General features: G+C 39.7%; 2 protein-coding genes, 1 long non-coding RNA gene and 1 pseudogene across 12 annotated transcripts; 3 read left to right on the top strand and 1 right to left on the bottom strand.

Annotated features, from left to right (window-relative positions):
• Window positions 1–14,466: 14,466 nt before the first annotated feature.
• On the bottom strand, window positions 14,467–15,453 carry LOC137817848 (uncharacterized). Its single transcript, XM_068621074.1, has one exon. It carries the CDS (start codon window positions 15,451–15,453, stop codon window positions 14,467–14,469), a length of 987 nt encoding a protein of 328 aa, XP_068477175.1.
• Window positions 15,454–20,899: 5,446 nt separating this feature from the next.
• LOC137819202 (ABC transporter G family member 43) lies at window positions 20,900–25,524 on the top strand. Of its 9 annotated transcripts, none has more exons than XM_090296819.1 (8): window positions 20,902–20,964; window positions 21,079–21,156; window positions 23,594–23,741; window positions 23,849–23,940; window positions 24,361–24,543; window positions 24,927–25,002; window positions 25,107–25,207; window positions 25,398–25,524. In XM_090296819.1, the coding sequence occupies exons 1-6, from the start codon at window positions 20,962–20,964 to the stop codon at window positions 24,933–24,935; spliced, it is 513 nt and encodes a 170-aa protein (XP_090152945.1). In that variant the 5' UTR covers window positions 20,902–20,961; the 3' UTR covers window positions 24,936–25,002; window positions 25,107–25,207; window positions 25,398–25,524. The 9 variants fall into 9 exon arrangements, with proteins under 9 accessions (XP_090152943.1, XP_090152942.1, XP_090152945.1 ...); XM_090296818.1 differs by having other exon boundaries at window positions 25,292–25,431; XM_090296821.1 differs by having other exon boundaries at window positions 20,904–20,964; window positions 24,460–24,543; window positions 25,292–25,431.
• LOC150024717 (pleiotropic drug resistance protein 1-like) lies at window positions 25,157–28,317 on the top strand (annotated as a pseudogene). The gene is made up of 9 exons (XR_016516156.1): window positions 25,157–25,207; window positions 25,292–25,472; window positions 25,537–25,572; window positions 25,711–25,841; window positions 26,260–26,407; window positions 26,490–26,593; window positions 26,692–26,793; window positions 26,879–26,982; window positions 27,064–28,317. The product of XR_016516156.1 is annotated as a pleiotropic drug resistance protein 1-like (transcript).
• A 38,799-nt stretch (window positions 28,318–67,116) lies between these two features.
• On the top strand, window positions 67,117–68,628 carry LOC150024716 (uncharacterized). The gene is made up of 2 exons (XR_016516380.1): window positions 67,117–67,253; window positions 68,211–68,628. It is a non-coding gene; the product is annotated as an uncharacterized LOC150024716 (long non-coding RNA).
• The last annotated feature ends 3,312 nt before the right edge of the window (window positions 68,629–71,940 follow it).

The following is a 71,940-nucleotide window of genomic DNA, read 5'->3' as shown; positions in this document are numbered from 1 at the left end:
AAACGTAGACCTTTGTCATTAACAGATAGCAGTGAATAACAGTTCATAACATATATACGAGGGGACATAAAGTTTATTACAAGTTATAATGCAAGGGAAAGCACGAAGGTAGCAGATGAAGAAGAGTTGATTAGTCCTCAGCAGGAACGACTTTTCCATCCACCACTTCGTTGTTCAGCGACACCATGCTGAGATCCAGGTCGGGGAATAGGCAAGCAAATTGTTCCCGCGCAGCTTCGAATCCAGCAGCCAGAATTTGAGCAGAGTTTAGCTTGAGTTCTTCAATTTGCTTCTGAAGTTCCTCAATCCGCTTCTTGAGGTCTTCAGTTTGCTCTTTCACCTCTTTATTCTATTGCTCTAGCTCTTCAACCTGTTTCTTGAGTTGTTCATTGGTCTCTTGAGCCTGGAGAAGGTCTTCAGTAACCTTCTTAGACTCCGCTTGTGCTTGGGCCAATTCAGCAGCCACCTTTCCCTTCTCTGCGTTGGCCTCGGCGAGATCGGCTATGGCGTCGTCCCTTGCCTTTTCCACTTGCCCAAGGAATTTCTCTCGGTCGACTGACCTCTGCTCCAATTTCTGCACCTTAGCGGCGTCAGCTTTGATGAGAGCCTCCAGGTCAACCACCCTGACGCGAAGAGGCACAATCTTGCTCTCGAGTTCGACCTTCTCTTGAGCAAGTTGATGCACCTTGTGGCGAAGGTCAGGCCTCCTTGCGCGCCAGCCTGAGCTCGGTGTTCATTGCATCCTCCACTCGGGAGTGTTCAATCTCCGCGAGTGTCAGATTGGCGGACAACTTCTCCACCTCGACCCTGATGGTGCTGTTTTCGGTTTTGAGGTTGAAGAGGTCGTCTTGGAGCCTCCTGGTGGAGCTCTCCACAGCTCTGGTGATGATGGCAGGGATATCTTCTGCTATCGTCTTTAGCTTAGCAGATAGAGGCTCCCACATCCTCGTGACCTCAAGGGGGAGGTTTGCTGCTTGTAGAGGCACTAGAGGCGCTGTGGGGGCCTGTTGTGGGTTTTCGTCGCCACCTTCCTTAGCTGGTTCTTCAGTGGGCACTTCTCGACGTGGTGACGACATCAGGGATTCAGTGATTAAAATCGGAGAGGTGTGGGCAACCTCATTCCCGATTGGAGCGGCATCTGCAGCTAAGGCGTTAGAGGGAGGACCCCCTCCAGCTGATACATATGGCGTGGAGGCGCTTGGGGGGTCCTCCAAGAAATTGTCTTCGGCGGCCTCCACTGCAGGTGGCGCAGTGGCCAGTGGGACCGCTTGGACTGGTGAAACAGGAGCTTGTGGGGGTGGCGATGATGGAGGAGGAGCAGGTGTGGATGGTGGCGTCGACGTGGGAAGAGGGGGTGGTGCAAGTGGTGAAGAAGGTGCCACCCTCTTCCTCTTTGTAACGAGGCCATCCTCGGTGACCTCGTCATCCTCTTCTTCCTCCTCGTGGATGACTTGAGGGGCTTTCCTTTTAGGTCTCTTGAGGACCAATTTCTTGCGTTGGGTGGCGGGTTGGACCTCGGAGGGAGCTATTTCCTTAGGTGGCGATCGTCCGTGGACGATGGCTTTCTCCACCACCGAGTTGGGCACTGTTTGCGAGCCCGTCGCCAACCCGTGGTTTCGAGCGAGCGCCTTCAGTTCAGCGAGCATGCCTTTGCCCAACATGTTATCTGCATGGAACGAAAATGCATGGATTAACTCAAGGAAAAAATAAGTACATAAGGTAGTATGCAGCAAAGCAGATGGTATGTGCAGGAAAAATAAAACCAAAGTCTTGCGCATAACGCACAAGACGCCCAGAAACAGCTAAACAGAAGTAGTATCAAAGCAAGAGTTTAAGTGTCCTAACCTATTCGAATTTCGAGTTGGTCCTCGTAGAATTCGAAACAGATCAAGGTGGTGGTAAGGAAAGTGATGTTGGCGTCCGCCACCCTTTTCCAGAAGAGACAGAGATCTCTGTCCAATGCTCCCATGCTGTCAGGACTTCTGGGTCTCCTGAAGCAGCTCTTGGACTCTTTCTTCCCCTTGTCCACCCAGTACAAGGGGAAGCCGTCGAGAAGGGAGGCGTCCTTGTCATTAGCGCGCACTTGAACGAATCTCCCTTTCCAGTCTTTATAGGACTGCTGGAAGATGGCAAAGATCGACCTTCCAGCAATCCCATTCAAGCTGACCCACAGGCGGTCTCCTGGGTGCTTGGCTTCGAAGAGGAATAGGAACACGTCCACCGATGCGGGCAACCCCAGATGGTCGCACATCACTTCGAACGCTCGCACAAACGCCCAGCTGTTGGGATGGAGCTGGGCGGCGGCGATGTTGAGCTCGGTAAGGAGCTCCCTTTCGAAACGAGTGAAAGGGAACTTGAGCTCACCTTCTTGAATAAGGTTGTGTAGACGAAGCAGAAGGGCCCGTCAGCACTCACCTTGTCATCGGCACAAACGGGCAGATCGGGGGGGCAAGGTAGCACTATCATTTTCTCATCGTGCTCCTTATGAAACGTCTGGTTAGGCTCATCCCCCTTTGTCAGCCGCAAAACTGCTCCAGCAGTGTTCACAAAAGATGTCTCCTTCAGAAGGGTCGAGTTGGCCCAAGGATACAGGGTTTTGAAGTCTGGCAAGGGAACAGGGGCTCCTCCGGCGATAGGTGGAGTCGCCTGGGCCAGGTTAGGGCGGGAGGACGCAGGCCTCTCAGCCTAAGCCCTAAGTTATGCAGAAGGAGAAATGAAAAAACCAACCTACAGCGTATGCACCAAGCAGTTACAGGATGATGCGAATCGGTTAAAATGCAAGGAAACCCAGCGGAAGAAGGAAAGTAGGTACCTTTCGATGATCAGGAAGACGATAAAGGATGATGGTGATTCAGAATGTTGGAGAGCGCTGAGAGTTTTTTGCAGAAGCAGGTTAGAGCGTTCGTGAATGCGAGGGAAAGTGATGGAACAGTGTTGAGTGAAAATGGGTTTAAGAGTTTTTTCGAAAATGGGTTTGGGAAGCGCAAACGGCAACTGAAGAGAGCCGTTGATGAAGCCACGTGTTGAGCGATGGGTGAGGGGCTTGGTGGAGCGTCAGAGAAGCAGAAGGTACAACCGTTTGGAATTCTGCGTCAGTGCCACGTAGACCGGTGTTGACATGACTCTTTCAGTCTTTTCGCTGGACAAGTCTTCGCTTAAGACTGGGGGGCTTGTGTACCGCCCTGGTAGTCGGGAGTAATGATGTGGCATCAAGCAAAAGTATAGGCGTGTTGACAAGGCGCCAGGTTGGCAGAAGGGAAGGAAGTCGGGGGGCTCGTGAAGTCGCCAGTTGTTAAGTTGGCGTGCTCCGATCTCCAGCATACCAGGACCGGCGATCACCGGGTTAAAGATGAAGTCGCCAGATGTAAACTCAGGCGACCAAACGGTTGGAGATCGCCAGAGAAAGCACATCGCCGAAGATGAAGGAGAAGCAGATTATGAAGGCGGACGGCGAGACCACAGGGAAGGTGTATGAAGGCCCCCTAACTCGCCAGTTCCAGTAGAGATCGCACTCCCAAGTTAGCTATGCACTGGGCAGCACCATGCATAAGTAACTTAGCCAAAATGAGAGTAGAAGCAGCGCCAAGTCAAGGAGGCTCCAGATGGTGGCACGTGTACGACTGGATGCGAGCCACGTGTCCAGGTCTGTAACTGCCAGGAGAGAGAAAACAACCAGGTATATAAGAGTTCTCAACGAACTTTCTGAGGTACGCACGTTCAGAATACACTCTTTACGCTTGCGAGTTCTAGAGCTTACTGTGAGAGAGAATTTGCACGGTTCTTGTTCTCTTAGTATTTGGTGATTCAGTCACTGACTTGGGCGTTGGAGTGCGATCGGCCGCAGCGGCGCCGCTCTGTTTTCTTTGCAGGTTCTTGAGGTGGATCTCGAAGAGGAACGGAGGTGTGAAGCGGTGCACACGTCGATCCTTTGACGAGGCAGTTTCCAGCGTTTCGGTCAACAGGCAGGATCACTTATACACTCACAAACCTAGCAATCATAGCTTCCTCACTTTCTTCTAATTCAACTTTAAGCAAAAGCGTTTCTAACTCTTTGTAATATTCATTCACATTTAGCGTGCCTTGTTGAAACCGTTGGAGTCTCAACATGAGGTCTTTCCTAAAATATGGGGGCACAAACCTAGCGTGCATTTGATCCTTTAAAGAGTTCCAAGAGTCCACGGGAGGACCCTTGTGATAGATAATGTCCTTTACAATACCATGCCACCATTTCATGGCATAATCACTAAACTCTAAGGTGGCTAGCTTAAGCTTGTGCTCATCTTGGATCTCATGGATCTCAAATATTTGTTCACACTTAGCCTCCCAATCTAAATACAAATTAGGATCACTAGAGCCATTAAAACAAGGAAGCTTGACCGAAGGTAGCCTAGCCTTTGCATCTTGGTAGTGTCCAACTCCACGGTGATGTCTCTCCCCTTGGTTGTGATGTCTATTGCCATGGAATTGAGGTGGACTTTGCCTTCTCCTATGGTTATCCTCACGGCCAAAGTCATTTGAAGAACCCCTAAATGAAGGTCTATGTGAATGATGTCCACCATTGATAGAGTGAGATGGCCTAGCTTGTTGCACCTCCATCTTTTGCAATTTTTCTTCCAAACGCCTAATGGTGCGTTGAGCTTCATGCAATTCACCAAGGACTGAAGCTTTGGAAGGAGAGTGTTGCTTGTAAGATTCACCACTTGAATAGCCAGCCATTTGCAAATGAAAACAGCAAACACAAAAAAACAGCAAACAAGTTAAGAAACAAAGTTAGCAAAAAATGTATTTGGCCACCAAATTGCCGAAGTGAAACTGGCCAGAAAAATCACTCTCAAAGAAATAATGTCCCTGCACTAAGCTGATCTTGAGGCCTTAGGACTCCTCAAATGAAAGATGTCAAAGCAAGGCACACCAATCTCAAAGCCAACCACAACAAAACCAATGAAGCAATAAAGACAAACAAGAAAAGGTATAAGCAATGAAAGGCTATAACAAAAGGAATACTAGATGTCTGACAAACTCAAAGAGTAATGAATAAAAGACAAGCAAGAAAATAAGGAACTCAATGAAAAAGTAGGCACACAAAAGAATACTTAAAGAAAAGCACTAGAGTAGATGAAGAAAACAAAAACAGAACTACTGGAAAATATATTTTTTTTGTGCAAACTGTGCTTGATGTTCACTGATTTAACTGGAACGATATAAAGCGAACTGGATTATGAAATTTTAACCGCAGAAAGTTCAAGATCTTAGCTCAACAATGGCACTGGAATTACTCAAAAACAGTAATCCAATTAATTGAGATAAATTTTTCAAAATCGCTGTCAGATTACCGTATTTGTTTCGGCAGAATTGCACACTCTTTGTTTTTTATTTATCATTTTTTTTGTAATTTGAATTTTGAAGTACTTCTTTTTTCTACTCTTTTATAACACTTTAAAGAACACAAATCCAGAATTTCAGAAATTTCCAGTGAGTAAATCAATTGCAATAAATTGAAACAGTAAGCACGTTTTCAGAAAAATAGAGAAATCCTAACAGGAATGAAAAACAAAATTAAGAACTAGCAAAGACATAATGGAAATGATGTATAGGAACTTGTATAGATCTAAAATACAAGTATGAACTCAATACTAAAACAGAAAATGCACAAAGGATCAAGATACAAAGTCAGAAAACTGTATTAAACCAAAGCATGAAACAAAAAAATTCAATAAAAGTACTACAAGAAGTGATGACAATTATGGAAAAACATGACTATGACAAAACTTGTATGGATTTAAAAAGGAAAATACACAAACATATGATAGGCACAATTAAGAAAACAGCAAGAAAACTCAAAAGTAAGCCTAAACAGAAATGTAAACGGTAAGAATGAAAGAGCTCTTGAATTAAAGTGCACCACAACTCAACAATTAAACAAGAACACACTTAAACTCTAGATACCACATGATATGATTCCAATAGCACAATATGAATGATTCTTGACATTCTTAGGAATCAACTTGAGTTGGACATGAGGTAGGCACTTTTTCATAGAATTGGATCAAGGTTCTAAGTTCATGAACTCACCAAGACTAGTACCAAAACCCAAACTCATATGGAAGTTCCATGTATTGTCAAATTGAACTGAACAAAATGAGTGAAAAGGCAAAGGAACCGAACAAACAAGCTAGAAAATGAAGAAGAAGCAAAGATGAACGGTAGAAAATGAAAAGAACCGAAGCAAAACACAAAGGAATAGAAAATGCCGAACTGAAAAACAAAGGAAGCAAGCTAAGACATGAACATAAAAAGAGAAGGAAGGAAGGAGAAGAGAAAGCTCATGAAGATGGAGGAATGGTTGGATGATCACGCCACTTAGAGGATGGTGACTCCAAGATGAGTGTGCAAGCCGCCACTTGAGGTAACCATAGAACTCTCAAGATAAGACTAAGTGAGGAAGGCAGAAAGCTCTCCAATTCTCTCAAAAATTGAGTATAGTTTCTCTAATCAAAATTCAGATCTGAAAAATACAATGGCAGCACCTTAATTTATAGGCTAGGATGTGCTGAAATGTAAACTGAAAACAAATGCTAATTCCGCCCAAATAAAATGAAAGTGGCGCCAATCCTAAGTCATGAGGGAAGTGTGACTTCCTCTCTCACTTTGGCACCTCCCTATTATTTCTACACCTCTCTACTAAACGCACACCCCCCTAAGACTCCTATACTAAAGACCTAAAGATGCTTTGACAAAAGAGGTTTCTTATGTTTCCCTCTAAGCACCTTCAAACAAAGAAATTACAAAAAGAGAAAACAAACGTCCATTAGCTCCTAAATCCTTGAGCATGCTCCTTGTAAGCCTTTGAGGTGGGCTTTGACCTCCATGAGTGTCCTCCATTTGAGCCTCAACCTCTTCTTGCTCTTGATGATTGGCCACCATGTCCACTTGAGTTTGATCTCCATCACTTCCTTTAGTCTCCCAGCTAGAACTTTAGTTATGACTTTGCATACGGGTCTGAATTGATACAAGGATCCTTCACTTTTGGTACAAGTGTGATAAATGAGGCATTACACCCTCTGGGTATAAATCCAGTTTTATGGAAGATCTTCAGAGCTGCTACAAAATCATCTTTTAGGTAGTTCCAACTTTTCTTAATAAAGTTGAAGTTAAAACCATCCGGTCCAGGGTTTTTTTATCCTTCGCATTGCCACACCGCGTCCTTAATTTCTTCCTTAGAGAAAGCTTCTATCAACCTCAAACTTTGCACAGAGGAGAGGGTTTTAAACTCAACCCCATCAAGTCTAAGCTCAAAGTCTTTTATTGCTTTGAATCTAGTTTCAAAGAGCATTTTTGCTTCTGAGCGGACAAAACTAGGCTCCTCACACCAGATATGATGGAAGAGGGCCAAGCACAACCTTCCATGAAAGGCAAGAGCCAAGTCAAGAGCGTCTAAGACCAAGCTAGGAGCGTCTAAGACAAGCTAGGAGCGTCTAGGACAAGAAGACCAAGCTAGGAGGGTCTAGGACAAGAAGACCAAGCTAGGAGCGTCTAGGATAAGCTAGGAGCGTCTAGGACAAGCTAGGAGCGTCTAGGATAAGAAGACTTGGATCAAAGCTATGAATGGGAGAGTGGCATACTAGCACATATTCTGTGAAGGCCCATCAAGTGTAGTTTATCTTTAATTGGGGTGTAAATAGCATAGCCATGTGGAAAAATGTTTATTTTTCTGCACATTAGAATTAAGGAGGAGTTAACCTTGATTAGATAAAGGTTTCTAGAAGCCTTCACTAATCTAGGGACGGTTTTGTGAAGCCATGTGCACCCATGTGCTCCATGTGCCCATGTGCTTCACATTTCCATTTCATTTTGCTTACATTTCATTTGCACTTAGCTTAACATCTACGGCCTCCTTAGCCTATAAAAGGAGTTGCCTATCACTTGTATTTGCAAGATTAATGAGAGTAATGTTATGCTGCCCACATTGTGCCATACATTGCTTTTGCCTAGTTTCTAGGACCTAATCTTCATCTTCACCATCTATCAAAGGGCTGGCCGAACCTCCCTTCTTCCATACTCATCATGCACCTTCAAGATCACCACAACTCCTAGGAGGATCTTGCCCATTTCAATCCATAGCTTCCGCACCATTTTTCACAACATCCAAGAAGAGCTGCATGAGAATGCGATCAAGATACCCCATACTTCAACCCCTTTCACTTTGTTCCTTAGTCTCCTCCACCTTAATGATGAGTGAGAAAATCTAGAGCAAGAGTCTCCATATCTAAACCAGTTGGTTCTACCCTTTTGACGGAGAAAAGATTCTAATTTTGAGTCAATCTCCCAAAGTCTCCTTACCAGTTCGATTCTAGACTGCCTCTCACTTTCCGAAACCTGACCATTGCAATCTTGATAGCTAAAGCTCTCGATATCCTGCAAAATAGACCTCTTAATAGAATTCAAGTTTCCAAAAACTTCCTTATTCCATGTTTTTAAATCAGCCTTCAGGAGTTTAAACTTTTCCTTTAGCCCTTTTATATCACTTCCTTGGTTCGCATATGATTTCCACCTTACCTCCACCATCCTATCAAAGCCTTGTTCCGAATGCCAGGCATCAATTGATCTAAAGGGTTTTGGACGCCAGTCTTTATCCAAACACTTTATCATCAGAGCACAGTGATCAAAGACTTCTCTTCTTTGAACGTATTGCTTACACATAGGCCAACATTGCAACATTGCAGCCATTTTGAGTAATGTTATGCTGCCCACATTGTGCCATACATTGCTTTTGCCTAGTTTCTAGGACCTAATCTTCATCTTCACCATCTATCAAAGGGCTGGCCGAACCTCCCTTCTTCCATACTCGTCATGCACCTTCAAGATCACCACAACTCCTAGGAGGATCTCGCCCATTTCAATCCATAGCTTCCGCACCATTTTTCACAACATCCAAGAAGAGCTCCATGAGAATGCCATCATTTGGTATCATGAACATAGGTTCTTCAAAGATGAGTAGTTCTTGGTCATTTTCATTTTGAGTTCTTCTTATTTCCTTTTTGTTCTTTACATTCCATATTTTCTTGCTGTTTTTAAATTTTTGCTTTGAGTTGGTGTGCTGTTTGGAAATTCCAATCGGTGCATCTTGTTCAATTGTTCTCGAGCAATCTTTGTGCAATTTTTGGTAGGATTCCATACACTTTGTGTTGCTATTTTTATTTTAGGTATTTGAGTCCTTATTGCAATTTTATTTGGTTCATTTTATGCTCTTTGAGTCTTTTAATTTCTGAATCTATATGTGTTTTGTCTAGTCATGTTTTTCCAAAATGTCATCAAATCATAGTGGTACTTTGTTTGGCTTATTTGTTTCTTGATTTTGGTCTAAATATTTGATTTGAATCTGCTGTGTTTTTTTATCCTTTGGTGCCTTTTATTTTTAGCTTGAGTTCATATTTGTGTTTAGATCTACACAAATTCCTTTTCATCAATTCCATTGTGTTTGTCTTTTGGTATCTTGCTGTTTTTTTCCAGTTTTTACAGAATCCCCTGTTGTACATAACTCTGTGCTGGATGTTTTGTTTAAGAAAATTATTTTCCTACATAGGAAATTTCTTATTCTCTGGATTATGCAAGATTGAGGTGTTACGGAAAAGACAAAAAAAGAGTCAGCTCGAAAGAGTCAATAGAAAAACAATGATAAATATTATAAAAACAGTGTGCAAATCTGGCGCTACAGTTGGCGTAACTGAACACTGATTTTACAAAATTTATTAAAAAAACATGGTTCATGCGTTTGGAGTGAAACCAATGCCAGAATTTAGTTAAGATCTTGAATTATTTGCATATAAATTTTCAGAAGCAAATCTTAAAAGGACAGCTCAGCATAAATCGGGGGAAATCACGCTCTCTGGCCCACAACAATTTTTTAGTGGTGCTGTTTTTTATTTTGAAATCAATTCTAGTGCTATTCTTAGGATCCATTTTGTGTGACTACCTTTCTTTGAGTACCTTTATTTGCTTGTCTAATATTTCTTTGGAACTCTTTCTAGTTGTCACAATTTACTTCCATTTTTGTGGTACTGTTTTTCCAATTAATTTGTTTCTTGCTTTAATTCTTTGGCCTCTAATTTTGGTGCTGGATTGTTTCTCAATTGGTGCTTATTTGAGTGGAAATTTGACTTGAGTAAGGTCTAGCGTGCTTGATAGGTACTGCATTGGAGAATTAATTCCCTAATTCTAAGACGAACAAAGGCAAGGGCAGAAACAAATACCTACTAAAAACACCACAAACATTTGGAAGGTCCAACAAAGAAAAGACAACCAAGGAAGTGCCAATAGCAAAAAAAAAAAAAGATCAACAAAGGGAGTTTTCTTAATTTTCTTTGCAACTTAACTTTTGTTAATTACTTCTTTAATTACGTGATTAGACGGTGAGTGTGTCTTCAAGGGCTCCAAGTGTCCAAGAAGCCTCACCTAGGGCCGACTAGTGTAGAACTATCTAGTTTAGCAATTGTTAATTGTTTTTAATTGCATCTCTTGCTTAATTAGTTTCGCTTTTTCAATTGTGTTGCTTTGTTTAAGCTTTGTCAATCCTTGCTTGGTCAATTAGTTAGCTTGCATTGTTTTCTTGCATTAAAATCTGATTTCTCAACTTAATTATGTTCTAAGTGGTTTACTAAGAGAAAGCTTTGTGTGAAGACATTGAGGGATAGTTTTTGGCTTAGGCAAAGGCTTGGTATTTAAGTAGTCCACTGTGACTCACCTCCCTTACCTGGAAAACTACCTTCTTTGACTTTCCTAAATTTTCTCAAGGTAAAATACTTGTATACACAAAGCTTTAGTCATGTCTTCTTCTTCTCATTCTGCAAAGTCTATTGAAAGTGAAGTAAAATCTATAAAAACTCTTTTGAAAGAAGTTTCACAAGCTGTGCAAATGATTTCTTTTAAACAATTGGAGAATGAGACAAAAATCAATGAGTTGACTAAAGCCAAGGAAGAGAAGTCTCAAAAATAAAAAAAATCTCATACTCATACATCTCATCCTAAAAGTAATGAGTCTCTAGGGGAGGGTAGCCTTAGAATCAATGACTATTACCAACCACCCCCTAGAAGAAATAGGCAAAGGGAGGAAGAGAGCCCAAGGGAAGTAAGGGTAGACCTACCCCATTTCTATGGTAAGGAAGATGTAGAGGTATACCTAGATTGGGAGATGAAAGTAGAGCAACTCTTTGCTTGCCATAGGGTGAGTGAAGAAAGGAAGGTACCCTTAGCAACCCTTAGTTTCCAAAGCAATGCCATGTATTGGTGGACCTCTCTAGAGAGAGACCGACGTCTTCATAGGGAGCCTCCCATAGAATATTGGAATGACCTTAGGGGAGCCCTAAGACGTCGCCACATACCTTCCTACTACCATAGGGAGTTAATGGACAAGCTCCAAAGACTCCAACAAAAGAACATGAGTGTGGAAGAGTATAGGCAGAAAATGGAGCTCTGCATGATGAGAGCATCCATTAGAGAGCAAGAAACCACCACCATATCTAGGTTTCTAAGTGGGCTCAACCTTGAGATAAGGGATAGAGTAGAACTTCTACCCTACCAAGACTTGAATGACTTGGTTCAACTTTGCATTAAAGTTGAACAACAAAATTTGCGCAAAACTTCAAGTCAAAGGGTGGGTTCTTACTCCAACTTTTATCCCAAGAAAGACTTTAAAAGGGAGGGTAGCACATCTAGAGACGAACCCAAAGAAACTACCAAACCTTTAGTGAAAGATGCCTCCACCCCATCCATCCGTGCTAGGGACACCAAGTGTTTTAAGTGTTTTGGAAGAGGGCATGTGCAAGCGCAATGTCCAAACCAAAGGGGCTTTGTTCTTAAAAGGAAAAGATGAGTACACTAGTGGTGAGGATGAACCTAGTACACAAGAAAAGGGGGAAGGAGAGAGGATAAATCCTTTGGAGGGGGACTTATTGATGATTCAAAGAATCCTCCACAATCAACCTAGTGCATCCATCAAGACACAACGAGAGAACATCTTTCATACTAGATGCAATGTTTTAGAAAATATATGCTCTCTTATTGTGGATGGTGGATCATGCTGCAATTGCTGTAGCACTAGATTGATTGAGAAACTAAATCTACAAGTAGTTCCTCATCCAAAACCTTACAATTTACAATGGATCAATGAGAATGGGGAACTACGTGTAGACAAACAAGTGGAAATCAAGTTTTCTATAGGTAACTACAAAGACAATGTTTTATGTGATGTAGTACCTAAGGAAGCTTGCCACATCTTATTAGGTAGACCATGGCAATTTGATAAGAAAACCTTGCATGATGGTCTAACTAACGAGATTTCCTTCATCCACAAGCACAAAAAGTTTGTACTTAGCCCTTTACCACATTCCTAAGTGGTAAAAGACCAAATACAAATGAAACATAAAAGGATGAAGAGAAAATAGAAAAAGAGAAAACTTTTGGGAAACAAAAGGCGTGGGAGAAGAGTGTTCCTTCCCACAAGGTCATTCAACAAGACAAGCACATTGAAAATACCCTTGAAAAAATGCTTCTTGTTGAACAACCTAGCGTTACCTATTGTAAAGGAACACTTGCAAGCATGAGCACAAAAGAAGAGTCTTTAAAAGAAGCTTGCATAGATAAAGACTATTTCTCAAATGTGCTAGGATATCCCCAAGAGAATGTCAAGTTATCTATAAGCATCTACAAAAACAAATTTCTGTGTGAAGTAGTGCCTAGAGCAACTTGTCATGTCTTATTGAGACAATCATTGCAAAGTGTACAAATTTTCATAAACAATGGTTGTACCAACAAGACTCTCTTTACACATGAGAGAAAAAGTCTACATGAAGGAGAACTCATGGGCCAAATAAGACTTGATAAAACTCTAGAGCTTTTAAAAGGAAAACTTTTGTCACCCATGAGAAAAGAGGTTCAAAGACATTACTTTAGGTACAATTCTTGTTTTCAAACTACACCTAAAGCAAAGTCTCAAGAACTCTTTACTCCTTCACCTTTTGTAAATAATCCTTGGGAAGACACACAATTCATATTAGAGCTTCCTAGGACAACAAAAGGTTTTGATTCCTTCTTCATGGATGTGGATAAACTCTTCCTAAGAAAAGTGACAAGCCTCCATGATTTATCTTCAAAAATAGTGATGGATAGAGCTCCAAAATTTCAAAACATAGCTCTTCCTTCTATGCTTCACGAAATCATGAGGGACACCCACAATTCTTGGGATAAGAATCCTTTTCCTAATGAGCATGCATACAATGGAGTAGTCCACAAGATTACTCATAGTTCTCCATTTGAAGTTGTATGCGAACATAGTCCTCTTGCCCTTTTCAAGTTGTTACCACCTCCTAAAGGAATTATGCCTAAGGGAAAAGTAACTACTTTTGGAAATTTTAGAAAACATAAGAGGATTAGAGGACACATACAACCATCACAAGGGAGATATTGTGAGAAGTTTCCAAAAACAAAAGAAAAACAAAAATGGAAACTTCACACAATAAAATTTTCTCCAAATGCTCACACTAACTCCTTTGCTTTGTTTCAAGATTCCCATAGATTGACATTTGATCCGGGAGGACATACCTTGAGGAAGCAAGAGGCTGCTATCGGAGATCAAGTCTGCAAATATGAGGATAGATCTTCTCAAGAAGGAGGAGATGATGGACACCATCCAGCCACAACCATCCCCCTAAGAAGCAAAAGCATTGGATTTGAGGACAAATCCTTTTCAAGAGGGAGGGGATGATGGAAGAGGGCCAAGCACAACCTTCCATGAAAGGAAAGAGCAGAGTCAAGAGCGTCTGAGACCAAGCTAGGAGCGCTAAGACAAGCTAGGAGCGTCTAGGACAAGAAGACCAAGCTAGGAGCGTCTAGGACAAGCTAGGAGCGTCTAGGACAAGAAGACTTGGATCAAAGCTATGAATGGGAGAGTGGCATACTAGCACATATTCCGTGAAGGCCCATCAAGTGTAGTTTAGCTTTAATTGGGGTGTAAATAGCATAGCCATGTGGAAAAATGTTTATTTTTCTGCACATTAGAATTAAGGAGGAGTTAACCTTGATTAGCTAAAGGTTTCTAGAAGCCTTCACTAATCTAGGGACGGTTTTGTGAAGCCATGTGCACCCATGTGCTCCATGTGCCCATGTGCTTCACATTTCCATTTCATTTTGCTTACATTTCATTTGCACTTAGCTTAACATCTACGGCCTCCTTAGCCTATAAAAGGAGTTGCCTATCACTTGTATTTGCAAGATTAATGAGAGTAATGTTATGCTGCCCACATTGTGCCATACATTGCTTTTGCCTAGTTTCTAGGACCTAATCTTCATCTTCACCATCTATCAAAGGGCTGGCCGAACCTCCCTTCTTCCATACTCATCATGCACCTTCAAGATCACCACAACTCCTAGGAGGATCTTGCCCATTTCAATCCATAGCTTCCGCACCATTTTTCACAACATCCAAGAAGAGTTGCATGAGAATGCGATCAAGATACCCCATACTTCAACCCCTTTCACTTCGTTCCTTAGTCTCCTCCACCTTAATGATGAGTGAGAAAATCTAGAGCAAGAGTCTCCATATCTAAACCAGTTGGTTCTAGCCTTTTGACGGAGAAAAGATTCTAATTTTGAGTCAATCTCCCAAAGTCTCCTTACCAGTTCGATTCTAGACTGCCTCTCACTTTCCGAAACCTGACCATTGCAATCTTGATAGTTAAAGCTCTCGATATCCTGCAAAATAGACCTCTTAATAGAATTCAAGTTTCCAAAAACTTCCTTATTCCATGTTTTTAAATCAGCCTTCAGGAGTTTAAACTTTTCCTTTAGCCCTTTAATATCACTTCCTTGGTTCGCATATGATTTCCACCTTACCTCCACCATCCTATCAAAGCCTTGTTCCGAATGCCAGGCATCAATTGATCTAAAGGGTTTTGGACGCCAGTCTTTATCCAAACACTTTATCATCAGAGCACAATGATCAGAGACTTCTCTTCTTTGAACGTATTGCTTACACATAGGCCAACATTGCAGCCATTCTTCAGATACAAGGACACTATCAATTCTACTCTTTGTTGTTCCATTTGATATGAACCATGTAAACTTTTTCCCCACAATAGGCAGGTCCAAGATAAAGTTGGATTCAATGAACTCATTAAACCCCTTTATCTCACTAGTAAAATCACCCCTATCTTCCCCTTGCCTTTCAGTTCGACTTCTTATTGCATTAAAGTCCCCATAGAAACACCACAATTCCATTTGAGAGACTTCTTTACACTTAGACAAATCCTCCAAAAGTCGCTTTTTCTCTTTCAAGGAGCATGCTGCATACACATTTACCACACAACACCTTTTGGCAGATTTAACATGTTGGCCCACCGTAGCAATGTAACCCTTCCCCAATGAGTGACTTTCATAGTTGAAAGCATCTTTATGCCACATAGATAGTACTCCTCCGTTTCCATTAGTCCCTCCATTGTGAATCCACCCAATATTATTATCTCCCCATAGTGAAAAACATTTAGCGTCCGTTATTTCAACTATTTTTGTTTCTTGAATGCACACGAATTTCGCTTCCTCTATAGCTATACACCTCCTCAAGTACCTAGCTTTTGTTCCTCCCCCCAGTCCTCTTATATTTAAATTAAAAATCAGCATATAAAGCATTTAGGGTACCCACCTCTGCATTCTTCATAAACTCCGAATCTCGCTCTTCCATGCAATGGAATTCTTAAATGACCTCCTCCTCCTCTCGACGGCAAGCTAGCCCAATCTGTTTACCAAGAATCCATAAATCTGCAGGTTCCTCCGAGGGTCTAGAGATTCGAATACGAGTATTACAATTGTTGATGTCACCATCAGAAACAGATGTTGCTGCTGGGCCATCGTTTAGCGACAAATTCCTCCTCACCTGAGCCGTTCTCGCACTTAATCTAACGGACCGTCTTGGGAAGGTATTTGGTTCCCCTAACTCACTCAGCCCTTTCATCTTGCCCCGCCTTGGAGGAGATATGTTTGAACATCCCGCTACTCCCTCCATTTCCATCATCGGATCTTGTGATGTCGACCCACATTGATTCCTAATTTCCACTGAGATTCCATAAGGTTGTTCGTGAATGGGGAGGTTCGAACGAATGCCATCCTCACAACCTTCTTCCTTACAATCTGATGTCACCGAACCTACCATATGGCTGCCATCATCTTCCTTCATAGCGATTTCCTTCATTCCGTCAGATATCCTAACAGACTCCTGCTTTGGGTTCTCTCCAGGGATTCCCCCCATACACGAGTGGGCCTCTTGCTCTCGATCCTAGCCTAGAGACCCGTTGGGTTCACTCAGTGTACCCCTACTTTCAATTTCCACTACCAACTTTGCCAACTCAGCATGCACATAATGGTAATTTTGTAAGGAGAGACAAACTTTTTCATCCTGAATTATCAGAGCAACATCCGCCGACTCCTCCAGGCCCTTGGTTTCCTCTTTTGTGAAACACAGGTTTTCTTTTCTCTGCACGACAGCGCTACCCAGAGTAGAGACCTTAGAAGAGGTATTTTTTTGTCTTATTCACACTCGAAACCTCACCTTCCTCCATCTCCTCCTCTACACGGCGGTCCTCTCCTCCACACATAGCCACCTCCTCACCGCTACCCCTCCGTAGAGCAGTTTCCTCTACATAGGTCTCAGAAGAAGAGACACTATCAGAGGAATCGTATAGATTCTGGTTGCACATACATTGACCTCCAAGTCCTGTAGGATGTTCTTCTTCAATATAAATACTCAGCACTTGATCATTAATATTCATGCTCTTAGCCATTTTTGCGTTACAATTTTTAAGCAGACGAACTTGGAGTCTTGCATACTCCAGGTTTTCCCACATCGTCGTCGAGTCATGTATTGCTACCAATGTTGCTACCTCTCCTACCACTTTAGAGAAGCAATCCTTATTCCAAAGCGTTAGAGGTAGCCCATAACATCTCACCCATACAACTTTGTGGCCTGCAACTTGTTCCGCCGTCCATGGTTCAATGTTCAGAAAAACACTCTCAAACCATTACCTGTTAAGTTTAAACAACTTCTCCATATTTATATTTTCTCGCCGAGTGAGAAGAACGAGATTATCCCCCATATACCTTAGTCTTACCATACTCATGCCAACTTTCACAAATTCGTCACTGAGCTGTTCGAAGTCCAACTCTTCCCTAAACTGCCCAACTATACTGGATTCCATCCAAGGTGCAACATGTTGTTTTGTATTAATGATTGGCCCATTCCACCTCTTTTGGGGATCATCTTTAACCGCGTTTGCATATGATTTTCTTCCTGGTTTCACCTGCCAAACCTCCTTTCTCTTCTGATAAGTATTGCCACGACCCTTCTCTTGTAACCACCTTGGATTCCTTGTCTTCTCCATTCGCTTCCCCCTGTTTTCAGTCACCACCCTTTTAGGTTCCACCTCACTCCTCGTGTACCTCGGGATGTTTACATGCAGCTTCTTATTACCAATGTATATCTGGTCTAAGTCCCTTTCTAGCCTTTCCACATTCCTCACTCAAAGAATCTAACAAACCCAAATCTTCTCTCCCATTTGTTAAGTCTTCTTTATAGGAGTACTTCTTTAACCCTAGTCCATCTTCTAAAGATTTTAATCATGTATAATTCCCCATACCCGTTTGGTATGCTTGCAAAAAAAGAACGTGGTGAAATCATTCCGGTTTGAACCAGATCCTCAATTACATCCCTGCGCACCTTGCCCCTGAGCCATTTTAGCTATAAAGCATGTTAATGGATGATACAGTTTGTAATGAAATTGTGTTTGTTAGAGATCAATAATACATAATGCATGTATTCTCTCTCTCGCGCTTAACACAATGAGGAAAATTAGTGCTTAGCAAAAGATAACAGTTAGGATGCAACATTACACGTACGGAATGGGAATTGGAAAGAATATTTATGATGACAGTTGGGCGAAATCAATGATTTACTGGATTTAGCCCGTACAAGCTAGATGATTAAATATTAAAACTCACCAATTTTACTCAATTAATATCATATTTAATTTAAAAATAAACTTAGATGGTTAAGAAATATGTTTTCAATGAAATCTGGTAATTATTAATTATTAATTAGTACATTTCTGTGAAATTTTTTAATTATTAATTTTTTTTATTATATTAATGATAAAATCCTACTTAATATTTGTAATAAAACTGTCATAAATTTTCTGCTCCTGCAGTGTACATGTCGACTCTAAACACAGTTCTAGTATAATTTTAAAACGAATTTATCTAAATGAGCACCTTTTTATTTCTGAAGATAGGGTTTAGGGTTTAGCTAAATAGCAAATTACAAATAATCTAAACTCGCCAACTTATGGTACGGTTTTAACAATTTTTTTTATACCATTTTAATATAAGATCGTATATAAAATATATGTTTAAAATTTTAAATTTTTATATTCTATTAAATAATAATAATAATAAAAATTTAAAATTTGTATATTTTATATACGATTTTTAATTAAAATTATATATAAAATACACGTTTTCAATATTTTAATGTATAATAATATATAAATTTGAAAAAAATTAAAAATTAAAAATTTGAAGTTTTTATATTTTATATATTATTTATAATTAAAATTGTATATAAAATATACGTTTTTATTTTTTTAATATATTAAATTAAAAAAATTTAAAAAGTTGATATTTTTATATTTCATATATTACCTTTATTTAATATTTATAATATATATATATAATTAAAGAAAAATATATTTTTTGTAAAATATTTTTTAATTGAATAAATTTTTATAAAATATTTTTTTATTATAATAAAAAAATATTATTATATATTAAAAATATTAAAACACATATTTATATATGATTTTAATTAGCAATTTATACGAATTCCAAATTTAATATTTTTTTAATTTAACAGAATACCATTTTTAAAATTAAAAATTATATTTAATATATGATTTTACATTAAAATCGTATATGAAATATATGAGTTTTATTTCTTTTTAAAATTATTTGTAATATACATTTATCATCGAAAAAAGTTTGTCCATTTCAAAAAATTCGTTTTAAAATTATACTAAGTTGAAAAAAAAAACTACTTAACACTCACTAATATCACTAAAAAATTTATTAAATAACAATTAAACTTAGAGAAAATAAATAAATAATTATTACATCAATTAAATAAAATAATATTATAGAAACTAAAAATATTAGTATCTGTACCGTCTCAAGTTCAAATTGGACATATACCGATCTGGTTAGAATTGTAAGTATTCAATTTCTGGCTAAATCGTGGCAAGACTCATGATGAAGTAAAATTAACCAATGTAATAATATTAATTTAGATAAATATATTTTAGGAATTAATTTTATTAATGTACAAATAACATGATTTTAGTGTACAATATTCTGATATCTTTGAATGCTCTGATTTACCTGTACAATGTTCCTGATTATATTACATAAAGCTCTGGATTATATTATAGAATACTCCGATTTATATGCATGATATTTAGATTTTATGAAAGATACTATAATATGACACATTAAAACCAGATGGAGCCCTCTCATTCCTTGGAGGCTGAATCACTAGAGCTTGAAGGGAGCTACTCGGAGCCCACCCGAATTTCGACTGACCTCATCTCGGCAAGAACATTTGGCGTCCACCTTGTGGAGGTAAAATTGTTCCCACTACTACCACTCACTTAAAAAATATTATTTAGTGTTGATTTTACTTTTAATAAAATATAATTTTTATTACAAATATTTTTGCCAGTTGACTTGAGTGGAAAGCTCCGCTTCTAACATGACTCCCCTAGATTCGGTTTTGCGTCTTCTTGTTGAACTGGAATGTGGCTCTGTTGGGACAGAGGGGACTCTACTTGTTGATTACACTCCAACGATCAAGTCGGTGAGAGCTTACTAAAATTAGATTAGTATTCAGTTTCAGTCTTAGAAATAACGTACCTTTACCTAGGGTCTCTTGCCCCTTTTATAACTACCATTGTAATAGAAATATCTCTTTATCTTCAGAATAATATGATAACATATTTAAACAATAAAAATTATATCTTTCATCTTTAGAATAATATCACAACTGATAAAAAATAAAAATATCTCTTTATCTTTCATCTTAATTACCTTTTCTAGGCTGACCCCTACCTGGGCCGAGGTCCCAAGCATTCTTGTCTAGTACACAAGCCTCCAGGCTCGAGTCGAGCTTGATTAGACGAAGAGGCTTACAAGAATATAATCTCAACTAAAAAATATAACATAAAAATATTCTTCCTACGGGCACCTTTACTAACGGTGCTAACAACAGAAGAGAATCTCATACACCTTTATTCACGGGTGCTCGCTACCTAACTTATTATATAGCAAACTTCAACTAGCTCAAATATAACAACTACTATCACACACATGTGGACTAATCCATCTCTACCTCTTACGCAGAAAGTAATAAAGATAACAAGGATGCAACTTAGGCAAAATCGAAGCATAAAAAACCGTGAAGTCCTCAACTAACAAAGAACTAACCTTTTAATGAACTAAACCCCATAGTCGCAATGAGCCGATGCTACCTCACCAAACATTTCTCACTACATCATTAATTACCTTTAGTAACATTTTCATATTTACATTTATTTAAAATGTGATTCTATATAAATTTTAATTACTATAGTAACATTTTTTTACATAAATGTCACTAAAAACAGAACAAACATAATATTATAGCATTTTATAAATAAATGTTACAATAAATAAATTTAAATTTGTATATTTTTATAAATATTACTAATAAAATATAAAAAAAACATGAATTTCTTAGTCTTAAAAGTCACTCTCTCAAACTCATTTCCTTCTACTCTCTGAATCTGTACCTTTTCTCTAACTCACTGAGTCTCCTTGCTCTATGAATCTCACACTATGGTTACTCTCTTTACTTTCAAAATCTCATTCTCGTTTCATTTTCCATTTTCTCTTAGTCTCGTTCCTCTTCCTCATTCTCACACTCTCGTTTCACTCTCTTGTTCGCGCTCCTAGTCTCCGTCTTGCTCGTTCTCTCTGTGTCACTGTTATTCTCATCGTTACATGATTGATCACTCTCACGGTCAAACGCAGGTAAGCATTTCACGCTCTCTCATACGTTCTCTATCTCGTGCTTGCGTCTCGCATTGTCAGTTCAAACGCAGGTATTTGAATTTGATCTATGTTATCTCACAAATATCAATTTGTCCTTACAAATTGGGTAGGATTTTTTTGTCTTTGATTTTATTTGGTTTTCATTTTAATTTTCATTGTGTTTTTATATGGTTTTTAATCTGTGTGTATTGTATTGACTCTCTCTCACATTTGAACTCTTGGATTAGTGTTTTTTTAGCAGGTCAATATTGTTGTTTCATTTTTTGTGATTAATTTATGTTTGATTCCTGTATTAAAATGCTGATAATTTTGTTTGAGTGATTATCTCCTTGATTTTGTACATAACGTCTTGATTCTGATTTGGTACAAAACTATAGTGTTATGATAATATTAATTATTTCTATTTGTGCATATATATGTGCAGTTGCATCTTTAGTATAACTGAAGTTGTCTTCTGAGTATAGTTGAGTAGAACTGCAAAAGTTCTTCTGATAAGAATACTAGAATAATTCATTTCATTTCTCTCTGCATCATTTGGAGCTTTCAGGTGCCGTTTTCCATGCACCTAAGCTTCTATGAAATGCCTCCATGATTGATTTTGTTATGTATATAAGTCTTTTATTAATAAATTGAATTGAAGGAAAGTTAAATGGTCTTTGTTTCTTCTCAACATCAAAGCTAACTTGAGTTGGAATAAAATATAAAGTAAAAGAAGGCGAAACCATGATGCAAGGGTTGATACGCTGACTCGTAGAATTAGTGTGAACAATTCTTAAACTATATGTTAAGTAATTACTAATAGGTTTTTCTTTACCATTAGGATGTTGTGATTTCTTTTTATTACGTACACTCCGAGTAGTTTTGTTCTCCCTTTCCTTTTCATTGGTTTTTCTACTTCCTTTCTCTTACCACACTTCTTAAGTTATCTAGGATTCTAATAAGTTTTAATTGATGTATATGTATGTGTAGTAGTAGCAGCCCAAACTATTATTGATTAGGGCGCTGTTGAGATATTAATATGCAACATTCTTGTATTGCCTTCAAATTTTGCTGTTGGATTCCAAAAGCTGCAACATTTAGAGTTAATGGTTTAGCTAGATCGAGACATTTAGAGACATTGGTTGGTGCTCAAATGTATTGAAAAAGCATTGGCCAAAGACTTCATAATCTTGGGAATACTCAAATAGCTTCAAATGGGGAGCATAATAATGGTAAGTCAAACTTGGGGGAAAGAATACTGGAAATGCAGGAGTTATAATGTCCTGCATTCATAATAAAGAGTTTTCAAGGACCAAATAAGTGAAAATTACTTAGATTCATTGCTTTAAATTGAGTTAGGAATGTAGTATTAGGCCTATTGATGGAGATTAAGCTCAAGTGGACATGGAGGCCAATCATCAAGAGCAAGAAGAGGTTGAGGACGGCCATGGAGGTCAAAACCCACCTCAAAGGCTTACAAGAAGCATGTTCAAAGCTTTAGGAGCTAGGGGACGTTTATTTTCTCTTTTTGTAATTTCTTTGGTTGAAGATGCTTAGAGGGAAACCTCTATTGTTAAAGCATCTTTTAGTCTTTAGTTAGGAGTCTTAGGAAGGGGGGTGCGTTAGTAGATAGGTGTAGGAGTAAATAAGGAGGTGCCAAAGTGAGAGAAGAGATCACACCTTCCTCATGACTTGGTTTAGGCGCCACTTTCATTTGAATTTGGGGGGAGTTTTTTAATTTATTTAGCTTGCATTTCAGCACCTCTAGGATATAAATTAAGGTGCTGTCCTTGTATTTTTCAGATTTGAATTTTGATTAGAGAAACTATACTCAATTTTTGAGAGAGCATTGGAGAGCTTTGTGCCTTCTTCATTAGTCTTATCTTGATGGTTCCATGGTTACCTCAAGTGGCGGCTTGCACACTTATCTTGGAGTCTCCATCCTCCTAGTGGCGTGATCATCCAACCATTCTTCCATCTTCATGAGCTTTCTCTTCTCCTTCATTCCTTCTCTTTTGATATTCATGTCTTAGCTTGTGTTCTTGTCTTTTGGTTCGGCTATTTCACTTTTCAGCAAGTTGTTCTTCTTTGTTTTGTGTTTTGGTTCGGTGTTTTTACATTTCCAGCACTTCTTTTCAGTATTCTTGCCTTTTATTTCATTTTGATCGGTTCATTTCAGTTCTATGTCAATTCTATTCGGTGCAATTGCTTTTCCTCTCATTTTAATCGATTCAATTTGACAATAATTGGAACTTCCATATGAGTTTGTGTTTTGGCACTAGTTTTGGTGAGTTCTTGTTCATAGAACCTTGATCCAATTCTATGATAAAGTGCCTATCTCATAACCAACTCAAGATGAATCCTAAGAATGTCAAGAATCATTCTAATTGTCCTAGTGGAATCACATCACCTATCTTGAGTCAGAATATTTTTATAGAGCATGCTCGCTAGCACTCTTCGTTGGTACGTTCGTTGGTTCTCACTCTCAATCTGTTCAATTCGTTCACCCACATTGTTGACGATGCTCAAATGCACGTACTTGAATCTAATCTCCATCGCAGGCTTCAAGTTGTTTCTACAATTAGGTAAGGTTTTTTGTTTTTGACTTGATTTTCGTTTTCATTTTGACTTCATTTTTATTTGCTATGTTAAACTAAACTCAGAGTTGGGCTTGAAATTCCAACAATTGAAGGTCGATTTGAGCATATAAATGTTGAAGCACAAGTTTATGTTGGAAGCAGAGCATTGCCTACCTTACTCAACTTCTTTGTGAATGTGCTTGAGGTAATTCAAATCTCACATATGGTTCCTTTATTCATATAATGGTTTTGATCTATTTATTTTTTCGGTCTTTCTTTTGTTCAGGGACTCTTAAATTTTCTTCACATGATTAAAAGTCCAAAGAAACCGTTACATATCCTCCATAATGTTAGTGGAATCATAAAGTCTAAATGAATTCAAAAAAATCTTTGTTTGTTATTTTGCAATTTTTTTTTTCTTAGCTTTAAAAACTCTTTGTAAAAGTGAGAAGTGAGAAATTCAAGTGTGAAGTCTAGAGTCCCACACTAAAGATGAGTGAGGTGAACAATATAGAAGAAGAAATGCCTACAAATCTAATGTAGGTTTTAGATTGAAGGTGGTATCAATATATTTTATTAAAGGTTGATTCATGACTCAAGACTTATTAAGATCCATGTCTCTTAGGTTAGGTACCAACTCGATCGAATATCTCCACTTGAGGAACCCAACAACAATAAAGGAGCATCTAGATATTTTCTTCTTCTGATGTTGAGCTTTTTGCAGAATGGCATTGCTTTAAGGGCCACTAGCCTGAAAAGACCACGTTGCTGTTGGCATTGGCTGGGAAGACTTGGTAAAGATTTGAAGGTAAGGAAACCAATTTTAGTAATAATTTTTGAGAGAATAACTGTTATATTTCTCTAACTATAGTAACAATAGTTTTAGTTGAGTACTTCCTGAATTATAGTAATTAATATCATTGGAGATGAAACCTTAGCATTCTGGGAGAGTAACATACAATGGACATGGACTTGAGGAGTTTGTGCCACAAAGGACATCAACTTACATAAGTCAACATGATAATCACATTGGAGAAATGACTGTGAGAGAAACACTGGCTTTCTGAGCAAGATGTCAAGGGATTGGACACAATTATGGTTATTGTGAAAAAAAGAATGCATAAACCTTTTAAATATATCTAAAAAGAGATAGTGTTTTTAATAATAATTTTGAAATTTACTACTTTATAGAGATGTTGACTGACCAACTTAAAAGAGAGAAGGAGCAAACATTGAACCAGATCCTGATGTGGATGCATATATCAAGGTGAGAAATAAGATCGAAATGGAAGCCTTGAATCTTTATGTTTGAAATGGAGAACACACTGAATTTTGAAGAAGCTGCATTGTTTCATTACTTGTTCATTGCAGGCAGCAACACTAGAAGGGCAGTAGAACAGTGTGGTCATTGACTACATTCAATGGGTTTCAAGTGTCCTGAAAGAAAAGGAGTTGCTGACTTCTTACAAGAAGTATGAGTGTGATTCACTTAATCTTCCTTTAAAAAATTTCCCTTGCTTTTGTGAAGATAGAGTAAATTTTTTCCTCTTCATTAGGTGACATCAAGAAAAGATCAATGGCAATATTGGGCACATAAAGATGAAACGTATAGCTTTTTCACTGTCAAGGATTTTGCTGAAGCCTTCCAATCATTTCACATAGGTAAACAACTTGGAGATGAAATGGAAAATCCTTTTGACAAGTCTAAGTGCCATCCAAATGCATTGACCACAAAATGTATGGTGTTAACAAGAAAGAGCTGTTGAGGGCTTGTGCTAGCAGAGAATTTTTGCTTATGAAGCGAAATTCCTTTGTCTACATATTCAAAGCCACACAAGTGAGTAACATTATCAAACCATATTTGTAGTTCAAAAATGCTTATTTGTTCATGAATAAAAGGTTAAAAACACTGTATCATTTTCTTCTTTTTATTTGTTTTATGTGCCCTTAAACATGTCTTGTTATGCATTTTCAGCTTACTTATTTAGCTATCTTGACAACAACACTATTTCTCCGAACCAAGATGAGTCACTATACCAAGGCAGATGCAGAAACTTACATGGGTGCTTTATTCTTCACAGTCACTGTTGCAATGTTCAATATTGGGTATGATCCAAATAGTTAGGCAAGAAGAAACTAAGAACTCATTTGATTCTCTTATTACATTTTTGTTTTAGAAAGAAAACAATTGGACATTATTTAGCAAATCAAGCTTTGAATTTTTTTGCTAAAACGAGTGTTTTGGAAACCAAAAACAGGAACAAATGGAAGATATTTTCTCATCCTCTTTTTTTGTTCTCTCCAAAAGTTTTGTTCAAGTAGTCAAGAAACTAACTTTTAGAAAACAGAAGTGTCTTTAGAAGACAAACATTTTCATATATGCTGGAGGGACAAATAAAATTTAGAAAATAGAAAACTGTTTTTGAAAACAATGAACAAGCAAGGCCTAAATCATTTGTCCTCATTCTTCAACTATGTTATTACTCACTTACTTTTGGAATCTAATGAGAAATCTTATTGGCAGTACTTGGTAATCTTTTGCATTAACCAGATGGCACAAACACTGTTTCGGTTGATGGCTGCAATAGGAAGGGATATTGTCGTGGCAAACACTGCTGGCACATTTGCACTGCTTGCAGTTACAGTTTTGGGAGGATTTGTGATTTCAAGAGGTGAGAAAATGGTAGTGTAACTTCAAAGTTGGCTAATCTAGTGAACCTTTCTAATTTGAAAACTTTCATTTTTTTGCATTAGAGGATGAGCACAAATGGTTTATGTGGGGTTACTGGTCCTCACCAATGATGTATGGACAACATGTTATAGCTGTGAATGAGTTTCTTGGGCATAGTTGGAGAAAGGTAATCAATTTGTTTTTAAAGGTGAAGTAGTTCTACGAAGAAGAATGAGCTAAGGAAAATGATATTTATTTAAGATAATTGGGTGATATATTTTTCAGGTTAGTCCAAATTCCAATGAAACATTGGGAGTGTTGATACTGAAATCTCGTGGATTTTTCTCTTCAACTTTCTCTTCACCCTGGTTTTGCAATATCTCAGTCGTAAGTGTCATTTGTAAACTGTGATCTTTAGTTGAACTTCATTTCTGAACACAAATGCATTATGATAATTAAATATGTTGCTTAGCATTCAGAAAGGATCAAACAGGGCTATCCAAAGAGAATTTGCTAGAGAAAAATGCTTCAATGGTTGAAGAGTTCATTCAGTTACCAACAGGAAAAATTCTTCTAGTGAGTACTTAAGTTCTAAGCTATAGGTTTTGTGCTTATAACTTGAAGTTCTAAGCCATAAATAACATAACATGATGATAGACAGATACAAAGATGGACAAAGAAGCAAGTCCATCATCCAGGTCCTCTTCAAGAGAAGTTGATAAAAACAACAAAGCTAGTGATAACGGAAGGAAAGGCATTGTTCTTCCTTTTCAACCTCTATTCCTCACTTTTGATGAGATAAGGTATTCTGTAGACATGCCACAAGTACCTATGTTTAATATATATTTCAATTAACCTTTCTGTTTATGTGTAATTAGTCACATTTAAAAGGTTAAATTATTCATTTAGCCCTTGTAGGTAACACTCATTTAGGAATGTGTAAAACAAATTAAATTTTAGTTCCTGTAAGGGTGTATAAGGATTGAAACTCAAATTTTTGAGATTAAACTTAAGAAGCATAGTAACAACACATACGTATCTTTACCAGTACTAGTATTGTATGTGGACTAAAAGTCAACTCTTTTTTTTCATAGATAGACTAATTCCTAAGTGTCATTTATTGGATCAAATACTTAGTTTAACCTGTTTAAAAGTATCAAAAAGGCCACCAATATACTGTAATACATCTTAAGTCCTACATTGAAAAGCATGAGATTCTAGTGTGAAGTCTATGAGGTCTGAGACTCTCAACTATTGTAGTTATCTTTCCTGATGTGATTCTTCCAAGGTTATTACCATGCTTATATATGAAATAATAATTAAGTACTTCAATACCAACCTTTGCAACTGTTAATTCTGAAATTGGGAGGGAGCAGATATATTCTGATCCAATTGGAAGCAACTCTTCCCATCTGATCCAGTACTAGTACTTTGAGGTAAGTCTCATGTCAATGATTAAACATTGTTGGTGATAGGGTGAACCTGTGTTTGATATACTATCAGTTTTTCCTTGTCATAAGCATTGCAAGTATGATTAGAGTGTGTTTTAGGCTTTTCTTATGCTACTGAAGCCAAGGCTCAAGGAGCACGAAAAAGTATTCAAGGATTTCACTGGCAAGGGAAGGATGAGGAATCTTAGAAGTTGTGGTTAAGGCTGAAGAATGAGGTTGCAGCTGAACTAAAGGAGAAAGGTTTCGATGTTGAATAACTGTAATGTACATTTTACAGTGAATGACTGCCAATGTCATTCTCATTATACATTAACTGATTGTGAGAATGTAGTTGTAATAAATGCTAGGAATCTTATGTGTGCTAGATGGTAAACAAAAGTGACAATATATTGATAAGGCATGTCTAAATTCACTTTCAAACATTGAAAATCCATTGAAATATTATTGGTGTTTGTGTTGACAGATTTTTATTACTAGCTTGCTTTATTAAATTCATATCTTACAATCCAAATCTAATTAATTTGTATATTTTTCTATTCAAACAATTTACTAAAGATGTTTAGTAAAAATTTTATAATGTTACTTTTTTTATTAAAAAATATTACTAAAAAAATTTAGTAACATTTTTTAAATGTCACCTCTTATTGAAAAGTTACTAAAGCTTTTTAGTAACATTTTTATAATGTTATTCTCTTTCTAAAAAAATATAACTAAAAATATTTAGTAATATTTTTAAAATGTTAGTTATTTATTAAAAAAAGTTACTAAAAGTTTTTAGTAACATTTTTATAATGTCATTGTTTTATAAAAAGCATTACTAAAAGAATTTAGTAACATTTTTAAAATGTCATATTTTTATTAAAAAAATTACTAAAAATAATTAGTAACATTTTTGTAATATTATATTTGTTTGAAAAAATATTACTAAAATGATTGAGTAACATTTTTAAAATGTCACCTCTATATTAAAAAAAATTACTAAAGATTTGTAGTAGTAACTTTTTTTTTATAGTGTTACTTCTCATTAAATAAACTTTCCTAAAAAGATTTAGTAACATTTTAAAATGTTACATTTTTATTAAATAAATATTACTAAAAATATTTAGTGACATTTTTATAAATGTATCTATTGAAATGTAAAGATGTTACTAAAAGTCTTTAGTTACATAGGATATCCGTTACATTTGAAAAAATGTTACTAAATCTAATTAGTAACATTTTTCTTGATTTAGTAACATTTTCTTGATATTACTAATTATCATATATGTAGTAGTGGCTTCGCTTACGCATACTCGGATAGCTGCACCTTTCTAAGCTTGGTCGTCTCATCCTTGCCTTTAGCCAAACAACTTTAGTTATGATTACTAAATGCTCATCTTAAAACATTTTATATCTTACATATAAAATTATATGTCATTGCATATATGATTTCATCTAAAGATAATTAAATTTAGCATGTTCCCAATAAAAAAAATGTATAACAATTATCTCTAACAAGGCCATCTTTAATAATATAGCATTTTTCGTATAAAATTTGAGTTTTGTTTGGAAATGGGCTGGAATAATACTCAGACCCGAGAAGTTCGATAAAATAGAACTCAAAATGAATTTGGTTGTATTCGGACTTAAGTAGTTGTTGAACTTTGGAGCTTTGATGTTTCAAATCCATATGAAGCCTGAAGCTGTGCTGCTTTTTGGTTTGGGTTTAGATTAGGTTGTTTAGAATCTTTGTTAAGATCAGTTCTAAATCCTACACAAAGCTTGATCAATCAGTTTTAAAAGAAACAAGGTGTTTTTCCAAGCAAAGGGAAAACAATCAGTTGAATCATCGAGAAAATCGGTTGTTTGTCACTTAGCTGGCTTGAGGTTTCTGAAATTGTTTTCTGAATTAGTTATGCAACAACTTAACTCATTCAACCGGTTAAATCATGGTTTCAACCGGTTAAATGTGTGTTTTCATAACAACTTTTTGAAAACTTGTTTTAACTAATTCAGTGATTAAAACTGTCTTAAAACGGCTACATTTCAGAGCTATAAATATAGTCTCTCTTTCAAAGCAATATACACATTCAAATACAAAAAGTATTGATACATATTTGAGATCAAAGAGAGAGATTCATTTTTTGAAAAGAGTTTTTCAAAAGTGCAAGATTGTTGTTCAAGCTTTGTTGTGGTAACAAGTTATGATCATAGGAGTTTCCTGTATTGTGCAAATCCAGGTGTTTTCTATCCTTGTTTAGTTACTTGTAATAGTACTTCTTTTAACTGTTGTGTGTGTTTGAAAATCCTATAAAGACAGAGGGTTGTTTTGTCTTGAGGTATGAAGTGTTGCAAAGAGGGTGAGTAGGCTTTGTGGGATTCAAAGTCACCTCTTTGTGGTGAGTTGTAATCTGGTTGTGATTACTAGTGGAACTCAGAGATTGTCTGAGAACTGGATGTAGCTTTGTGTGAGTGAACCAGTGTAAACCTTTTGTGTAAATCTCTTCTTCTCTCAAAGTCTATAACTGTTTGTGATTAATTCATTTCTACTGCTGGTATAAACAACCGACTAAAACGAAGTTTTAACCAGTTAAAATTCTGATAACAGTTTCTGTTTGATTGCTTTCCTTAATTGCTTATCTTGATTGTTTGATAAAGATTCATTCTAGATCAAGTCTTTGTGAAAATCTTTCACTAAACAATTCACCCCCCTCTTGTTAAGCCATCAATTCTTACAATTGGCATCAAGAGCTAGGTTCTTGAAAATTACTCAAGTACTTGTTTCTATTTTTTTTTCTGAAAAATCTTTTTTGATTGCTGACAAAATGCCTTTTGGGGAAGGTGCTTCTTTGAATAAACCACCTCTGTTTTGTGGTAAAAATTATCCAATTTGGTGCATAAGAATGAAGTTCTTTATTGAATCATTAGATAACTAAATTGGGAATGTCATTTCAAACAATGCGTACATGCATATGCCTGAAAATAGCTTTGTATCATTTAGAAAAGAACACCTTGACTGTATTGCAAAAAATGTAATTGTCTTTGCTCTAGATCTGATGAATTACTCAAGATTGCAGAATGTATCTCAACTAAAGAGATGTGGGATACGCTTGAGAAATATCACAAGAATCCAAGGAGTGCTTTGTAGGACAAGGAAGAATCTTTTGTTGATTCGTCTTTTTCAAAAACCAAGGTGAAGGTTTGTCTCATGGCAAAGGAAGAATCTGGATCAAACCAAGTAAGTACATCTTCTTCCAATAATTGTGAAAATTATTTTCAACTTCTTAAAGCTTTCCAAGAAACTCATGAAGAAGCTAAAAGATTAGCTCTTTTAAATAATCGTTTGAAAAGTGAAAACAACAAGTTGAAAGAGAAAATCACAGTTCCAGAAAATGATTTGAGTCATTCAAATACTGATTTCAAAAATCTTGAACTGATTTATCAAAACTCATCTTGCAAATATGATTCAAGTTTTTGTAAAAATTGTGTGTCCTTACAAAAGAAATTTTTATACCTTGTGAAAACGATTGATAAAATTTCAAAAGGAATATCAAATCTTGAAGATGTGTTAGCATCTCAAACATGTGTTTTTGGGAAGAGGCCCAAGCACAAGCCCACATGCAAGCCCACCAAAGAATAGATTTGGGCCAACCACTAGAGTTATGGCCAAGAGGATCCAAGAAGACTGAAATGCTGCTACTGATGGCAGAGAAACATTCTTATACAAATGCCATAAACTCTAGTGTAGAGTAGAATTTAATTTCTTGTCAAAATTAGCATATGAACTTTATTTGTAATTTTTCTTAGAATTAATTTTGGCACCTAAAACACCAACCTAGGTAATCTTAGAGTTTCTAAAAACCTCTAAATTTACCAAGGCCAGTCTAGAAAGCCCATCGAGGAGGTGAGTATACAAACTAGACACACCCCTCCCCATGTGCTCATTTAGGCGCCACTTTTAGGAAGGAATTCATTTGAATTTCCCTCCACTTTCTTTTGAATTTCCAGCCCTCTAAACACTATAAATAAGAGGGCTTGGCTCGTGTATTTGCAAGATTAATATACTAGTGAATTGCTGCCAAATTTGAGCCAATTTCACTTCTTGTCTAGACCCACCAAAGGTTAGACTATTGATCTTGAATTCTCACCTTACCAAAGAGAGATGAAATCACCACTCTCATTCCCTACCTAGCATGCACCTCCAAGGCCACCACACCTCTTAGGAGGGCCTTGACCGTATACAATCCATTGTGCTTCTGCCGATCACCAACAAAAACTCCAATCAGGAAGACACTTCTCCATCATTAACCCTTAAAGCAAACAAAATGGATGTTCAAAACCTTTTTCAACTTTCACCAAAAATAAATCGGTTAAAAAGTCGAAAAAACCGGTTGTTTTTTGTTTCTACTACATCAAAAAGGGCCACTCTGTTAGGTTTGTGTAAAATCAGGAAGTTTTTTGTTCCTAAAGGTATTCTGAAATGGGTTCCTAAGGATCCTAAGGCTCCTTGGAAACACATTAACACTCATGGACCCAAATTTGTAAGGGGACCAGATCTAGCCACCTGATTTTAATTTTTGCAAGGTTGCTTGGAAAGAAAACAACATCTATGGTATCTAGATAGTGGTTGTTCCAAACATATGACTGGAGATGCATCCAAGTTCATCATTATTTCTCTCAAACAAGATGGGCATGTAACCTATGGTGACAACAACAAGGGAAATATACTTGGAAAAGGTACCATAGGCAATGAAAATAGCTTGCTTATTTATGATGTGCTTTATTTTGAAGGTTTGAAGCATAGTTTGCTCAGTATCAGTCAACTCTATGACAGAGGATATCAAGTAACCTTTAGAACGAATTCATGTGAAATTCGATTGCCAAATTCAAAAGATGTTCTACTTATTGTTAAGAGATCTAACAACATCTATTTGCTTGATATATCTAGCTCCACATCAATAGGTTGTCTTCTAGCAAAACATGAGGAATCATGGCTTTGGCATAGAAGAATTGCACACATTCATATGAATCATTTAAATAAACTTGTTTCAAATGAACTTGTTCATGGCTTACCCAAACTGAAGTTCGAGAAGGAACATGTGTGTAAGGCTTGTCAAAAGGGGAAAAAAACTAGAAAATCTTTTAATTTGAAAAATTGTGTTTCAACTTCAAAACCCCTTGAGCTTTTGCACATGGATCTTTTTGGTCCTTCTAGGACCATGAGCCTTGGATGAAGTATGTATGCTCTTGTGGTTGTAGATGACTTTTCCAGGTTTACTTAGACACTTTTCCTACACTCAAAGAAGGAAGCATATCTAGAATTTAAAAAGCTAGCAAGAAGGCTGCAGAACACATGTTGCAACAACATTGGAGCTATCAGGAGTGATCATGGAGGGGAATTTCATAATGAGAAGTTCATAAGCTTTTGCAACAAGTTAGGAATCTTCCACAACTTCTCTAAACCAAGAACACCCCAACAAAATGGAGTGGTGGAGAGAAAGAATGGATCTCTAGAAGATCTTGCAAGGACTATTTTGAATGATTCTTCCCTACCTAAGTGCTTCTGGGCTGATGTTGTGAGTACTGCTTGCTATGTGATGAACTATGTGCTAATCAGACCTATCTTGATGAAAACCCCGTATAAACTATTGAATGGAAGGAAGCCAAACATAGGTCATTTGAACATCTTTGGTTGTAAGTGCTACATTCTAAACAATGGCAAAGATAGTCTGGGTAAGTTTGATGCTAAATCAGACAAAGGTATCTTTCTTGGTTACTCTTTATCTAGCCATGCTTGTAGGGTCTATAATAAAAAGCTTATGACTGTTGAAGAATCTATACATGTTGTCTTTGATGAAACTAACAAGTCTGAACAAAGTTTAGCAAAGATGAACACAGAAGAAGGTGAACAAAACATCTTCCTGAAGAATCTTGACAACAACAAAGAAATTCAACCGGTTGATTTTGGGAAACAAGCGATTGAAAATCTGCAACAGGATCTACCAAAGGAGTGGAGGATCCCAAGAGACCTATCTATTGACAATATCATTGGCCAGATCAACAAAGTTGTATCCACGAGAAGGAATATGGCAAATTTCTACAACCATACAACAATTGTTTCCAAGATTGAACCATAATCAGTCAATGATACTCTCAAGGATGAGCACTGGACAACAATAGTGCATGAAGAGCTCAACCAGTTTGTGAGAAACGATGTGTTGACCCTTGTCCTTAATGTTGATCAAGAGTGATCAAGTGCTTTGAAAAATCCAAATCCTATGTGTTTGATGCAAGGTTGGTGTTGCTACTGTGTTTTGGGAGGGATCTAGGTAGAATAGAATGTGATCCACTCCTTTGTTGAATCTAAAACTGATGTGATTTAAAACCTTTTAGAAAATAAAGTGTTTTTCCAACTAAGTGAAAAACAACCTGTTGTTTTGTCGAATCAACTGGTTGTTTTACTCTTAGGAGTTTTTGAAAAGGTTGAAAACTGTTTTACTTTGGTTGACATAACTACCAAACCAAACAATCGGTTGTTTCGTGGTTTCAACCGATTGTTTCTTTGAAAATCCTATCAGAATTCTGTTTTGGTTGTTGAATGTGCTTTAAATGATTTCCAATTGAATACACTCCTTCATTAATTGCTTTGACCAATCTTTGGAAAATATAAATGGTTTCTTTATGTTTTCATACAAGCAAGAGAAACAAATTTGTGTTTTCTAGTTGTGACAAAAGTTGATTTCAAGATTTGAACATTCACATCAAGCTTTGGATTTTCAAAAAGAGTGGAATAGGATTGCAATTGTACTGATTTCAGTATGTTCTGTAAACAAGTGTAATCCCTTCTCAACCTTCTGTATTTTTGGTGTTGTGTTGCCAAGGAGTGTTATGTGCTATTGAGGTGGTGAAGATCAATACTCTTGTTGTTTGTTTTGCCAAAGGGAGTGTGTTTCTTGAAGGGTTCAAGGTCACTACTTTGGTAGTTTGTGTGTTGTAATCTGGTTTGATTACTTAGTGGATTACCTAGTAGTTTTCTGGGGACTGGATGTAGCTCTTGGCTTAAGAGTGAACCAGTATAAATTGTTGGTGTATCTCTCTCTTACCCTAAACTCATTTAAATTCTGTTTTAAGCTTTTCTGATATAAACAACCAATTGTTTCGAAGAAACAACCGATTGTTTTTCTGTTGCTTTGCTATTTTAGTGCTTATATTCTTGGATAACATGATTTCTATTCTGGATTCACACAAAGAATTTGTTAAACATTGAAAAAGTTTTCAAAAACCTTTCTTTAACAATTCACCTCCCCTCTCGTTTAAGGCCATATATTCTAACACCTAAGACAACCCAAATGAATGTAATAGGTACAAAATGGGTTTTCAGGAACAAGTCGGATGACTCAGGTATCATCATAAGAAATAAAGCCAGGCTCATTGCCAAGGGTTATAACCAAGTTGAAGGAATTGATTATGATGAGACCTTCGCACCGGTAGCAAGGTTAGAAGCTGTAAGACTTTTATTAGCTTTTGCTTGCATGAGTGGTTTCAAATTATTTCAGATGGACGTGAAAAGCGCTTTTCTCAATGGAGTTGTAAATGAAGAAATCTATGTTTCACAACCACCTGGATTGAAGATCATAAACATCCTGATCATGTATACAAGCTAAAGAAAGCCTTGTATGGTCTCAAGCAACCACCACGACAATGGTATGAAAGGCTAAGTAACTTTCTCCTATCTCATCAATATGAAAGATGAAAGGTTGATAAAACTTTGTTAATTAAAAAGGTTAATTCTAATGATATCTTAGTACAAATATATGTGGATGATTTTATATTTGGTTCTTCTAATGCAAAATTTTGTGAGGAATTTGTCAAAGCTATGTTGGGAGAGTTCGAGATGCAATGATGGGGGAACTTTCGTTCTTCCTTGGACTGCAAGTCAAGCAATCCAAAGAAGGTATCTTTGTATGTCAAACCAAGTACTGCAATGACATACTCAAGAAGTTAGAGATGAAAGCCTGTAAAGATGCAGCAATGCCTAAGTCAACAAAATTGCAACTTAGATGGTGATGAAGCTGGACCAGAAGTTGATCAAACCAAATACAGGGGATTAATAGGCTCTCTACTGTACCTTACATCAATCAGACCAGATATAATGTTCGTTGTTTTCCTTTGTGCACAATTCCAAGCTTGTCCCTAGGAATCACATCTCAAAGCTGCCAAGAGGATCTTGAATTATTTGAAAGGCACAACATCCATTACGCTATGTGTTGACCCAAGTGGTGTTCAAGCTTTGAAGAATCCAAACCCTTTGAAGGATGTTGAAGCCTCTGCTGTGCTTGGTGTTGCTGTGCTGGTTTAGCTTAGTTCTGGGGTAGTTTGAATGTTGTAATTCACCCTTTGATTAAATCTAAAGCATTAGCAATCTCAATCTTTGTGAAAGTAAAATGTTTTCAAAACTAAGTTAAAACAACCGATTGTTTTGTCGAAACAACCGATTGTTTATACTTAGGTGTTTTGAGAAAAAGATTGAAAACTATTTTTAAAATGGTTGAATTGTTAAGAACCAAAACAATCGATTGATTTGAGGAAACAACTGATTGTTTGTTTTGGGACCATAACAGAAAAACTGTTTTAGCTTTGACTGAGCTTTAAATGTTTTAACTGCTTACGCTCCAGTCATTAAATGCTTTGACCAATCTTTTAATGCAATTTAAGAGTTTGTTAAGATTTGATAACAAACTACATCTTTGAATAAATTCAGAAAAATAGATTTGACAATTAATCTTTGACAAGTTTTTGCTAAGAGTTTTTGAGTTTTTCAAATAGCTAAGATTGCTAAGAGTGTGTGATTGATCAAAGTTGTGGAATAAGATTCTACTTGTATTGATTTCAGATTATCTTCTGTAACAAGTGTAATCCTTGTATTCTCTGTAAAACAAGTTTCGTTTCTGTGATTGCTAAGATTGGTTGTGTGTTCTTGAGGGGATCAAGATCAGCAATCTTGGTGTAGGTGTGTTGGCCAAGGAGAGTGTGTTTCTTGAGGTGTTCAAGGTCATTCTCTTGGTTGTTGTGTAAGTGATCAAGGTGTGGTTGCTTAGTGGATTTCCTCAGGGTTTCTGAGAAGACCGGATGTAGCTCTGGGTTTGGAGTAAACCAGTATAAACAACTGTGTACAATCTCTCTATCTCTAACTCTTTAAATTCAGTTTTATTTGTTGTTTGCTGGTATAAACAACCGATTGTTTCTGTGAAACAACCAATTGTTTTTTTGGTACTGCAGCTTTTGCTTGCTGTTTTGGCGAACTAAATTTCTGAATCAATTGTTTCCTGAGATAAATTCATTCTTGTTTTAAAAGTTTACGAAAATCTTCTTTAAACAATTCACCCCCCCTCTAGTTTAAAGCCATCCATTCTAACAATTGGCATCAAGAGCTTGGTTCTTGAAAGTTATTCAAGTTGATCCTAAAAATATTTTTTAATGGCTGATAGACTACCTTTTGGGGAAGGTGCTTCAATTAACAGACCACCTTTGTTTTGTGGTTTGAACTACCAATTTTGGAAAGTAAGAATGAAAATATTTATGGAATCTCTTGACAAAGGAATTTGGGATGCAATTGAAAATGGTCCTTTTGTTCCAAAGTTTGGAAAGGATGGATCTGTCATTGAGAAACCATGGTCTCAATGGACTGATGCAGAAAGCAAAAAGGCCAAATTCGATTGCATTGCCAAAAATATTATAACCTCTGCTTTAAATTCTGATGAGTTTTTCAGGCTCTCGCAATGAAAATCATCAAAACAAATGAGGGACACCTTGGAAGTCACTCATGAAGGAACAAATGAGGTGAAAAGAGCTAGAAAGTATGCTCTTATCCAAGAGTATGAGATGTTTAGAATGCTTAAAGGAGAAAAAATTGCTGAGGTGCAGAAAAGATTCACGCACATCATCAATCACCTTATGAGCCTTGACAAGACCTTTGATAAAGAAGAGATTAACATCAAGATCTTGAAATGTCTTGATAGAGCATGGCAACCAAAGGTAACTGCTATTTCCGAATCTAAAGATCTAACATCATTAAGTGTTGCTTCTTTGTTTGGAAAGCTTAGGGAATATGAGCTAGAGATGAATAAACTCAATGTTCAAGAGAGTGAAGATAAGCACACAAGTGTTGAACAAGATGCTTTGATGTCCCCAAATCCAAGAGGAAAGCTTGAAGACCTTGTTGCTGGGTGTGTGTGTTGTCTAGTTGTTTGAAACTTGTTAATTCACTCCTTAAGTCGATCCAAGTTCATTTGAATCTTTAACTTTTTGAAAAGATGTGTTTTCTAAAAAGCTGTAAAAAATTTAACATGTTGTTTTTCAAAACAACAGGTTGTTTTATCTTAGCTGTTTTTGAAAAACTTGGTTGACTTTGCTGTCAAACCAAAACAATCGATTGTTTCGACAAAACAACCGATTGTTTTCCTGCAAACCTTAACAGAATTCTGTTAAGCGGTTTTAATATGTTTTAAATGATCCTAACTAACTTGGCTCCTTTATTAAATGCTTTTGACCACTTGGTGGGTCTATATAAAGGTGGTTTTACGCTCCTAATCTTGAAGTAACAGAAAGACTTTATCAAAACAGTTTTTCCAAGATTTGAAAGAGCTTTGGATCATTCTTAAGTGTGTGGAATAGGATTGGGTTGTAATTCTGAACTTTAAGCCTTGTAATACCAGGTGTATTCTATTCCCTTCTTCCTTGATTACTGTATTTTTGTAGTTGTGTTGCCAAGGAATGTTGTGTGTTCTTGAGGTGTTCAAGATCAACATTCCTGGTGTGGTTTGCCAAAGGTAGTGTGTTTCTTGAGGGGTTCAAGGTCACTACTTTGGTGTGTGGTGTTTTTTTGTAATTTGGTTTTGATTGCATAGTGGAATACCTAGTGGTTTCTGGGGACTAGATGTAACTCTTGGTGTAAGAGTGAACCAGTATAAATTGCTTGCGTGCTTATCTCTTACCCTTAACTCTTTAAATTCTGTTTTTAAGTTGTTTTTATAAACTGCTGATAAAAACAACCGATTGTTTCGAAGAAACAACCGATTGTTTTTCTGATATCATCTTGAAACAATTTTGGTTCTTTGTTTATTTGATTTCTTTCTCTGTAATTCAGCATTGAATTTCATTATACCTTCAAAGTTTGCGAAAGTCCCCCTTAAACAATTCTTTGCGAAAGTCAGTGCCTATATCTGAATATGTTTTTTCTGAAAGAGAACATCTTGATTGTGTAGCTATGAACATCATTGTATCTGCACTTGATTCTGCTGAATTGCTTAAGGTTTCAGAATGTAGTTCTGCCAAAGAAATGTGGAATATCCTTGAAGAGTATCACAAGAATCCAAGGAGTGCCTTGATGGACAAAGAAGAATCTTTTGTTGAATCTTTCTCTTCAGAATCCAGAAAAGAGGTTTATCTTATGACAAAAGAAGAATCTGGATCAAGTCAAGCTGTAGGGAACAAAAACTGTCAATACTCAAGTGATGAGAGTGAAGAGGAAACATTTAGGTTGCTGTTTAAGAAATTCAGCAAGTCCCTAAAGAAGAGAAACAACAAAAGTGACTCATTCAACAGGTATGATAACAAGAAACCTACTGAGTTTAACGCTAACATATATACATGCTTTGGATATGGTGAACAGGGTCATATTAAAACTGAATATCCCAACAAAAAGAGGAAAAACTTCAAGAAGCATGAAAAGAAAGGAAAATCAAGAAGAGCTTATAATGATGACTCATCAAGCTCCTCTTCAAGTGATGAAGAAGAAACAAATTTATGTCAAATGACAAGACAAGAAAGTGACACAAGCAGTGTAAGTTCAAGCTCTTCCATTAATGTTGAAAATTATAGCCAACTTCTTGAGGCCTTCAATGAAACTCATGAGGAAGCTAATAGATTGGCTCTTTTAAATAAACAGTTGAAAGATTTGAACAAGTCATTGGAAATAGAGTCAAGATCTTGGAAGAAGAGTTAAACCATTCAAAAACAGATTTTGAAAGTTTGGAAATGATTTACAAAAACTCTTCTTGCAAGTGTAATTCTAGCTTTTGTGAAAATTGTGAATCACTTGAAAAGAAAGTCCACTACCTTTTAAAAACCATGGACAAGTTTTCCAAAGGCCAATCCAATCTTGAAACTGTTCTTGCTTCTCAAAAATGTGTTTTTGGCAAGGCTGGGTTGGGGTTTAATCCAAACAGCAAGAACAAATCTGTTTCAAAACCCTTTTCAAGTTTCTTTGAAAAACAACCTGTTGTTTTATCGAAACAACCGGTTGAAATTTTTCATTACTGCATGAAAAGGGGCCACACTATTAGATTCTGCAGAGTAAGAAGGTTTTCTATTCCTAAAGGTATTTTGAAATGGGTTCCTAAGGTTTCTAAGGTTCCTACTAACATCATTGGACCCAAATTCATAAGGGGACCAAATCTTGCTTCTTAATCCTCTTTTGTAGGTATCCTTTGCAGCCAAGAATCATCTTTGGGCTTGAAGAATGACTGTCAAAGGGAAAAGTGACAAGAGTTAAGTCAATCTTTGTACCTACACTTTCAATTGTATATGTCTTGCAAGGTTCTTTGAAAGTCAAGAGACATCTTGGCACATGCATAGTGGGTGCTTAAAAGAGAAACTTCAAGAATAAAGAGAGTATGTGTGTTTTCATTTCTCATTTTATGTAAGTGTGCCTTGTGACCATATGAACATCTCAAAGTCTTCTTTTTGGGTGAATCTATTGGGGTTCTCTATGCAAAGGTATGAACAAATTGCATACTGCATTTTCATCAATTTAAAAGGTAATTTCTGGTTATGAAAAATGTATTTTTTTGCTGCCACAATAAAACAACCGATTGTTTTTCCTCTGGCACCTTTGTATAACGCTGTCAAGTTTGTTTATGCATGATTAAACCTATTTCTCCTTTTCAAATATTGCTTTTGGACAAATATACATTAAGTGTGCCTTAAATGTTGATAATAAAAGTTATATCCACTTGTTTTCTTGAAAGCTCTATGACATGTTCTATTCTTGAAATGTCAAAATTGGTTGTACTGCTGGACTACTCTATTATCATTCTGATTTCTGCTTTGTACAACCCTTCTCATTGTCTATTTGTAGATCAAATAGGGGGAGAAGTTTATACTTGATTTGGTTGTATAGTTAGCTTTAAATCTGTGCATTATGTTGTTGCTTCTCTGCATTTGATTACTTCAATTTTTCTGGTTTTTCTGCTAATGTTGTATATGCAGAAAACTGGTTTGTGTGTGTCTTGTTATCTTGTTGCTATACTTGCTTTGTATATGTATCAATTATGTGTTACAGGACCTTTCAAGTACAGGTGCTATGATGAAGAATGATCAAAGTAATGCTTATGGTTCAAGAGCATACACCTTACTCAAATTCTTGACAAGTCAAAATTCATGACTGTTCCGTCCGGTTGACCGAGACGTCTTCGTGCGCGACCTCAACCGTCAGCTAGGGTCTCCTTCCCACTGGTTACCTGTGGAATCCTGCAAAAAAGAGGACAAAGAGGCGCCCTAGCGGCCGTTTGCACTCCGACGCTCAAGTCAGCCAGCAAGAAACACCAAAACTGTTCACCTACGTCTCTGAGCACCGCGTATGACACTCTGAAGGTGGTAAAATGGACTGTGTATTGTGTGTGTTTTCTCTCCCTCAGGCAAAGATATTCCCCAGTCGCTTGTACGTAACTTTGAAGCACGAGCAAGCAACTAGAGAGTTCTAGAAAATCTGCCAAAAGTTCGAACCCCGTTTCCAACATTCTCCGCGCTATTTAAACTACCCAAGCATTAAAGCGCCTTAAAGCGCCTTTAATTACAAATGTAACGCACTCAATCAGCGTATTTAATTTAGAAAACGTAGCGCATTTAAGACGTTGAAACGCTTGAGAGCCATTATAGTACCTGAATGCTCGAAAGGGAAACTGTATTGAATGACTTTAATTACCTGGCACCTGACTAACGGGTGTTTCCATTCTGACATGGCTGTTGTACACGTGGAGGGCCTCACGACGTCGTGACCCCATCTGGGGGCGTTTCGGCCCACCTGGGGACGTTTCTACGTGTGAGTCCTCCTGCTTGGGAGTGCTACTGTGCTAGGGGTGACTTTTTGGGTGCCAACTCATGCCCCCAATCATCTAGTCACTTACTCTGGGAGCGTATCTGTCTTCCTCTCGTACCCTGCATCCGGTTACCCTGGGCGTGACCTTCCTCTTGGGTCGTATCTGTCCCGAAGGCGTCTCTGGGGCGGCAGGGGTACTTCACGAGTCAGGTTGCCCTACACTGATGCTATCACTATGGCCTTGAAGCCACCTTTTCCTTCTCTTTATCGCTCCCCCGAGCTATCGGGACCTGAGGCCTTCCCACGGCGTCGCTCCCTCCATGGTCTTTCTTATCCATGGGTATCGGGGAACCACACTGTGATTGCCTTGCTTTAGCACTGTTTGATCTGGCGACGCCCTGGTTGGGCGACGCCTTCACCTAGGCGACGCCTTGTCTTGGCGACGCTTCCTCTTGGCGATGCTGGCACTTGGCGTCTCTCCACCTAGGCGACGCCCTGCGTTGACTTTGACTCTCCAGTCGTTGACTTTGACCTTGACTTAGTCAACGCCCGGATACGAGACGGTACATAAGCCCCCCAGTCTTAAGCCGAAGACTTGTCTTCAGCGCAAAGACTAAAGCCTCACCCACGCCGTCCACGTGCCATCCTGATGACGTGTCATTCCCTGCTGACTCAACAATTCTTCGAATTACTGACGTGACACTTTCTGAACCACAGGGGTATTCTTAATGGCTGATTGGACATCCTCTGAAATGGGAAAAATAATGCCCTTTGAGGCTGCGCTTAATCGCGTGCCACGTGGTTCATCGTGCGGTCATTTTTAAGAACCTCTTGCGCTCCCCTTGAGCGCTTAATCCTGCAACACGTGGCATCATCACACGGTCATCATTTGTTGTCCCTCGCGCTTCTCGTAACGTTTAAGTTACCCAAACCCCGCGCTTGCAACCACTGTTACATCCATTTTCTCTGCCCTTTCTCACTATTCATCTTCTCTGAATCCCTTCTCTCGCGACCCCTGTTCATTCGTGCTTCCGCTCTCCACGCCCTTCAGCCCCCAAAGGTACGGTTTTTTCCCTCCTTGATGATTCTCTTCACTGTATGAACTGCCTGGGACTGTCCATATTACCGCATTTCTTTGGATATCGTTTGTATGATTCTTTGTTCCTCTCGTTCCCCTTCGCTCTCGTGTGGGTAGGGCGCTCCTAGGATTCTTCCATTTTTTCCCCTTTTCTTCTCCCAACCCCTTTTCTCTGAACCCTTTCTTTTTCTTTTGATCTTCAGCTTTGGCATCGATGGCGAAAACTAAGACCGCCGTGCCTCCCCCGCTCCCTAAGTCTTATTATAAGGGCGAATACGACTGGGCTCCCAACGATCTTCTCGACGAATGCTCCCTCCTAAACTCTGTTGAGGACGTGGAGGCTCACAGGGGGGACCCTGCGCTTTATAATTTCAACGCCTTTCATAAAAATCACGACTCCCAAGTCCTGGTATGCCGGGTGCGACCTGGGATGCTCGTCTGTGCGGACTCAAGAGATACTGGGGGAAACCCCTTCTTCTTCCTTTATCAAATGGTACTCAAGAGAGTGGGCCTGCGTCTGCCCCTTACTTCTTTCGAGAAAGAGTTGCTTACAGAGATAAACACCGCTCCCGCCCAGCTCCACCCCAAAAGCTGGGCTTTCGTGAGGGGGTTTCAGATTCTCTGCGGCTATCTAGGTGTCCCCTCTTCTGTAGACGTTTTTCTTCACTTTTTCGAGGTAAAGAAACAGGGGAAGAGCCTATGGATGAGCTTTTCTGGCATCGCCGGGCGCATCATCCTTACGCTCTTCCAAAATTCGTTCAAAGGATGGAAAGGGAAATTCTTCAAAGTGCGTGCGACCAAGCGCGATCCTACCATCCTAGAGGGCTTTCCCCTATACTGGACGGATAAGCCCATAACCATGAAGGCCCTGGCTTTGGATGAGCTTACCCCCTCCGACCGGGACGTGTGCAAAGCCTTGGCGGGATTGGGGGTAGTCTTCGATACCGCCAAACTCATCGCGAACGAATTCAACGCCCATGGGCTTGCTACCTACTTTGGTATCTGCCCTTGATTGTTTATGATGCATTAGCTGTTGTGGTTATCTGCGTGTGTTTGGCCATAAAATTTCCCTTCTGCTTCATCTGAACCAACCTTTACTCTACTATTTTTCGCTGCTGCAGGTTCAGTGATGACTTCCTCGAGGCGGCTTGCTCTTGCCAAATTTTTGAAAAAGGCAAAATCTACCAAAGAAGGTGGGGACGTCGTCGCCTCTGACGTGCCCACCGTCGCTTCCCTGCCGATTCCTCCACCGTCTGCTTCTCCTCCTCCTATTGCTGCGGTTCCATTAGCCATGGCGTCGACCCCTGCCTCAGCACGCCCTAACAAAGGGAAAAGGGTGTTGATAATAGATTCTGACAGCGAAGACTCGGGTACTGCCCTGGTTTCCCATAAGAGGAGGGCTACGGGTCTCCCTGCCTCACCCGCCGCGCCCCCCGGCGATGGGAACTCTCTCAGGGACGATCCTCCTAGTACCACCTCACCGCCACCTCCACCAGCCCACGAGGAGCGAGAGGAAAGGATTGACTCGGTTCCCCCGCCTTCGCCGTTGCCGCATCGTGACGCAGCTGAGGCCTCGGGCTCCGCCCCTCCTGTATCAGTCCCTGGCTCGACTTCGCGCAAACCCCGGATTCCTCGCTCCATTCATAGGGAGTTGACGCAGGGCTTCACCGAAGGAATGTCGTCGACTGACCCTCAAAAGGGGGGAGACATGCCTTATTATATGGGGGCCTTCCTGGCGGTGGCAATCAAGTGGCGCACTCAGGCTCGAAATGCTATCAAAGGGAGGGAGGCTCTCCGCAAGCTGAGACAAGAGGTGGTGGCGTTGAAGGAGGAGAAGCAAAACTGGGGACTCAAGGAGGAAGCTTCCCAATCTCTACTAAAACTGGCCCATGAGGGCAGGAGGGAGCTGAGGCGTACGCGCGAGAACTGGAACAGGCGCATGCCGCTCAACTAGCCCAGCTCACCTCCTATCAAATCCAAAACATTGGCCTCCAAGAGGCGGCTCTTACATCCGAGGTGCAGCGGAGAAAACTTGATGAGTTGGATGCTGCTTGGAGGCAGAAGCTAGGTGAGAGAGAGGACGCCTTGGCTGCGAAGGTTGAAGCTTTGAGCCTTCTCCAAGCCGAGGCTTGCAAGCTCCGCGTGGAGAAGGAATTCCTGGAGAAGCAATTGACATCCAAGGATTCCAGGATTACGGAACTAGAGGGGGAGGTCCAAGAACTGACTGGGGAGATGGCGGGGGTGTTTGAGGAGGGCTTCCAAGAGGCTCTGACCCAGGCGTCCTGCGAGAACCCGGACATTAATATTTCGAACTGCGACCCCACACACCACGTCGTCGACGGGAAGGTCGTGCCCATGGACTTGGATGACTGAACCGTTGTCTCTCACCCGCCACCTTTACCTTCAAGCTTAATTCCTTTATACTTTACCTTTGTTTTTGACTTCCTCTGTTAAGACTTGTAATTCTTTGAACCATCCGTACTCTTGTTACAAATCTGGGTGTTCGTATGATTGCTTTTGTGCCTTCGCGATATAGAATCCTGCTTGTGCGTCCTTACTCTCATTCTTTGCCTTCGCGCGCTTCAGTTATTTTATTTGTGTTTTGCCTGTTTCTTTCACTTCGTTGGATGGCCTTGTATGCCCGGGAAAGGTCGCGTGCCAACCCTCCCGCCCATGGAGAGGCTCACCTAGTGACGTCGTATCGTCCACGGGGTGTCTCTAACACCGAAACGGTTCTTTCCTTGATTCTTAGCACCCGGCGCCCACGCCTAAGGAGAGGCCTGCTACAGCAGCGCCGTATCGTCCCCGGGTGTCTAAAACGTCGAGTGCTTTGGGGGGGGGGGGGGTCGTTCCCTCTATGGTCTTTCCTTCCCATAGGTATCGGGGAACACCCTGCCAGCGATTCGCCGGTGTTTGGCGGTCTTATCTCCCTCCACATTCTTTCCTACCCGTGGGTATCGGGGAGGTGACGCCAGCAACTAACTCTCCCCCCTTCAATTTCGTCTCCCTCCACAATCTTTCCTACCTGTGGGTATCGGGGAGGCGACCCTGTAGATATTTGGGTTGGCGACGCCCGCGACGTCTCACGCTGGCGTCGCCCTTCACGTCCTTCCAGGCGACGCCTCGGGCGTTACCTTTACTTCGACATTGACTTTAATCCTTGCCTTGGCCGACGCTTGATGACAGTGAAGAGCTCAAGGTTTTGTCCGCGCCATCCACATGGCGCTTCTTGTATGGCTGATGGGACGTTCCGTCATTCGACTTGATCCACGTGGCGCTGCTTGTATGGATGATGGGACATTCAGTCATTCCACTGAGTCCTGACTCCTGCTGTGCCCCTGACCCACTTTCGACGGCGCATCGTACCACTGGATATTCTGTTGATACGACGTTCTCTGATTTTAACCAGCGGTGCCAGGGTCATCCTTCCATCTTCTGCCACGTGGATCAATCGTGCGGTGCATCCATTCGCGTCGTTTGGCGCTCTAACCGCTTTATTTAACTCTTCAAACTCTGAAACTATCCTCATCATTTTCTCACTCTTCATAACCTACTTACGCTCTTTCTTCTTGCACCCTTCCTTCTTGCACCCTTCCCTTTCTCACGAAGGGTTATTCCAGCATTCGCTTCCCTCGCTCAACTCTTGCATTTCCGGCAGTCCCTACACTCTTGACAATCCCTAATCTTGTCAAAGAATGTCTTCTCATGCTGCTTCCTCCAGGGTCAATCCCAAGGACTTGTACCCTTGGGCTTCGAGTGAACTTCTTGACGAGTGTTCATGCTTACTCGCTCCCAGGGCCATAAGGGAGCACAAAGGGGATTCGTGTTCCTATGACCATCGGGCGTTCGCGAGGAGGCATGACGACGACAGCGCCGTGCTCCCTTGCACTCTAGGGGAGCCAGTATGTGGAGACGAACGGGCCAACGAAGGGGTCCCTTTCTTTTACTTTTACCAGGTGGTGTTCAAGACCATCGGAGTGCGCCTACCCTTCTCCTGGTTCGAGAAGGAACTGCTGACGGAGATCAACGTCGCTCCGGCCCAGTTATACCCCAACAGCTGGGCCTTTGTCAAAGCCTTCGACATTCTCTTCGGGTTTCTGGGCTGTGCACCCTCGGTTGACCTCTTTTTTCACTTCTTCGAGGTGAAGAGGCAGAGACACAACCTCTGGGTAACTCTCAGTAATGTACCCGGGAGAGTTCTCTTCACACCCTTCCAAAGCTCGTTCACCGGGTGGAAAGGCCGGTTCTTCAAGATCTGCCGTACTGACCTTGTTCCCGACGCTCTGGATGGGTTTCCGCTGTACTGGGTGAGAGAGGCGAGGGCCCTCAAAACCAAACCCTTCAAGAAGCTGGCTCCAAGTGATCAAATAGCTTACCGGATTCTTGCTGAGGCGGGAGGTTTTGACTCTGCCACTTTGATCAACCTGGAGTTCAACGCTGGGACTCTCGAAAAGTACATATGTAAGAGCCACTGCCTTAGAAACTTCGGCCTTCATTACTTTCTAACTGTGTATGTCTTGCTTCATGGTGTCTCTGACACGTTTATCTCCCTTGGTGCAGGTTCAAAAATAAACCAAGAAAGGAGGACACGACTTACTCGAGCTCTGCGGGCTGGGAAAGGGGCTTCGCCTTCCTCCAGTGTTGATTCTGATGGCCACTGAGAAATGGCTTGTTCGTGTTTTTGCATGATTTGTAGCGTTTGCTCCGTTTGTGCTACTCCCATTGTATTGAACATTGCTTGTAACAACAACTTTTCAATATCATACTTGATTTTTTGCAACGCCACTTTACTTGGTATATGCTTCGCGTACCGCGCGCTTTTCTTTCGTCCTGTTCTTCCAACGGTGCATGCCTTCACCTGGGCGACGCCTTCACAGGGGCGACGCCTTTATCTAGGCGACGCCTTCTTTCTTGGCGACGCCATGACCTAGGCGACGCCTTCTTTCTTGGCGACGCATCACATTACTTCAAACGGAGAAAGATAAAGGCTGAAAACCAAGGCACTTCTTTTTCTCAAACTGGTTTTACCTTTTATTAGGGTGACCTCATTAAAAAACCCCCGAGAGGGAAAAAGAGCGTCCCCTTCAACTAAATTGTTACATACTGCTTACATAAGTCAACTGAAATAAAATTTTAAGTTCGTTGCATTCTAACTGCGCGGGATAGAACCTCCATCTAAAGTCTCCAGGTTGTACGAACCGTTGCCCTTAGCCTCAGTAACTCTGAAGGGTCCGGTCCACTTGGGAGACAGCTTATTCTCCAACTCGTATGGGTGAGCTTTCCTCATCACTAGGTCGCCGACCTGAAACTGTCGCGGCTTTACCTTAGAGCTATATTGCCGCTCTACTCTTCTCTTCATCGCTTCAGCTTTTATTCTAGCTTCTTCCCTGGCCTCGTCTAGCAGATCCAGGTTTACCCGCCTCTCTTCATTGGATTCCTCCACCACAAAGTTTTGAAAACGTGGTGAGCTTTCATGTATTTCTACTGGAATCATCGCGTCCGACCCGTAAACCAAACTGAAAGGCGTCTCCATAGTAGAGGATTGGGGCGTGGTGTGATATGCCCATACGATCCTTGGTACCTCTTCCGCCCACGCCCCTTTGGCTTTCTCTAACCTTCTTTTTAACACCCTTAGCAGAACTCTGTTTGCCGACTCCACTTGTCCATTGGTCTGGGGGTGTTCAACCGATGCGAACACTTGTTTGATTCCTACTTCAGCACACAGATTTCTCAACTGCTGACTGGCAAACTGGGTCCCGTTATCAGATATCAGGCGCCTAGGTACGCCAAAACGGCACACAATATTCTTCCACACGAAATGCTGTACCTTGTGCGCAGTGATCTGTGCAACGGGCTCTGCCTCTATCCATTTGGTGAAGTATTCGATGGCGACAATCAAATACTTCATCTGCCTGATCGCCAGTGGGAAGGGGCCCAGGATGTCGATTCCCCCAGTATGGAAAGGCCACGGGCTGTATATGGATCGCAATTCTTCTGGCGGTGCCTTGTGCCAGTCGGCGTGCTTTTGGCATTGCCTACACCGCTGGGCGTGCCGTGCGCAGTCCTCTTTCACTGTTGGCCAGAAGAAACCTGCGCGTATTACCTTGGAGGCTAAGGATCTTCCCCCTACGTGGCTCCCGCAGATGCCTTCGTGTAGCTCCGCCATTATCCTGGTGCACTCATCGCCACTGACGCATGTTAGGATAGGGTGAGTGAAACCGTGCCTGAACAGCACCCCATCCACCAAAGTATATCTTGCGGCATTTCTTTTGACTTTTTTACCCTCTTCAGGGTCCACTGGGAGAGCCCCATCCGCCAGGTATCGCTTATAGGGCGTCATCCAGGTGTCTCCCTTGGACAAAACGCATACCTGCATCTGCTCTCCTTCGGGCACCTCTGCGTACATGCTGATGCGGGGCGCCCTCTGCGTATCTTGGGTCAAAGAGCAATGACTCCTCGGCCTTCCCCTTGTTGCATAAATCTGGAGGACATCCACTCTGTTGTCTTCCACGAATCTACGCGGAGCTTTGAGAGTCTCTTGGATCACTGTCCTCTGCCTACCCCCTTTGCCTGAACTGGCCAGCTTTGCAAGCAGGTCAGCTCTGGCATTCTGCTCCCTCGGGACATGTATCAGCTCAAGCGCGTTAAATGCTCCCTTTAACAACTGGACGTATTTCAGGTACGCCGCCATCTGTGGGTCCTTCGCCTGGAAATCACCCGACACTTGCCCCGTAATCAGCTGGGAGTCACTCTTCACCAGGAGGTTCTGTGCGCCCATCTCCTTGGCCAGGAGCATTCCTGCTATCAGGGCTTCATATTCTGCCTGATTGTTACTTGCCTTGAAGGCGAAGCGCAGGGCCTGCTCGATCAGTATGCCGTCGGGTCCCTCCAAGACTGTTCCCGCACCGCTCCCTTGTTGGTTGGAAGAGCCATCAACCGAGAGCAGCCACTGCGAACTCACCTCCACCTCTTGCTCACCTCCGGGCGACAGTTCCGCTATAAAATCTGCGTACACCTGCCCTTTGATGGATCCTCTAGGCTCATACTGGATGTCGAATTCTGACAGTTCTACCGCCCAGCGCACCATTCTTCCCGCCACATCAGGCTTCTGCAGCACTTTCTGTATAGGGAGGTTGGTCATCACCACCACTGTAAAGCTGTGGAAGTAATGACGGAGCCTCCTGGCAGAAAATACTACCGCTAGCGCCGCCTTCTCTAGCGCTTGGTACCTCGTCTCAGCTCCCTGTAACGCCTTGCTTACGAAATAGATGGGCTTCTGACTCTGGTCCTGCTCCTGGACTAACACAGAACTGATGGCCCGCTCTGTTACAGTAAAATATAACCGGAGGAGCACGCCCGTTACCGGCTTGCAGAGGACCGGTGCCGTCGCCAGGTACTCCTTCAGCTTAATGAAAGCCGCTTCGCATTCCTCAGTCCATGCAAAGCGACTGTTTCTCTTGAGGCACTGGAAATATGGGTGCCCCTTCTCTCCTCCGGCGGAAACAAACCTCGAGAGCGCCGCCATCCGCCCTGTCAGCTGTTGCACCTCCTTTACCGACGTCGGGCTCCGCATGGCGATAATCGCCGCGCATTTGTCGGGGTTCGCCTCTATCCCCCTCTCTGTGAGCATAAAACCCAAGAACTTACCGGCCTCTACCCCGAAAACACACTTCTCCGGGTTTAACTTGAGGCGGTACTTGGATATTGTGACGAACAACTCCTCCAGGTCCGCCATGTGCTGCGCCCTACTCTGCGACGCCACCACCATGTCGTCTACATAGGCGTACACATTCCTCCCGAGCATTGGCGCCAGGACCTTGTCCATTAACCTTTGGTACGTGGCGCCCGCATTTTTCAGCCCAAAAGGCATCACCTTATAGCAGTAAGTGCAGGTCTCAGTCATGAATGCAGTCTTGCTCTCGTCTCTTGGGTGCATCTTGATTAGGTTGTACCCCGAAAAGGCGTCCAGGAAACTCAGCACCTTGCTGCCGGACGCACTGTCTACCAAGGCGTCGATGCTGGGCAGCGGATACGAGTCCTTTGGGCATGCCTTGTTCAGGTCCATGAAGTCAACACACATCCTCCACTTTCCGTTCGCCTTTTTCACCAAGATGACGTTGGCGAGCCACTCAGGGTATTGAATCTCCCTGATGTGGCCAGCACTCAACAGCTTTTGCGTTTTGTCTTTCACCACCTGCTGTCGTTCCTCATTGAACTTTCTCCTTCTCTGACGCACGGGACGGACCGTGGCGTCCATGCTGAGGTGGTGACACAGGAAATCAGGATCAATGCTTGGCATATCCGAGGCGAACCATGCGAAGGCATCCAGGTGGCGTGAAATCACTTCTACCACCCCTTCCTGTTCTTCTGGGCTCAGCGAACTTCCTAACTTGAAAGTCTTGCCGCCAATCTCCCTTTCTACGGCGTTAGCCGCGGGCTGTTCCCTGCTATCATCTTCGACGGGCGCCGCCTCTACCACGGGCGTCGCGTCGTCAGGACCTTCCTCCATAAGCGCATCTGCTTCGGGCATCGCCCTCTCCGCTATGGTCTCTTTAGGCGGCAACCCAACGGGCGTCGCCTCAATCATCGTCGTGTCCGCGCTCGGCGGACGTTCATACACCATGAACACGCCTCTCTTCGTTTTCAGGCTGTTCTCATAGCATTTCCTTGCCTCCTCTTGGTCTGACCTGATGACTATCACCTGGCCATTGAGGTCCGGCAGCTTCATCTTCATGTGACGTGTGGAGGACACCGCGTTCAGACGGTTTAATGCCGGTCTGCCCAGCAAAATATTGTAGGCAGAGTTGGCGTTCACGACAAGGTACCGGATGCTTTCGGTACGGGAGGCCTCTCCGTCTGTGAACGTAGTCCTCAACTCCAGGTAACCCCGGACTTCCACCTCGTTATCCCCGAACCCATACAGGCACCCCGTATAGGGACTCAACAGATCGGGGGACAACCGTAACTTATTAAAGGTCGACAGAAACATGACGTCTGCCGAACTTCCTTGGTCGACAAGCACTCTGTGCACCTTCCTTCCGACTGTGACGACTGAGATGACAACGGGGTCGTTGTCGTGGGGTACCACATCTCGGAGGTCTCTTCTTGAGAACACGAGATCCGACTCCCATGGCTCCCCCGAGAGCCTCTCTTCGATTGAATTTACCCCCCTCGCGTATTTCTTCCGCTGGGAGGCGGTGGGTCCCCCGCCGGAAAAACCTCCAGCAATGGTGTGGACCTCGCCAAGCACAGGCATCTCGTGTGCTGGTTTTTCCGCCGGCGGCGGCAAGGTGGCGGTCGTTGTGGGCTCTGCGACATAGTCCTTCAAGAACCCAGTTCTCACCAGCTCATCTAGCTGGTAGCCCAACGACAGGCAATTATCAATGTGGTGTCCGAAAGCCTCGTGGAATTCGCACCAAGAGTCTTTACGAGGCCCTAACTCCTTGTCGGTCTTCGCCGGTCGCCTCAGCCTCTCAGCTAGGTTAGGCACGGCGATCAAATCCTTCAACTCAACCACGAAGTTGTACCTCGCTGGTCTCGCTCTTTCTCTGGCCGGGCGATCGCCTCCCGCTGGACCCCGGGGCTGGGGCTTTCTGGCCTCGTAGGGGCGTCTCGCCTCTGGCTTCTTCCTTCCCGTCGTGGTCTCATTGACCCTGACGGGTTGAGCTCGCGCCGGTCCCCTCGGGCGTGAGGGCACGACGCTGGTACGCTTCACACACACCTCCCCTTCAGAAGCAATATGTTCTACCGCCCTACGCCGTAGTTCAGCGAAAGTCCTAGGGCGGTTGCGGATGATGGATTCTCCAAAAGGACCGGGGCATACGCCCTTCACAAATGCGTACACGATCATAGGCTCCTCTGTCGTACCAACCTTCACGACCTAGGCCCCGAAGCGATTGATATACTCCTTCAGGGTCTCCCCTTGATACTGCTTCACATCGAATAGGTCGTAAGAGACCGGCGGCGGGGCCTTGTTTGCTAAGTATTGTTCCCTGAACAACCGCGACAATTGGCGGAAAGATGTGATATGACCCTCTGGGAGGCTAATGAACCAGTCCATAGCCATCCCAGTCAGGGTGCTCATGAAGAGCTTGCACTTGGCAGCGTCAGAACCGCCTACCAGGACCATCTGCGTGTGAAATGCAGCAAGGTGCGTCTTTGGGTCCTCCATCCCGGTGAAGATCACCTTGGGCCCCGCGAACGTGTTCGGGATCACTGTGTCTAGGATCTCCTGCGAGAAAGGAGTGGAAAACTCCCTTGGTGGGGAATGGTTCTCCATCTCGTCATGTCCAGGCCGCCTCCGATCATTTCTCAGGTCCTGGCGCAACTCCTCATTTACACGGTGGAGCTCTTCATTCCGCTCATGCGAGGCGTCGAGATCTGCCTGCATGCGTTCCTGTTCCATTTTCGACTCCGCCATGTCCTGCTGCAACCCCCTCATTATCTCCAGGACCTGTTGCATGGATAGTTCTGCTGGGGCTGCGCGTGCTGTGCTTCGTCTGGTGGGGGCCATTGTCACTCCAACCTCCTCCAACGTTACTGCGACTTCGTAGATTTTCTCGAACTTGTGATGGGACTGATGTTTTATATCGGCCCCACGGTGGGCGCCAAATGTTCCGTCCGGTTGACCGGGACGTCTTCGTGCACGACCTCAACCGTCAGCTAGGGTCTCCTTCCCACTGGTTACCTGTGGAATCCTGCAAAAAAGAGGACAAAGAGGCGCCCTAGCGGCCGTTTGCACTCCGACGCTCAAGTCAGCCAGCAAGAAACACCAAAACTGTTCACCTACGTCTCTGAGCACCGCGTATGGCACTCTGAAGGTGGTAAAATGGACTGTGTATTGTGTGTGTGTTCTCTCCCTCAGGCAAAGATATTCCCCAGTCGCTTGTACGTAACCTTGAAGCACGAGCAAGCAACTAGAGAGTTCTGGAAAATCTGCTAAAGTTCGAACCCCGTTTCCAACATTCTCCGCGCTATTTAAACTACCCAAGCCTTAAAGCGCCTTTAATTACAAATGTAACGCACTCAATCAGCGTATTTAATTTAGAAAACGTAGCGCATTTAAGACGTTGAAACGCTTGGGAGCCATTATAGTACCTAAATGCTCGAAAGGGAAACTGTATTGAATGACTTTAATTACCTGGCACCTGACTAACGGGTGTTTCCATTCTGACATGGCTGTTGTACACGTGGAGGGCCTCACGACGCCGTGACCCCATGTGGGGGCGTTTCGGCCCACCTGGGGACGTTTCTACGTGTGAGTCCTCCTGCTTGGGAGTGCTACTGTGCTAGGGGTGACTTTTTGGGTGCCAACTCATGCCCCCAATCATCTAGTCACTTACTCTGGGAGCGTATCTGCCTTTCTCTCGTACCCTGCATCCGGTTACCCTGGGCGTGACCTTCCTCTTGGGTCGTATCTGTCCCGAAGGCGTCTCTGGGGCGGCTGGGGTACTTCACGAGTCAGGCTGCCCTACACTGATGCTATCACTATGGCCTTGAAGCCACCTTTTCCTTCTCTTTATCGCTCCCCCGAGCTATCGGGACCTGAGGCCTTCCCACGGCGTCGCTCCCTCCATGGTCTTTCCTACCCATGGGTATCGGGGAACCACACTGTGATTGCCTTGCTTTAGCACTGTTTGATCTGGCGACGCCCTGGTTGGGCGACGCCTTCACCTAGGCGACGCCTTGTCTTGGCGACGCTTCCTCTTGGCGATGCTGGCACTTGGTGTCTCTCCACCTAGGCGACGCCCTGCGTTGACTTTAACTCTCCAGTCGTTGACTTTGACCTTGACTTAGTCAACGCCCGGATACGGGACAGTACAATGACCTATGTAAAGTAAGTTGTATATGTTCATCCTATGCTTTTGGCTTCATAAGATCAAATGAAATTCTAAATATGCTAGAGGTAATGCAAAGGTATGAATGTATTTTATTATGCATTTCTCATGACTTTGAAAGATGATTTGCTTTGAAAAATAACATTTTCTTGTTGTCTCAAAAAAACAACCGATTGTTTTCACGAAACAACTGATTGTTTTACCATTGGAACATTTGAATAAAGCTGTCATGATTTCTTATGCATGATTACAACTGTTTACTTTCTTTCATAACTCATTATGAGTCAAATATGCATTCTTTGTGCCTCTAAATTAGATCATAAAGACATATATTCTTTGTCATCCTTGAAATTCAAAACTTTTTATGAATGTCTACCACATTGGTGATCATGGGGTTGATGAATATTTGTGAATGTATCTTTGGATTATCTGGAAGGTTTTGTCTTAACAGAAGAAATAATATTTCTACCAAATCCGCCTCTTGAGCAATCATTTGACCAACTTGTATTGCTGGATGAAGAAAAGATACGGGGAGAAATTGTGGTCTCCTTGCTGAAATTTCTAGGGTCTATGGTACTTTGATTTTGCTGTTGTAAAAGCTCTGATACGCCATAGATCTTTGCTGCAAATTTGATATGGTATCAAAGATTTGTTGCTGCAATGGTGCTACTACAACACACAGGTTTTTTGGTTTATCATGTTGCTGCTATATGCTGGTTTTCAATGATGGAAATTCTGCTGTTTGTATCCCTTCCTTCATTCTATTTGTGAAGACAAATAGGGGGAGAATGGGGTGGTTTTATGTGTTTTGTTGCTGCTGATACACTATGGTGTCATCTGGTTTTATCATGGTTTAAATTTTGTTGTTTCCATGCTCTTATTCACCATAAGCTCTGCTGCACACAAGTCTCATTTTGGCACTGGTTTTTATGGTTATTTGACTGGTTTCTCTGCTTAAAGGCTTATGCAAAAAACTGGTTTTGTGTGCCTTGGTATCCTGCTACTATACTTGCTTTGTATATGCACAAAATCTGTTTTGCAGGACCTTTCAAGTTCAAAAACAACAACACAAACAAACCAGGGATTTGTCTTCATCAAATAGGGGGAGATTGTTGAACAAGATGCTTTGATGTCTCCAAATCCAAGAGGAAAGCTTGAAGACCTTATTGCTAGGTGTGTGTGTTGTCTAGTTGTTTGAAACTTGTTAATTCACTCCTTAAGTTGATCCAAGTTCATTTGAATCTTTAACCTTTTGAAAAGATGTGTTTTCTAAAAAGTTGTCAAAAATCCAACAGGTTGTTTTACCTTAGCCGTTTTTGAAAAACTTGGTTGACTTTGCTGTCAAACCAAAACAAATCGATTGTTTTCCTGCAAACCTTAACAGAATTCTATTAAGCGGTTTTAATATGTTTTAAATGATCCTAACTAACTTGGCTCCTTTATTAAATGCTTTTGACCACTTGGTGGGTCTATATAAAGGTGGTTTTACGCTCCTAATCTTGAAGTAACAGAAAGACTTTATCAAAACAGTTTTTCCAAGATTTGAAAGAGCTTTGGATCATTCTTAAGTGTGTGGAATAGGATTGGGTTGTAATTCTGAACTTTAAGCCTTGTAATACCAGGTGTATTCTATTCCCTTCTTCCTTGATTATTGTATTTCTGTAGTTGTGTTGCCAAGGAATGTTGTGTGTTCTTGAGGTGTTCAAGATCAACATTCCTGGTGTGGTTTGCCAAAGGTAGTGTGTTTCTTGAGGGGTTCAAGGTCACTACTTTGGTGTGTGGTGTTTTTATGTAATTTGGTTTTGATTGCATAGTGGAATACCTAGTGGTTTCTGGGGACTAGATGTAGCTCTTGGTGTAAGAGTGAACCAGTATAAATTGCTTGCGTGCATATCTCTTACCCTTAACTCTTTAAATTCTGTTTTTAAGTTGTTTTTATAAACTGCTGATAAAAACAACCGATTGTTTCGAAGAAACAACCGATTGTTTTTCTGATATCCATCTTGAAACAGTTTTGGTTCTTTGTTTATTTGATTTCTTTCTCTGTAATTCAGCATTGAATTTCATTATACCTTCAAAGTTTGCGAAAGTCCCCCTTAAACAATTCGGCCCCCCTCCCGTTTAAGGCCATATATTCTAGCAACAAGGAGCATAGCCTTAAAAGCATCCAAGCACAAGGGAAAGCAAGATTCCAGTGATGATAGTGATGAGGAAAACCTTAGCTTGCTGTCAAGAAAGTTAAGCAAATTCCTAAAGAGAAACCGCAACAAAGACAACAACAAAGATAGGTATGGAAACAAGTAATCCAATGATTTTAATTCAAATAACTATACTTGTTTTGGTTGTGGTGAACAAGGTCATATAAAGGCAGATTGTCCAAACAAGAGCAAAGAGAAAAAGTCTAGCTACAAGGAGAAGAAAGGCAAGACAAAAAGAGCCTACATAGCTTGGGATGAAAATGAGGTGTCATCATCAAGTTCTTCATCAAGTGAAGATGAGAAAGCAAACATATGTTTGGTAGCTGAAAATGATGATGATTCTTGCAGCTCAAGTGAGGTAAGTTCATGTGCCTCCTTAAATGAATAAAATTACAGTGAATTACTTGAAGCTTTTCAAGAAACACATGATGAAGCTAATAGATTGGTTCTTTCAAACAACCGATTGAAAGATCTTAACAGTTGGCTTGAAAAGAGAGTTAAATCACTTGAAAAAGATCTGGAAAAAGCAAAGAGTGATTTTGAAAAATTGGAAAACCATTTCAAAAATGCTTCTTGCAAGTGTGATACTCCCATTTGCGAAAATTGTGAAAATCTTAAGAAAAAAGGTTCACTTGTTGAAATTGTGGACAAGCTTTCAAAGGGGAAATCTAACTTTGAGAATGTCTTGGCATCTCAAAGCTGTGTTTTTGGAAAGGTTGTTTTGGTTTAGGCTTTAATCCACAGAACAAGCAAGATAAGTTTTCAAAAAGTTTTTCAAGAAAATCAGAAAAACAACCGATTGTTAAGACGAAACAACCGATTGTTAGATGCTTTTACTGCATGAAGAAAGGCCACTCTGTTAGATTCTATTATGCACAATGTTATCTGCTTTGAAATCCTTCTACTCATGGTTAAAATTCAAAAACAGTTTTAACTGCTGCAGAAAAACAACCGATTGTTTTAGGTCTGACAGCACTATGAAGAAATTGTTTTAATTGCTAGTTTAAATTTCTATCCGTTGCAGATCAATTCAAAGAGAGAATCTTGGTCAAAGAATATGTGTTGAAAGATGAAGATGTTCAGAGAGAAGTTACAACAGTCATAAAGGAAAATATTCCAAAATCTTGGAAATTCAAGAGCCTTAATGACTACTCAAGGTTGTATGTTCAGAGAGAAGTTACAACAGTCAAAAGCTTGATAATGTGAGAAGACTGCTCAAGGATCAATATCTCAGAAAGTTCCTGGAGATGAAGGGAAACATATATTGAGATTTGGTGAGGGTGTTCTACACAAACCTAAAGTTTGAGAGAAACAATCTAGTTTCTCATGTGAAGGGTGTAGAAATGGAGATAACTCATGAAGTATGGACTGCTGTTGTTGCTCTCAAGTTCTCTGGTCTTAGAATCAACAAGGGAAACCTTAGAGTGGTGGAGGATTTTAACAAAATCCAATTCTACAAGAGTTGCTTGAAGAATAAATATGCTCAAGTAAGTACATGCTCGATTGGAGATCTAAAGCTTGATGAGAGATTGCTTGCTCTCATTGTAACTTGGATTCTAACTCCAAGGGGGAGTAATCATTCTGTGCTAACTGAAGAAGATCTGGTATATATCTTCTGCATCACCAAGAAAATCAAAATCAATTGGATCCATATCATCAAAGAACACATGCAAAAAGCCATGAGGTTAGGTGATTATCATTATCCATATGCTGTTTTGGTATCTAAATTTCTACTCTATTTTGAAGTTAACCTTGAAGATGAAACTTCTGAGTTGGTCAAGTCAACTCAAGAGTTGAACAATGGATCACTCAGCAAAATGGGTTTTACAAAAGTAGGTGGAAAATGGATAAGCAAGGATGGTGATCATGGTGCCTCATCTAGTGGTGCTGCTAATCTTGAACAAGATGAACCTGCCGATATGGATGTTCAACATGAAGATGCACCTGAAGATTATCAAGATGCTGGACCCAGTGCTGGTGCTAGAGATCAGGAAGATGGAATGCCAACCATGTCTTCTTTTGAATGATACATGGTCAATAGGCTTGATACTTTTGGGGAGAATCAAAGGAATCTTCATGATCTGTGTGTTAGCAACTTCCAGAACATTGATAACAGATTCAACAACATGGATGCAAGGTTCATGACTCTAGATGAATAGATTGAAGCTGTTCAGAACCAAATCTTTGATCTTCAGTTTGCTGATGAAGAAGAATGAAGGAAAAACAACCGATTGGTTATCAGAACAATCGATTGTTTTTGCCTGTTTTATATGGTTTTCTAAATTTCTTTCCTTCTACTGTTACTGCTTTAATTCTGATGTAATCAAAACAATATCTTGTTTTATCTCTTCTCTTTGTCTATTTGTGAAGACAAATAGGGGGAGATATATGTTGTGTTTCTGCTATGTTTAAGTTTTGTTAAAACAGTTTGGGATGAGTAATATTTTCTGATATTTAGTTTTGAAGTTTATTACTGTTTATCTGTGCTAACCAAATATCAGAAGTTCTATGCTTTGTTCAAAAACTGTATCTTGCAGGATTTGCTTCAGATTTAATCAGGTACAACACAAGCATAAGGGATTTGTCCTCATCAAATAGGGGGAGATTGTTGAACCAAGTGGTGTTCAAGCTTTGAAGAATCCAAACCCTTTGAAGGATGTGAAAGCCTTTGTTGTGCTTGGTGTTGCTGTGCTGGTTTAGCTTAGTTCTGGGGTAGTTTGAATGTTGTAATTCACCCTTTGATTAAATCTAAAGCATTAGCAATCTCAATCTTTGTGAAAATAAATGTTTTCAAAACTAAGTTAAAACAACGATTGTTTTATCGAAACAACCAATTGTTTATACTTAGGTGTTTTGAGAAAAAGATTGAAAACTGTTTTTAAAATGGTTGAACTGTTAAGAACCAAAACAACCGACTGATTCGAGGAAACAACCGATTGTTTGTTTTGGGACCATAACAGAAAAACTGTTTTAGCTTTGACTGAGCTTTAAATGTTTTAACTGCTTACGCTCCAGTCATTAAATGCTTTGACCAATCTTTTAATGCAATTTAAGAGTTTGTTAAGATTTGATAACAAATTGCATCTTTGAATAAATTCAGAAAAACAAATTTGACAATTAATCTTTGACAAGTTTTTGCTAAGAGTTTTTGAGTTTTTCAAAGAGCTAAGATTGCTAAGAGTGTGTGATTGATCAAAGTTGTGGAATAGGATTCTACTTGTATTGATTTTAGATTATCTTCTGTAACAAGTGTAATCCTTGTATTCTCTGTAAAACAAATTTTGTTTCTGTGTTTGCTAAGATTGGCTGTGTGTTCTTGAGGGGATCAAGATCAACAATCTTGGTGTAGGTGTGTTGGCCAAGGAGAGTGTGTTTCTTGAGGTGTTCAAGGTCATTCTCTTGGTTGTTGTGTAAGTGATCAAGGTGTGGTTGCTTAGTGAATTTCCTCAGGGTTTCTGAAAAGACTGGATGTAGCTCTGGGTTTGGAGTGAACCAGTATAAACAACTGTGTACAATCTCTCTATCTTTAACTCTTTAAATTCAGTTTTATTTTTTGTTTGTTGGTATAAACAACCGATTGTTTCTGTGAAAGAACAGATTATTTTTCTGGTACTGCAGCTTTTGCTTGCTGTTTTGGCGAACTGAATTTCTGAATCAATTGTTTCCGGAGATATATTCATTCTTGTTTTAAAAGTTTACGAAAATCTTCTTTAAACAATTCACCCCCCCTAGTTTAAAGTCATCCATTCTAACACTATGGTATCCTTCGCATTATCCTATTCATTTAGTAGGATACTTTGACTCTGACTTTGCAGTTTGCAAATTAGATAGGAAGAGTACAATTGTAACATGCCACTTACTTGGATCTAGTCTCATTTCATGGCACAGTAAAAAGCAAGCATGTGTAGCTTTATGAACAGCTGAAGCTGAATATATAGCTGCAGGAAGTTGCTATGCACAAATTTTGTGGATCAAGCAAGAGCTTGAAGACTTTAGATTGAAGCTTAACAAAGTTTCGTTGTTGTGTGACAACACGAGTGCCATAAATCTGACGAAAAATCAGGTTCAACATTCAAGGACAAAGCATATTGAGATTAGGCATCACTTCATCAGTGATCATATCAACAATGGAGATTGTGAAAATAAGTTTGTCTCAACAGAAAGTCAGCTTGCAGACATCTTTACCAAGCCTCTATCCAAGGACAGGTTCTATTCTCTAAGGAATGAATTGGGTATAATTGACATGCATGCCTTGTCTTAAAAGTGTTTTTAAAATCCTACCTTTTGTTTATTTGATGAGACAAATAGGGGGAGAAAAGTTGGTTAGTCGGTTCTGTAATGTTCTTAATAACTGCTTTCTTTATTGCTTTGAACATTGTTGTGATGAGATGTTTAACTGGTTTAATTTCTTTTAGATTGTTTTAAACTATTAACTCAGTTTTACAAAATTTCAACGGGTTATTCCTGCGAATAACCGATTGTTTATCTGTGTTGCACTTGTGTATGTGTGTTGGTTTCTCATCTAATTAGGCTGATGTTCCTGTTTTGGAAATCACCGAGAGAGAACTGGTTTCTGGTGCTTATTTGATTTGGAATAGATTACCCTGTGTTTTTGTGTTAGCTCATGAATGCAGGTTGAACAGATTCTAAACAAAGAACATTCCTAAAAGCATCCCAAGGATTTGTCTCCATCAAATAGGGGGAGATTGTTGAACTTTGGAGCTTTGATGTTTCAAATCCACATGAAACCTGAATCTGTGCTGCTTTTTGGTTTGGGTTTAGATTAGGTTGTTTAGAATCTTTGTTAAGATCAATTCTAATTCCTACACAAAGCTTGATCAATTAGTTTTAAAAGAAACAAAGTGTTTTTCCAAGCAAAGGGAAAACAACCGGTTGAATCATCGAGATAATCGGTTGTTTGTCACTTAGCAAACTTGAGGTTTCTGAAACTGTTTTTTGAATTAGTTATGCAACAACTTAACTCATTCAACCGGTTAAATCGTGGTTTCTGTTGAACCTTGTGATGTTCAATGTTTTGAAGAATCCAAATCCTTTGAAGGATGTTGAAGCCTCTACTTTGCTTGATGTTGCTGGGCTGGTTTAAGCTTTGTTCTGGGGTAGTTTATATGTTGTAATCCACCCTTTGATTAAATCTCAAGCAATTAGCATCTCAATCTTTATGAAAGTAAAATGTTTTTCAAACTAAGTTGAAACAACCGATTGTTTATACTTAGGTGTTTTGAGAAAGATTGAAAATTGTTTTTGAATGGTTGAAACTATTAAGTACCAAAACAACCGATTGATTTGAGGAAACAACTGATTGTTTGTTTTGGAACTATAACAGAAAAACTGTTTTGTGTTTGACTGAGCTTTAAATGCTTTAACTGAATACGCTCCAGTCATTAAATGCTTTGACCAATCTTTTAAAGCAATTTAAGAGTTTGTTAAGATTTGATAACAAACTACATCTTTGAATATATTAAGAAAAACAGATTTGAGAATAAGTAATCTTTTGACAAAGTTTTTCTAAAGAGTTTTTCAAAGTGCTGAGATTGCTTAAGAGTTTTGTGATTGATCAAGGTGCTGGAATAGGATTCTACTTGTATTGATTTCAGATATTCATTTGTAACAAGTGTAATCTTTGTAATCTGTTGAACATTTCGTTTCTGTGTTTGCTGAGATTGGCTGTGTGTTCTTAAGGTGTTCAAGATCAGCAATCTTAGTGTTGGCCAAGGAGAGTGTGTTTCTTAAGGTGTTCGAGATCATTCTCTTGGTTGTTGTGTAAGTGATCAAGGTGTGGTTGCTTAGTGGGTATCCTCAGGGTTTCTGAGAAGATTGGATGTAGCTCTGGTTTGGAGTGAACCAATATAAACAATTGTGTACAATCTCTCTATCTCTAACTCCTTAAATTCAGTTTATTTGTTGTTTGCTGGTATAAACAACCGATTGTTTCTACGAAACAACCGATTGTTTTTCTGGTATTACAGCTTTTGCTTGCTGTTTTGGCTAACTGAATTGCTGAATCAATTGGTTTCTAAGATAAATTCATTCTAGCTTTGAAAAGTTTGCCAAAACTCTTTTAAACAATTCACCCCCCTCTAGTTTAAAGCCATCTTTTCTAACAGTTTCAACCGATTAAATGTGTGTTTTCATAACAACTTTTTGTAAACTTGTTTTAACTAATTCAATGATTAAAATTGTCTTAAAATGACTACATTTCAGAGTTATAAATATAGTCTCTCTTTCAAAGCAATATACACATTCAAATACAACAAGTATTGATACAAATTTGAGATCAAAGAGAGAGATTTGTTTTTTGAAAAGAGTTTTTCAAAAGTGCAAGATTGTTGTTCAAGCTTTGCTGTGGTAACTAGTTCTGATCATAGGAGTTTCCTGTATTGTGTAAATACAGGTGTTTTCTGTCCTTGTTTAGTTACTTGTAATAGTACTTCTTTTAACTGCTTTGTGTGTTTGAAAATCCTGTAAAGACAGAGGGTTGTTCTGTCTTGAGGTGTGAAGTGTTGCAAAGAGGGTGAGTAGGCTTTGTGGGATTCAAAGTCACCTCTTTGTGGTGAGTTATAATTTGGTTGTGATTACTAGTGGAACTCAGAGATTTTCTGAGAATTGGAAGTAGCTTTGTGTAAGTGAACCAGTATAAGCCTTTTGTGTAAATCTCTTATTCTCTCAAACTCTCTATAATTGTTTGTGATTAATTCATTTCTACTACTAGTATAAACAACCGACTAAAACGAAGTTTTAACCGGTTAAAATTTTGATAACAGTTTCTGTTTGATTGTTTGATTGCTTTCCTTAATTGCTTATCTTGATTGTTTGATAAAGAGTCATTTTAGATCAAGTCTTTATGAAAATCTTTCACTAAACAATTCACCCCTCTTTTGTTTAAGCCATCAATTCTTACAATTCGACCAACAACAACTCAGAATTAATTTGGTTGTATTCGGACCAAAGTAGTTCGACCAACAACAACTCCGATTAGATCTGGTTATCTCATGCGCAACCCTAACCCGATCTTGTCGACCAGGAACGACATATATCCAGACTGGTTGCAACGAGCTCGAACAACGCCGACTAAGTCCACTTCGGCCACAGTTTGGACTTGTCAAAGGTTACGTATATTTTCTTATTTAAAAGTATATAATTTTTCAAAGGTAGATCCAACAAGCGATTTAGCTTAGCCGCAAACGACTTCGATAAATGCTCGCACACATGTGCCGAATAAAGCTCATGTTTGATTTTAACTTGATCTTTCTTACTTAAAAACTCATACTGCTATTCAAGATAAATGTATCAAGTGATTGGACTTAGCCGCAAAATTTTTGAGAATCCTTTTTACTTCGCTCGCTCGGCTCAAGGTTGGGGGATTGTGTATCTTCCGAAGTTCAGATCAGACATATACCGATCTGGCCCACGTCGGATGTGTTCCATTTCGGCCTAAGTCGTGGGAAGGCCCATGACGAAGTAAAATTAACCAAGATTTTTGGGATTATTATTATAAACCCCACATAATTATATTAGTGTAATAATATTAATTTAGATAAATATATTTTGCAAATTAATCTTATTAATGCACAGATAACATGATTTTAGTGCACAATATCCCGTCCTATTTGAATGCTCTGATTTACCTGCACAATGTCCCTAATTATATTACATAAATGCTCTGATTATATTACATAATACTTCGATATATATGCATGATATTCATATTTTTAAAGATACTATAATATGGCACATTAAAACCTAGAGAAAGAGTGTGAAAGATCCAAGTCCATAAATGCTTAAATTTGATGCTCTTACTGACTTGAGCGTCAGAGTATTTTCTGCAGGTGGAACTCCCTTCGTTTCCTGGAGGTTGAATCACTAGATGATACAAACCAAGTAGCTATGAAGATAACCCAGGAAGCAAAATACAAAGCACATGGCGAGCAGTGATCTCATCAAACAATTCAAGACCCCACCAAGGATCTCATGGACCCAACCAGAGGAGATGGGCATAAACTAGGACACCAACTGTTCTTCCTTCTGGTCTTCTTAAAAGATAGAATTTGTTGTAAATAATTTGGGCTCACTTTAGGGGTCCAAATAGCAAAGATAGGCTAGAATAAGGTACCTTAAGCATAATAGGGGGTGTAGTTAGCATTTTAGCTTGTTTCTAGCCCTTTAGGAAGAGATTTTGACCTAGGTTTTAGAAGGACAAGCCTAGGGTGCGAGTTTGACTTATTCAAACCCTAAGGTTGTCCCTTTATTAATGTTTCCCATCCTACCCTTCATGTTTGTTCTCCAAGGCTCCTTCACCTATAAATAGGAGGCCTACCTCATTGTATTTTACAAGTTGAATTTGAATGAAGTAAAGAATCTGCACAAATTGTGTGAGCTCTTAATGAGGCTTATGTCCTCTTAGGTTTGAGGTATTATCTTGAGTGGTTTGGGAAGTTCTCAAGTGGCGATCAACACACTCATCTTGGAGCATATCATCCTCCAAGTGGCGTGACATTTCTCACCCACATCCATAAGTTTTCTCATTCCATTTTCCTTCCATTTCCCCATTCCATTTATGTTTTTATCTCTTTTTCCTCTTAATTTTTGTTCTCGGTTTTGGCCTCATGAATATGAGTATGGTGCATCATTGGGGAGGCTATGTCCACCATTGATGTTAACCTTGCCCCCTTTTCAATTTTGCAATTGCATTTCATTCTCACCATATCTTGTTTTTCATCTTTGCCTCTGTGAAGTGAACCTTCACACTTACTTAACCATTTGGTTAAGTTTGTGTCCAGTGGGAATCCCAATCACCATAAATGAAAACATCTAAAAATTAACTCACATCACTAGAGTTTGAAGGAAGACTACTCGGAGCCCATAAGATTCTAAACGACCTCATCTCGACGAGAACAATATCTAAAGTGATTTCTATTATTGAATTTTTTTATAAAATGATTTTTAATTTGGTATTTAAATTATTTATCAAGGTTTTAGCTACTAATATTTTACATTATAAATTAATCTCTAAAAAATTAATAAAAATTAATGTAAAATATAAAATAATTAGTAGTTAAAATTTTGATAAATTTAAATATCAATTTAAAAATTATTTTAAATTTTTTTTTATAATAATTTAATGATTTTTTTTAATGTATTATTATCTCATTTATCAGCATTAAAAAATTTCACCCATATTAGATTAATTTGTTTTGTTTGGTATAAGCAATTATTCTTCGGCGTAGTGAGAATTTTTACTCGTAAAGGTTATTTTTAAATGAGTCCAATAGCAAGCTGTGATTGCAAATTTGGATTTCACATCAGCGCATGCAGCTGCAGAACGCATGTTTCAGATTCTTAAAAAAGCAAAAAATCTAGCAGCATCATGGGTTTTAGAATGCATTATTATCTAAATAAATTTAGCTGCTATTATACCTGTTTTAAAGTGTTTTTCGTAACTACAACCTTAGATTGTTTAAAAATAAGAGGAGTTTTATCTATCGACAATATTTCCACCATCAAGTTAGTGAGACTATAACAATATCAATGTATATTTTCTTCTTTTTGTTTTCCTGAATAATAATATCTACCATTGTTTGATGATCTTTCCTCCTTTTGTAACGTCCTTGAACACTCTCTTTTTGGGGAATAATAACACATTTTTTAACTGAAATTTAAATCAGGCACGGATCAAGAGTGGTGACATAAAAAATATCTTATTTCTAGTTTTAGACAAACAATATATTGAATGAATAAATAAATATCCTTATAAAATAGACATAATCATAGAGAATAATAAAATATATAAATTATACATTAGTTGGAACTCTACTGAACTAAGTTGTCATTTGTTGGTTAGGTATCCGAACAACATGATCGAACACTCAATCGATCACATCCGAACAGTACACAATCTCTGTTAAGCTGAAGTTTATATATGCTACGTAGAAAGATCTTTATGTAAAAAAGGCAGTTACCACACACATCTCAAAGCATTTTATGACAAGACATGGGTCCCATCAGACATAAATGTCCATACATATGCCTTTCACCCAAAGGTTCGAAAAAACTGTCATTTTAACTTCCTCATCCGAAAAGCAAAAGCAAAATGCCATTTCTTCTTCCTCACTCTTATTTTCCCCACCACTTTGCTCCCAAAACTCCTATTTTGCCGCCGTCGCACCTCCTTCTCCCACGATATCTTAGGTATCCTTTATCTTTCTCTATAGTTGTTTTATACTCTTCTGGTGTTTGTTTTACTATTTCTGTTAATCTATTTGGCCTGCATTTGCTTGTTTTGAATCGTGTGGTTATTCTGTTTATTTGCGGTTTTTGAACTCTTCATATTTTTGGATTTTCTTTTAAGAATGGATTATGCTTCTGCTTAACCCTTGGGCCGAAAAGCATTTGATTAGAGAAACCCTCATTTACAAAACCCCGCGAAAATATCAGAGATTTACGAGAGTCCGGGGGTTTGAGCAAAACTGATGAACATTTGGTTAATGTTGTAGAATGTGAAAAAAGGACCTGGATGGCGAGATGAGTCAATCGATCATTTTGTTCCCTTTTGTTTTTTATATGACACTGTCTTTAAAAAACTATGTTTTCGTCTTCCATTAACTGTTTTTGAAAAAGAGTTGGATCCCGACCCATCTCCATCCGAACAGTTAGGTCTTCATCCCAACTTTCAATTTACTCTGTTCCCAATTCGGTATATTTCTGACGTTGAACATTTTCTTTTATTTCTTCGAGTTTAAGAGTTCAAATAGGCAGTAGCGGAAAAGGATTGATTTCCCTTTTCTAATTTTCTTATAAAAATTTCAAAGGTCTCTTCATCAAAGTTCGAACTTCGGTCGGCAATATGATCGACTTAGATGGATTCCCATTGGACCTAAAACCCTAGCTTTCAAAGTGCTCGGGAACTAGAAGACCTAGATTCAAGGGAGTGTGAAGTTTGTGAATTTTTGGAAAATCTCAAAGTCATTTTTGAAACCTCCAAAATATTGAAGCGAGAGTATCGAACGGTATCCTTTAAAGCTTCTATCGATATAACACCTATTGTGGCCCAATTTCACGTAAATTTCATAAGTTTAAACAAATTCACTTGTATTATTTAATGCTTTACCTTTTCCAATTTGTTGAAAAAATGTTGTTTTCCTTTAGCAAAGCCACGTTGGACGGTTGGATAAAGCAGATGAGGGCAGCGAAAGTTGAGTTGGTGGTTGGAATAGTCGCCCCTGGTGGCGTTCAAATTCCGATCACGACGAGCGTACTGTCTCGGGTTTAGTCTTCAATAGATAAAGATCGGAGGTCCTAGTTCCTTTGGACACTCCAACTCAGACGGGCGCACTCTAGAGGTGGAGATTATAACAATTGGAGACCCCAACACTGCTGGCTGTTCAAAGAAGAACGTGAGTGTGTTATATTCTAAAGTTTTAGGATTTAATTAGTTAGGATTTTATTAGGATTTAATCATTTATTTAATTAGTTAGGATTTTATAATTTTTAGTACTCTATAAATAGAGCATTGAACTATTATTTGATAGATGAATAATATATGCAGTTTGTTTCCTTTTCTCAATTCTCTATCATTGTTATTGTTCTTGGTATAATCGGAAGCCACCTAAAGGTTCCCTTTGTCCAAAGCCTAATCGTTCTTCGAAATCTCTTACGAGAGGACCTAGATGCTTCTACACACGATCGTTCATATCAATTGGTATCAGCTAGGACCTTCCAGTACTTCAATGACAAATTCAACACGCTTCGCTCAAGCTACTAAAGAGATGGAAGATCGACTCTCCCAAATAATAGGTTTATGGAACTCGCGACTACGTTGAAGGAAACCTTGACTCTTTCTATGAAAGACACCATTCAGGGTTTACTTACTCAATCTCGAGGTGAACGCTCCCTTGGACCCTCACATGACACGCGCGGACCTCGCACGGGGTCTTCTTATGTTTGTGGCACGCGGTTGGCACGTATCGACTTTCCCCGATTCAATGGGGAAAATGTTAACCAGTGGATTTACCAATGCGAAAATTATTTTCTCATTGACAAGACTCCAGAGGAATTCAAGGTAGAGTTGGAACTTGTGCATTTAGAAGGCAAGGCCTTGCAATGGCATACCGCACTTATTAACTCTGATTTAGATATGGATGCACCTTCCTGGCCAGGATTCACCAAAAGTCTAAAAGATAGGTTTGGTGCAATTGGCGATGATCCCATGGTTGCGTTGATGCGTCTACGACAAAAGACTTCCGTTGATGCCTATCATGAAGAGTTCGATTCAATCATTACAAGGTTGAAGTTAGCTAATGATCATATTCTCAGCTGCTTCCTTGGTGGCTTAAAGCAAGACATCCAAATGATGGTACGCATGTTCCAGCCTACGTCTCTACAACATGCGTTTACTTTGGCTAGGACGTATGAAGCAGCCCATTCAAGCAATTCGTTGGCCAACTTGGATAGGGGAGTCTCCGGTCCAGCACCAATGCCTATGTCATCGTCTGCTCCAATCAATGCGACCCCCACACCCAACCCAAAACGCCACTTAACGTCGGAGTTCATAGCGGAACGCAGAGCCAAAGGCCTTTGTTATTTTTGTGATGAACCCTACTCAATGGAGCACAATAGGGTACACAAGAAATTACAACTTCACGTCATGGTGATGGAGGAAGAAGATGAAACCCTTGATCGTCCTCCTAGTGAAGCGACTGCATTATTGCAAAGGACGGAGCCACAAATCTCAGTCTACGCATTAACCGGAGTGGCTGGGTTCAAAACTATGAGAATAACTGGATATCATAAAACACGACCTTTACATATTCTCATTGATAGTGGCAGCACTCATAATTTCTTAGATACCCAAATGGCTCAAAAATATGGGTGCATAATTGAGACGATTGCCCCTTTGAATGTCGTGGTAGTAGATGGGTCAAAGATCAAGATATCTTCCGTGATAAAAAATTTTAGTTGGACAATTCAGCACACAACTTTTACTGCTGATATGCTACTCCTTCCTTTGGGGTGTTGCGATTTAGTGATAGGAATTGAGTGGCTCATAACATTGGGCGATATTTTATGCAATTTCGACAAACTCACTATGGAGTTCATTGTACAAGGAAGGCGACATGTTCTACGTGGATCTGTGGGCCCCAAGATCAAACTTACACCCAAGCAACAATTGAGTAAAGTTTTTCTTGAAGATGTGCATTTATCTATGATTCACATTAGTGCAAAGGAGGAGATGTTGTTTCATGCCTTGACTACATATACCGCACAAAAGAAGATTCCAACTGAGATAGCGAATCCATTCCACGAATTTGCAAATGTTTTTCCAGAACCACAACAATTACCACCTTTTCGACCAGACCATGATCATCATATTCCCTTGCTTCATGGAGTTAATCCCGTCAACAAAAGGCCTGTAAAGTACCCATTGTTCCATTCTTGAGGGCAAGAATGTTGTTATGGGGAGGGCATTGTTATATTCTAAAGTTTTAGGATTTAATTAGTTAGGATTTTATTAGGATTTAATCATTTATTTAATTAGTTAGGATTTTATTAGGATGTTATCATTTATTTAATTAGTTAGGATTTTATAATCTTTAGTACTCTATAAATAGAGTATTGAACTATTATTTGATAGATGAATAATATGCAGTTTGTTTCCTTTTCTCAATTCTCTATCATTGTTCTTGTTCTTGGTATAATCGGAAGCCACCTAAAGGTTCCCTTTGTCCAAAGCCTAATTGTTCTTCGAAATCTCTTACGAGAGGACCTAAACGCTTCTACACACGATCGTTCATATCAGAGTCTATGAGACTCTTCTTTTGACATTTCTAGCCATAACAAGACGCATTACTTGTTGAAGTATTCAAACTTGGATCTTGTTTGCGGCAACACTGAAAGCCTACTCGGCCAAGTCACTACCTTAGTATGCTTGGCTAATATGAAGGAAAAGGAAAACACAAAGTTAGAAGAGAAAAAGGCTCAGAAAATAACCGAACTCCAAAAGGAGGTCAGTCGACTTCAGGCAGAGAATGTTGAGGTGGATCGCCTTTGCTCCGAAGCGATTCGATGGGTTCAAGAGAAAGCTGACTTGCACAACCAAGTTCAACAAATGGAAAGGAGCATCGGTGACTTTAAAGAGGAATATGCTCGACAAGAGGCCAACCTATCCAAGACAATCGAGGTTTTAAAGAAGGATGTGAAAAACTCATATGAAGTGGGCTTTGAAACTGCTTTGGAACAAGCCGCCATTGTTCACCCTTTATGAATTTATCAGAGATAAATCATTGCAAGACTGTGGTTGATGAGAATTTAGTGGAAGCGCCGTACTTTTATTGATATAAGAAGGCCAAACTCAGGCCCAAGTTCAGGACCAACTACTAGGTCCATGGCAAGGAAGATACAAGAAGAGTGAGACTTTACTAGTGATGGCAGAGAAACATTCATATACATGTTCAAAAATGTCATAAACCTAGTGTAGAGTAGAATTTATTTTCTTGTCAAAAGTAGAATAGGAATTTTACTTGTAATTTTTCATAATTATAATTAGGGTTGGATTAGGCACCTAAAAACCAACATAGGTTAAATTAGGATTTCTAGAAGACTCATAAATTAACCTATGTTGATTCTAAATCTAAAAAGAGTCACATGAAGCATACCTTGATCATGCTTGCCTTGTGACTCCAAAATAGGCCCCAATATTCAAACCCATTGCATTTGAATTTCCCACTAATTTCTTTGTACAATGGTCGGACCTCTAGGCTATATAAAGAGGTGCTTGGCTCATGGATTTTCAAGATTAATGAATGAGTGAATTGCTGCCTAGATTGCATGCTTTCTCACTCTCTTGTCTTGCCTCTATAGGATAGACACCTTAATCCTT

Source organism: Phaseolus vulgaris, chromosome 10 (assembly GCF_051622355.1).
Source record: "Phaseolus vulgaris cultivar YP4 chromosome 10, ASM5162235v1, whole genome shotgun sequence".
Lineage (NCBI taxonomy): Eukaryota > Viridiplantae > Streptophyta > Magnoliopsida > Fabales > Fabaceae > Phaseolus > Phaseolus vulgaris.
The sequence above is the reverse complement of the archived record's forward strand: the minus strand, read 5'-3'. Positions and strand labels throughout refer to the sequence as shown.

What these genes read in the sequence shown, in the direction of transcription:
- LOC137817848 (XM_068621074.1), bottom strand. Translation starts at nt 15,453, where the DNA reads ATGTGGCATAAAGATGCTTTCAACTATGAAAGTCACTCATTGGGGAAG.
- LOC137819202 (XM_090296817.1), top strand. An exon ending in ACTCTCACGGTCAAACGCAG is followed by an intron (nt 21,157 to 23,593) that starts GTAAGCATTTCA and finishes ATATTTTTATAG; the next exon opens with AGCATGCTCGCTAGCACTCT. An exon ending in GACTTGGTAAAGATTTGAAG is followed by an intron (nt 24,544 to 25,106) that starts GTAAGGAAACCA and finishes TGTTCATTGCAG; the next exon opens with GCAGCAACACTAGAAGGGCA.